This window comes from Budorcas taxicolor, chromosome 7 (assembly GCF_023091745.1).
Source record: "Budorcas taxicolor isolate Tak-1 chromosome 7, Takin1.1, whole genome shotgun sequence".
Taxonomy (NCBI): domain Eukaryota; kingdom Metazoa; phylum Chordata; class Mammalia; order Artiodactyla; family Bovidae; genus Budorcas; species Budorcas taxicolor.
Window position 1 is genome coordinate 39,067,879 of NC_068916.1, and position 69,919 is coordinate 39,137,797.

A 69,919-nucleotide genomic window follows, 5' to 3' on the forward strand; every position below is an offset into this window, starting at 1 on the left:
CTTTACAAACCATAAAGAAGGCTGACTGCTGAAGAACTTATGATTTCAAATGTGGTGTTGGAGAAGACTCTTGAGAGTCCCTTGGACTGTAAGGAAATCAAACCAGTCAATCATAAAGGAAATCAACCCTGAATTTTCATTGGAAGGACTGATGCTGAAGCTGAAGCTCCAATACTTTGGCCACCTGATGCCAAGAGCCAACTCAACTATAAAAGATCCTGATGCTGGGAAAATTGAGGGCAGGAGGAGAAGCGGGCGACAGAGGATGAGATGGTTGGATGGCACTACTGACTCAACGGACATGAATTTGAGCAAACTCTAGGAGACAGTGAAGGACAGGGAAGCCTGGTGTGTTGCAGTCCATGGGGTCACAAAGAGTCATGGCAGAGACATGAATTACTGGCTGAAAAACAACAACAACAACACACCTAGGTGCTACAGAACTCTTCAAAGGAGCCACAGTGTGATAGCCCTGTTGTTCCCAATTAGTCATCCCTCAGGATCCACAGGGCATTGATTGGTTCTAGGATGCTCAATTCCCTTATGTAAAATGGTGTCGCATTTGCATATAACCTACAAACATCCTCTCATATACTTTAAATCATCTCTAGATTATTTATAGTACTTAATACAGTGTAAATGAAAATAAATAGTTCAGTTCAGTTCAGTTGCTTAGTTGTGTCCGACTGTTTGTAACCCCATGAATCGCAGCACACCAGGCCTCCCTGTCCATCACCAACTCCCAGAGTTCACTCAAACTCATGTCCATCGAGTCGGTGATGCCGTCCAGCCATCTCATTCTCTGTCGTCCCCTTCTCCTCCTGAGCCCAATACCTCCCAGCATCAGGGTCTTTTCCAATGAGTCAACTCTTTGCATGAGGTGGCCAAAGTATTGGAGTTTCAGCTTTAGCATCAGTCCTTCCAATGAACACCCAGGCTGAGTACAAAGCAGATTCAAGTTTGGCTTGTGGAACTTCCTGGATTTTTTCTTCAAATATTTTTGGTTGAAATATCATGATTGGTTGAATTCACAGATGCAAAATCCTTGGATATGGAAGGCCAATTGTATTTGCCACCAATCTTCATGGGAGGCTAATATTTTTCCAACCTATTGTCAGGCTTTGGCCAATAACATGTGTGGATAAGTGATATCTACCACCACTTCTCAGCAAAAGCTTTGCAAACCATCACATGATTTTTCCATGGTTCTTTTCCCTCTGCTAGGAGACTAGCATGTCTCAGGCAGGAACTGCAGCCAACTCATGCAGCACATGGAAAGAAAGCCAGAAACAATCCTTTGTTGTTGCAAACCAAGGAGACTCAGGGGCTGTTTGTTACCACAGCATACTCTAGCAAAACCTGACGGATTCACAGAATTCAACTATATCTGGTTCCTCAACAACAAAAATGGAACTGGATGGCTGAACAATAGCATCAATGTACTAAAAGAAAATTAGTGCCAACTTGGAATTCTATACACAGAGACATTATCCTTTAAGGAGAAATGTTAAATAAACACACTGTCACAAAAAACTGAGAAAATATGCCACCAGGAGACCATAATACATTAAAGGAATTCTAAAGGCTGCTTTGCAGAGAGAAGGAAAATTATCTGATATGGCAGATCATGGATGCAGGAAGGAATGGACAAAAACCATGTTATATACGTGGGTTAATTGAGCTAAAGATTGGCTGCATGCAAGAACAATAATAAAATCTTTAAAGTTATACAGACAACAGTATCTTGGAAATCAAAGGGTAGTGACTGGAGTTTAAGTTTTGTAAGATCTTAGCGGGGCGGCGGCCGAGAGTGCTAGGCTGCAACGGTGCAGGAGCAGTCAAGAGGAGCTACCCCATGTCTGAGGTCAGAGGCTGCCTGGAGGAGCTACCCCACACCCGAGGCCAGGGGCAGCGGCTGAGAGGAGGTACCCCACGTCCAAGGAGCGGTGGCTGCGCTGGCGCAGGAAGGCCTAGAAGAATTACTCCACATTCAAGGTCAGGAGGGGCGGCGGTAAGGAGAGACCCCTTGTCCAAGGTAAGGAGCAGAGGCTGCCCTTTGCTGGGGCAACTGTAAAGAGATACCCCACGTCCAAGGTAAGAGAAACCCAAGTAAGACGGTAGGTGTTGCAAGAGGGCATCAGAGGGCAGACACACTGAAATCATACTCACAGAAAACTAGTCAGTCTAATCACACTAGGACCACAGCCTTGTCTAACTCAATGAAACTAAGCCATGCCCGCAGGGCAACCCTAGACGGGCGGGTTATGGTGGAGAGGTCTGACAGAATGTGGTCCACTGGAGAAGGGAATGGCAAACCACTTCACTATTCTTGCCTTGAGAACCCCATGAACAGTATGAAAAGGCAAAATGATTGGTTACTGAAAGAGGAACTCCCCAGGTCAGTAGGTGCCCAATATGCTACTGGAGATCAGTGGAGAAATAACTCCAGAAAGAATGAAGAGATGGAGCCAAAGCAAAAACAATACCCAGCTGTGGATGTGACTGGTGATAGAAGCAAGGTCCGATGCTGTAAAGAGCAATATTGCATAGGAACCTGGAATGTCAGGTCCATGAATCAAGGCAAATTGGAAGTGGTCAAACAGGAGATGGCAAGAGTGAACATCGACATTCTAGGAATCAGCGAACTAAAATGGACTGGAATGGGTGAATTTAACTCGGATGACCATTATATCTACTACTGTGAGCAGGAATCCCTTAGAAGAAATGGAGTAGCCATCATGGTCGACAAAAGAGTCCGAAATGCAGTACTTGGATGCAATCTCAAAAACGACAGAATGATCTCTGTTCGTTTCCAAGGTAAACCATTCAATATTACAGTAATCCAAGTCTATGCCCCAACCAGTAACGCTGAAGAGGCTGAAGTTGAATGGTTCTATGAAGACCTACAAGACCTTTTAGAAGTAACACCCAAAAAAGATGTCCATTTCATTATAGGGGACTGGAATGCAAAAGTAGGAAGTCAAGAAACACCTGGAGTAACAGGCAAATTTGGCTTTGGAATACGGAATGAAGCAGGGCAAAGGCTAATAGAGTTTTGCCAAGAGAACACACTGGTCATAGCAAACACCCTCTTCCAACAACACAAGAGAAGACTCTACACATGGACATTACCAGATGGTTAACACCGAAATCAGATTGATTATATTCCTTGCAGCCAAAGATGGAGAAGCTCTATACAGTCAGCAAAAACAAGACCGGGAGCTGACTGTGGCTCAGATCATGAGTTCCTTATTGCCAAATTCAGACTTAAATTGAAGAAAGTAGGGAAAACCACTAGAGCATTCAGTTCAGTTCAGTTCAGTTCAGTTGCTGAGTCGTGTCTGACTCTTTGTGACCCCATGAATCGCAGCACGCTAGGCCTCCCTGTCCATCACCATCTCCCGGAGTTCACTCAAACTCACGTCCATTGAGTCTGTGATGCTATCCAGCCGTCTCATCCTGTCATCCCTTCTCCTCCTGCCCCCAATCCCTCCCAGCATCAGTCTTTTCCAATGAGTCAACTCTTTGCATGAGGTAGCCAAAGTACTGGAGTTTCAGCTTTAGCATCATTCCTTCCAAAGAACACCCAGGACTGATCTCCTTTAGAATGGCTGTGGTTTTTCCAGTAGTCATGTATGGATGTGAGAGTTGGACTGTGTGAAGAAAGCTGAGTGCCAAAGAATTGATGCTTTTGAACTGTGGTGTTGGAGAAGACTCTTGAGAATCCCTTGGACCGCAAGGAGACCCAACCAGTCCATTCTAAAGGAGACCATTCAGGTATGACCTAAATCAAATCCCTTATGATTATACAGTAGAAGTGAGAAATAGATTTAAGAGACTAGATCTGATAGATAGAGTGCCTGATGAACTATGGACTGAGGTTTGTGACATGGTATAGGAGACAGGGATCAAGACCATCCCCATGGAAAAGAAATGCAAAAAAGCAAAATGGCTGAGGAGGCCTTGCAAATAGCTGTGAAAAGAAGATAAGCGAAAAGCAAAGGAGAAAAGGAAAGATATAAGTATCTGAATGCAGAGTTCCAAAGAATAGTAAGAAGAGATAAGAAAGCCTTCCTCAGAGATCAGTGCAAAGAAATAGAAGAAAACAATAGAATGGGAAAGACTAGAGATCTCTTCAAGAAAATTACAGATACCAAGGGAACATTTCATGCAAAGATGGGCTTGATAAAGGACAGAAATGGTATGGACCTAACAGAAGTAGAAGATATTAAGAAGAGGTGGCAAGAATACACAGAAGAACTGTACAAAAGATCTTCAAGACCAAGATAATCACAATGGTGTGATCACTCACCTAGAGCCAGACATTCTGGAATGTGAAGTCAAGTGGGCCTTAGAAAGCATCACTATGAACAAAGCTAGTGGAGGTGATGGAATTCTAGTTGAGCTCTTTCAAATCCTGAAAGATGATGCTGTGAAAGTGCTGCACTCAATATGCCAGCAAATTTGGAAAACTCAGCAGTGGCCACAGGACTGGAAAAGGTCAGTTTTCATTCTAATCCCAAAGAAAGGCAATGCCAAAGAATGTTCAAACTACTGCACAATTACACTCATTTCACACAGTAGTAAAGTAATGCTCAAAATTCTCCAAGCCAGGCCTCAGCAATACATGAACCATGAACTTCCAGATGTTCAAGCTGGTTTTAGAAAAGGCAGAGGAACCAGAGATCAAATTGCCAACATCCACTGGATCATGGAAAAAGCAAGAGAGTTTCAGAAAAGCGTCTATTTCTGCTTTATTGACTATGCCAAAGCTTTTGACTGTGTGGATCACAATCAACTGTGGAAAATTCTTCAAGAGATGGGAATACCAGACCACCTGATCTGCCTCTTGAGAAACCTATATGCAGGTCAGGAAGCAACAGTTAGAACTGGACATGGAACAACAGACTGGTTCCAAATAGGAAAAGGAGTACATCAAGGCTGTATATTGTCACCCTGCTTATTTAACTTATACGCAGAGTACATCACACGAAATGCCAAGCTGGATGAAGCACAAGCTGGAATCAAGATTGCTGGGAGAAATATCCATAACCTCAGATATGCAGATGACACCACACTTATGGCAGAAAGTGAAGAGGAACTAAAAAGCCTCTTGATGAAAGTGAAAGAGGAGAGTGAAAAAGTTGGCTTAATGCTCAACATTCAGAAAACAAAGATCATGGCATCCGGTCCCATCACTTCATGGGAAATAGATGGGGAAACAGTGTCAGACTTTATCTTCTTGGGCTCCAAAATCACTGCAGATGGTGACTGCAGCTGTGAAATTAAAAGACGCTTACTCCTTGGAAGGAAAGTTATGACCAAGCTAGATAGCATATTCAAAAGCAGAGACATTGCTTTGCCAACAAAGGTCCGTCTAGTCAAGGCTATGGTTTTTCCAGTAGTCATGTATGGATGTGAGAGTTGGACTGTGAAGAAAGCTGAGTGCCGAAGAATTGATGCTTTTGAACTGTGGTGTTGGAGAAGACTCTTGAGAGTCCCTTGGACTGCAAGGAGATCCAACCAATCCATTCTGAAGGAGATCAGCCCTGGGTGTTCTGTGGAAGGAATGATGCTAAAGATGAAACTCCAGTACTTTGGCCACCTCATGAAATGAGTTGACTCACTGGAAAAAACTCTGATGCTGGGAGGGATTGGGGGCAGGAGGAAAAGGGGACGACAGAGGATGAGATGGCTGGATGGTATTACCGACTCGATGGACGTGAGTTTGAGTGAACTCCAGGAGATGGTGATGGACAGGGAAGCCTGGCATGCTGTGATTCATGGGGTCGCAAAGAGTTGGACACAACTGAGCGACTCAACTGAGCTGAACTGAAGATCTTAGCACAAGAGAGGAAATACGCTGATATCTTGGCCCCTGATGTGTGCCAAGATGGCACACATCTCGGTAATTCGCTCCCCATGCTGCCCAGCCTCAGACAAACATAATTTGAGGGTATTCTACAATATGAGTGCTCTTCAGAGAGTGAAATCATAAAAGATAAGGTAGGACTGAAGAAATGTCAGAGTGGAGGGGACTAAGAAGACATGACAACTAAATGCCTTGTGGGGTGCTGGGCTAGATCCTGAACCAGACAGGGGGTGTTGGTAGAAAAACTGGTTAAATGCAAATAAAGTTCACAATTTACAGTACTGAACCACTGTTAACTTCTCAGTTGTCATCACTGTGCTTGGTTATGGTTGATACTAACATGGGTGGGAGCTGAGTCAAGGGTAAAGAAAACTCTATTATTTTTGTAATTTTTCTCTAAGACCAAAACTATTTCAAAATTAAATCTTAAAAAATGTCACCCAGAAACACTGAGTGTTAACATTTCTGGTGTATTTTCTGCCTGTTCCTTATCTTGCACGGGGTGAAGTTCTATGCTTCGTATAAGTAAGATCATGTAAGACACATGATTTTATTCAACACCAGGTTTTCAGAGATGTTACCATGTTTAAGTCTTACAACAGGCATCATCACTCTCATTTTATAAATAAAGAAATCAAGGTGTAGAACAGGTTAAAGGTCATATAGCTAATAAAGGCACAGGCTGAAGGTGAGCGCAGGTTTCCTAATGCTAAATTCCAGAATTGCACTAAAACCTGATTCTTGAGGAGTATGTTCATCTACTTGTTTACACATGTGTTCAACCACACCCTGCACCTCCTGGAGGTGGAGATAGAGTCTAGGAGACCATGATCCCACCATTAAACTGCTTCCCCGCTAAAGGTTTTATGCCTGCAGCCCAGGGCCTCCAGTCACACAGCCTGTCCTATGACTGGGTAGGACAAGGTGACATGCCCCTTCAAGAAAGGACTCATTGCCCAGCTGCAAGGAGTGTGCCTGGATGACAGAGCCCGGCTATCAGCATCTTCTGAGTCCAGCTAGGCTTTTAGACGGAGCTCACACTCTTCTCTGGTGGTAGAAGGACCTTATCCTTATCAGATGAGGGATCCTCCGATGGGCAGTTAGGTCTGGAGCCCCTCGCTGGGCAGAGTTGTTGGAGTCTGTCTTGCTTCATGGTGCCCTCTAACCAATCCTGCTCCCTTTTCTTTCATAGATGTTCCCCCAGTAAACTCTCCCCTTCTGCCTTTCCATCTCAGCATCTGCTGCCCAGATGGAACAACCTGTTCAGTACGTTTGTGGACCTTCCCATTGGCTCCTGTGGGTAAACTAACCCAGGGACAAAGGGTGAGGTGTTGTTTGTCACTGTCAGTCTGGTAAGCCCCCTGAAACTGACAGCTGTGTGCAGAGTATGAGACTGGCCCCATCTCCCTGATGTCCATGCTCACACACAATCCTGTGCCCATCCTGCCTGCCATCAGGCCTGACAGGAGTACCACCAACTCCTGCTTGAAAGGCCTTGAGGATCACGTGAAGATCTGTATGTGGCCTGGATTTCAGAGGAGGTGGAGCAGTGGGTGGAGAATGTCTTCCCTGGGGAAGTTTTGTTGGAGGGTGGGGTGGGGGCATGGCAGGCAGGCGGGCAAGGGTGTGCATCAGCCTGTCTGGCTCTCCTGGGTGGGGCCAGATGAATGCTTGGGTATGGGCAGCAGCCGACACAAGCCTCTTAGCCTGAGTCAAGCCTGCCGTGAGTTGGGGCTGGAACCCAGATAGGCTGTGTCGGGCATATCTACTCGGTGGGCTGAGGAAGGGGACAAAGCAGGGGCCTGAGCAGAAGACACGGGGAGAGGGCTGACTTCCAGACTTCCAAGGCCCGTGGCCTTTCATGTGCCAGGGCCTGGGGCATGGATAAATGGAAGGGCAGGTGAGGTGCCCACAGGGTGGATATGTGAGCGAGGAGACCAGGGCAGCCAGGTAGCCGAGCTCCCCAAGACCAGGACCTAAGGGGTCAGGCCTACGGCTCCCACTCACTGTAGGAAGCATCCTTGTCTCGGCACTCCAGCCTGCACCTGAGCACGTCAGCCATCTTTTAGACACATGCAGGGGTCGTACAGGTGACCTCAAGGTCTTTCCCCTGGCCCTCTTTAGAGAGCAAGAGAGAGGAATGAGCTTCCTCGTTCTCCCTCAGGAAAGCAATGTCAGTGAGCAGGTCACCCCGGTGGTGGTACCTGACAGACCCTGAGGAGTCCAAACCCTTCATACCTGTGAAATTACTCAGCCTAGAATAAATGCATATTGTAATTTCGAATGCTTGTCAACACTGAAATATTGACGGATGAAATACCATGTCTGGAATTTGCTTTAAAATAACCTGGAGTGGAAGAGGAGCTAAGGGCGTGGGGGAGGGTTTATATAGAGAAGAATAAAATCAGATGATGAGGTGATGGGTACCTGAGAATTTTTTTACTCTTCTCTTTACCTTTGTGCATGTTGGGAAATGTCCATGATTAAGCTTTGAAAGTAAGCTAGGTAAACCTGTGTTTAAAAAAATACCCTTAATAGCACCTTTCAGTGAACACTGGAATATGTGAATCCAAGTTCACCTCAGTGTAGTTTTTTTTCTGTTAAAAAAATTTCTAATTGTGGTAAAATACACGTCACACAATTTGCCATCTTCAAGTGTGCAGTTCAGTATTGTGCCGTGCTTAGCCACTCAGTCATGTCCAACTCTTTGCAACTCCATGGACTGCAGCCCACCAGGCTTCTCTGTCCATGGGGATTCTCCAGGCAAGAATACTGCAGTGGGTTGCCATGCCCTCCTCCAGGGGATCGTCCCAACCCAGGGATTGAACCCAGGTCTCCCGCATTGCAGGCGGATTCTTTACTGCCTGAGCCACCTATTGGGCTCCCAATCTCCACAACCCTTTCATCTCGCCATAGACTTCCAAGACTTCTCTCAATCTTTCCTCACCCCCACACCCAGCCTCCCCTACTGCCCACTGTCCATAAGTCACTACAGCCAAGGGCCAGAGCCCAGGTATCGCTGGTTTCAGGGCAGGTTCCCTGCTACACCCTGGTTGGCAGCTGGGCTCAGCCTGGCTATGGGGCCAGGGGGCTGGCCAGGTGGCCTGGACTTCTGGGCGACTTTCACAATGCAGTCCTGCTGGCTCCTGCAGAGCTGAGCTCTCTGCTCCTGGGCAGGCAACTGAACAAGTTCAGGCAGCTCTCCGCTTCCCCCTCCACCTGCGGCCTGAGGTTGCCCCAGGTCACAGTCACCAGAGGAGGCTGGTCACAGAAACGGTAGCAGAGGCAGACTCAGGCTCCTCCCCAGCATGGTGACTCAAGGAGGACAGTCCAGATCCCAGGAGCCCACTTTCACCCCAGGGTGTGGTGTGTGGGAGGGTGAATGGGGTCCTTCTGCCTCTACCCTGACAGCCACAATGCCCCAGCCGTGACACAGCTCTTGGGTTTAGAATAATCTTGGAGCTGGCAGCAGCTACAGTGGGCACCAGGAGTTACCTGTTAGCCTGCTCTTGCTACGGTCTGAAATTCTTAGTTGCTGCCTCTCTGGGAACGCCCAGTGCTTCTCCCTCTTCCTTCCTCCTTCAGGCTAGGGCCTGGCCCCAGAGGACGAGAAGGGACAAAAGAGGACAAGGAATGAAGAGCAGGTGGGGGACACACAGCTCTCAAGTCCCTGTATGTGCCAGTTCCTTCCCATGGCTGAAGCCCATGACCTGTTCTGCCTGTTGACAAATGAAGAAATGAAGGCTCAGAGAGGTCACCAGGAAGCTTTAGACTGGGGATTACAGCCAGGGCCACCTTTCTTCATCCTCCTCCTCCTGATTAGAAAGCAGTCATGACGAGGCTGTGTTTGCAGGTGGTGGGTTGGAGCTGAGCACGGTCAACCATCAGGTTTGGGGAGGCACCGGGGGATGTGTGGACTGGGGGCTCAGAACTCATCAGATGTCTCCAGCCAAATGAACCACAGGTGCCAGTGCACTGCATCAAGTGCTGCCCAGTGGCAGAGAATGGGGGAGCAGTTTTGCCTTGGGGGCAAAAGGAGGGGCCATGGGCATGGTGGGTGCCTTAAGTAGATTCTCCCAACAACAAGCATTTACAGACGAGGACACGCACATGGTCCCCAGCGCAGAGGTGGGGGAGGCAGGGGCCAGAGCTGGGCCTGGAGGAGCTATGGGACCAGTCCTGAAGATGGGATGCCATCTTTCAAAAAGAGGACGGTAGAGACAGAATGCGTAGGCTGGAAAGTGCCCTCCGGGGCAGAGTGGGCAAAGGCCAAGGGTAGGCAGTAGGGAGCCCAAGCAGGCTGATGCAACAATCAAGGAGAAAAGTGACGAGGGCAGAGGTGGCAGCCAGAGAGAGAGCAAAAACCCCAAGTCTCCATGGGTGGCTCCAGGGTTTCACTTGCATGTAGCATGGATGCATGTGCCACCCAGCCCAGAGAAACTGACCCAAGACCACGTGACTGCACGCTAGCTGGGAGTCCAGCTGCCTCAGGATAGACTCTGCGGCAGGCATTTTGACCTTCTGATAAACTTTCCCCATAAGGAGTAGGAAAAGGACAAACTGACATTGACAGATGCCTATTATTTGCCAGATACAGTGGTGGGCCCATGCTTCACAGATGATACTTCATTTAATCCTCCCAGCCAAATAATGATCCCCTTTTTGAGATAAGAAAACCAAGGTGTAGAGAAAGAAATGAAGTTGTCCAAGGCCAGCCAATTCAGGAAGCAGGTGCATCCAGGGAGCTTCTTTCCATTCCCCTGGCCCCAGGCCCTCAGTGCCTCACCCCTTAGCATCTGGGCAGTAAGTCAGCTCCACAGGGATGCCAAATCTGGGGGCAGGTGCCCAGACAAGGGTGTCTGCCTGGTGAGCCCAGGAGGGTGAGCAAAGTTCACTGCATTCAACCCCCACGCCTGCCCACTCTGGCCTCTCCCATGCTGTCCAGGTATGGGACAGCATGTGGAGGGGGACAGAGGCCTGGTTTCTGCTCAGCCCTCCTTTTTTGTTTGTTTGTTTGTTTCATTTGCTGAGGCTCCTGGCATTTATTGTTTATTATTGAAACCACATCAATTCTATGATATACAAATTTGACTAAATGTGGTGGTTGTTGTGTCTGAGAATGTGATAATCCATGGAATGTACAGGAGAAAGAAGGTGGAAAAGCAAACACAAAGAGTAGTTTACAAAACTGAAGGTGACCCCAGTTAGGTTAAAATAAAGAAGAACATCAGATTAACAAAAAGAATTTCACTTTTGTGCTGTATATCAAGGATATTTTCAACTTTCAAATTTGTTTTTGAAATATAGCTTTACTGAAATATAATTCACATACCATTTAATTAATTCATTTAAATGTATAATTTAGTGATTTCTAGTGGTGGTATCACCTCAATCAATTTTAGAATATTTTCATCATCAAAAAAAGAAACCTCATGACTGTAACTGCCCATTTCTCCTAAATCCCCAGCCCTAGGAAACCATTAATCAACTTTCTATTGATTTGCCTATTCTAGACATTTTATATAAATGGAATCATATAATATGTGGCCTTTTGAGACTGGTCTCTTTCACTTGGCCTAGTGGTTTTAACATTTATTCATGTTGTAATAGGTATCAGTACTCCATTCCTTTTTACAGATAAATAATATTTATAGCTATAAATTTCCCTCTAAGTACTGTTTTAGCTGTATCCAATAACTTTTGTCATTTTAATTCATCTCAATGTATATTCTGATTTCCTTTGTGATTCTTCTTTGACCCACTGATTACATAGAAGTGTACTGCTTAATTTGCACATATTTGTGAATTGCCCAAATTAATTTTGTTGTTGATATCTAATTTCATTCCATTGCCAGAGAACATAACTTGTATGATTTCAGTCATTTTAAACTTATTGAGGCTTGTCGTATGGCCTAGCACATGGCCTATCCTGGAGAATACTCAATGTGCACTTGAGAAAAAGACACCTTCTGCTGCTGTTGGATGGAATGTTAGGTTTAGAATGCTTGGGTTATAGTATTGTTCAAGCCTTATATTTCCTCCTTACCTTCTGACTAGCTGTTTTATCCACTATGGAAAGTGGGGTATTGAAATCTCCAACTATTGTTCAACTTTCTATTTCTCAGTTCAAATGTGCATTTTTGCTTCATGTAATTTGGGGCTATATTATTATATTCTCTACTTTTAAAGAATCAGTATCCTCAGATTTGCCAACATATCCTTGTCTAAATTATTTTATAATTTTATTTATTTATTTTTATTTTTGACTGCTGGCTCTTCGTTGTTACATGGGACTTTCTCTAGCAGGGAGCAGGGGCTACTCCAGTTGTGGTGCACAGAGTTCTCACTGCAGGGTCTTCTCCTGTTGTGGAGCACAGGCTCTAGAGCATGTGGGCTGCAGTAGCCGTGGTGCATGTGCTCAGCAGTTGCAGTTCCTGGGCGCCACAGCACAGGCTCAGTATCTGTGGTGCACGGGCTTTGTTGCTCTGCAGCATGTGGGATCTTCCTGGATCAGCGATCAAACCCACATCTCCTGCACTGGCAGGCAAATTCTTTACCACTGAGCCACTAGGGAAGCCTTCCATGTCTAAATTTTTATGAGGTAATTTTCAGGAAGCTTTATATGAGAAACTGAGATAACTGTTTCTAAGAATCCGTGCCTAGGGACTTCCCTGGTGATCCAGAGGCTAAGACTATGCACTCTCAAAACAAGGGGGTCGGGTTTGATCCCTGGTCAGGGAACTAGATCTCACATGCCACAACAGAGACCTAGCACAGCCAAATATTAAATAAATAATAGAATTACATTTGACTATTAAACAATAGTCAAAGTTAAGTTGATTTGCCTTTTTATAGTACAAATATAACAGAAACAGTCCATTACTTTATAGACAGTGTTAGTCACTCAGTCGTGTTTGATTCTTTGTGACCCCATGGATCGTAGCCTGCCAGGCTCCTCTGTCCATGAAATTCTCCAGGCAAGAATACTGGAGTGGTTTGTCATTTCCTTCTCCAGGGGATTTTCCTGATCCAGAGATTGAACCTGGGTCTCCTGCATTGCAGGCAGATTCTCTACCATCCAAGCCACCAAGGAATGAAAGCTTTATACAGTGAATATACTATTCAGTTCAGTTCAGTCGCCCAGTCGTGTCTGATTCTTTGCGACCCCATGAATTGCAGCACGCCAGGCCTCCCTATCCATCACCAACTCCCGGAGTTCACTCAAACTCATGTCCATCAAGTCGGTGACTCTATCCAGCCATCTCATCCTCTGTCGTCCCCTTCTCCTCCTGCCCCCAATCCCTACCAGCATCAGAGTCTTTTCCAATGAGTCAACTCTTTGCACAAGGTGGCCAAAGTACTGGAGTTTCAGTTTTAGCATCATTCCTTCCAAAGAACACCCACAACTGATCTCCTTTAGGATGGACTGGTTGGATCTCCTTGCAGTCCAAGGGACTCTCAAGAGTCTTCTCCAACACCACAGTTCAAAAGCATCAATTCTTCAGCGCTCAGCTTTCTTCACAGTCCAACTCTCACATCCATACATGACCACTGGGAAAACCACAGCCTTGACTAGACGGACCTTTGTTGGCAAAGTAATGTCTCTGCTTTTGAATATGCTATCTAGGTTGGTCATAACTGTCTCTAATTCTAATACATTTAAAAGGAAAATATTTTAACTATTTTTCAGTTTCCAAAAACCATTAGACATTATAGAAATGAAGTATATTAATCTATGAGGAACTGCTATCTTAATTATAATTCATCCTTATTTACTTATTAGAGTAGATAATACCCCAAGGTGTATTTTCTTGGATTTCATTGTATTATCTTGTATTTCATTCACTTGGAATGAAATAACACATTGCCAGCCCACCTTCTTAAAAGCCTCAGAAAGGTAGATCAGAGCTTAAAGGCCAAGGGGACAGAGGTAAGAATAAGAGGCAGCCTGCATGGAGGGAAGGAGAAGAGTTGAACCGTTAGCTGGCAAGACTTCCAGCTTTCATGTCCACCTCTAAGGAACTAGCTCTGAAACATATTTTGGAGGAGGAAATCATGTGCCTTCTCTGGACCTTAGTTTTTCCATCAGAGATAGCTGGACTGAGGTCACCCAAAGGGTTCAGTGTCATGCTCTCTGGTTAATGCCCTAAGGGAAGAAGGCCTTCTTCAATGAACAATGCAAAGAAGTAGAGGAAAACAATAGAATGGGAAAGACTAGAGATCTCTTCAAGAAAATTGGAGAGATGAAGGGAACATTTCATGCAAGGATAGTCACGATAAAGGACAGAAATGGTAAGGACGTAACAGTGGTAGAAGAGGTGGCAAGAATACACAGAAAAATTATATAAAAAAGGTCTTAATGTCCAGGATAACCACGATGATGTGGTCTCTCACCTAGAGCCTGACATCCTGGAGTGTGAAGTCAAGTGAGTCTTAGAAAGCATTACTACACGCAAAGCTAATGGAAGTGATGGAATTCCAGGTGAGTTATTTAAAATCCTAAAAGATGATGCTGTTAAAGTGCTGTACTCAAAACGTCAGCAAATTTGGAAAACTCAGCAGTGGCCACAAAACTGGAAAATGTCAGTTTTAATTCCAATCCCAAAGAAGGGTAGTACCAAAGAATGTTCAAACTACTAGACAATTGTGCTCATTTCCCATGTTAGGAAGGTTATGCTGAAAATCCTTCAAGCTAGACTTCAGTAGTACGTGAACCAAGAACTTCCAGATGTACAAGCTGGGTTTAGAAAAGACAGAAGAACCAAAAATCAAATTGTCAACATCCACTGGCTCATAGAAAAAGCAAAGGAATTCCCCCCAAAAAATCCACTTCTGCTTCATTAACTATGCGAAAGCCTTTCACTGTATGGATCACAATAAACTGTGGAAAATTCTTAAAGAGATGGGAATACCAGACTACCTTACTTGTCTCCTGAGAAACTTGTATGCAGGTCAAGAAGTAACAGTTAGGACTGGACATGGAAAAACTGACTGGTTTAAAATGGGGAAAGGATGACAAGATTGTATATTGTCACCCTGCTTATTTAACTTCTGTGCAGAGTACATCACACGAAATGCCAAGCTGGATGAATCACAAGCTGGAATCAAGACTGCTGGGAGGAAAAGACAGAACAAGAAAAGGTTGCTGGGAAAAGTATCAACTGCCTCAGATATGAAGATAATACCACTTTAACGGCAGAAAGTGAAGAGGAACTAAAGAGCCTCTTGATGAGGGTGAAAGAGAGTGAAAAAGCTGGCTTGAAACTCAACACTCAAAAACTAAGATCACAGCATCTGGTCCCATCATTTCATGGCAAATAGAAGGGGGAAAAGTAGAAGCAGTGACAGATTTCATTCTACTGGGCTCCAAAATCACCACGGATGGTAACTGCAGCCATGACATTAAAAGATGTTTGCTCCTTGGAAGGAAAGCTATGACAAACCTAGACAGCATGTTAAAAAGCAAAGACATCATTTTGCCAACAAAAGTCCATATAGTCAATGCTATGGTTTTCCCAGTAGTCATGTACAGATGTGAGAGTTGGACTGAGCACTGAAGAACTCATGCTTTAGAACTGTAGTGCTGGAGAAGTCTCTTGGGAGTCCCTTGGACTGTAATGAGATCAGACCAGTCAATCCTAAAGGAAATAACCCTGAATATTCATTGGAAGGACTGATGCTGAATCTGAAGCCCCAGTATTTTGGCCGCCAGATGCTGAGAGCCAACTCACTGGACAAGACCCTGATGGTGGGAAAGACTGAAGGCAAAAGGAGAAGAGGCAGGCAGTAGATGAGAAGGTGGATGATCACCAATTCAATGGACATGAATTTGAGCAAACTCCAGGAGATGGTGAAGGACAGGGAAGCCTGGCATGCTGCAGTCCGTAGGCTTGCAAAGAGTTGGACATGACTTAGCATCTGAACAACCATTAAGCTTCTGAATATCCATGGGAAGATGTGAGGGTGAATGGATGTGGAGGAGGAGGCAATTTCTGGATTACTGCTGAAGGCAGCTGGTCCCCTCAGCCTTGCACTCCCCATCCAGTGACATGGATATCATCAAAGGGCTCCAAGAAGCCAGGCAGGAAGGAACATCTGCCAGGCCAGCTCCTCAACTTCTGAGGGGAAGTGATGGGGCGCTCTTAGCAGTACAGAGACCAGAGCCTGTGCAGGAGATTGGGACCAGTAGCCTGATCCAGGCTAGAGGGGGCACAGACCTGAGCTCTGTTTCTCCTCATGACAACTCTGCTAGAGAGACGGGAGTCAGGCTGCTCTCTACTCCTGCCCCAGCCCACTGCACTCTGCATCGTGATGCCCAGCAGCCAAGGGTCCGCCAGCCTCCCACCACCAGCTGCTGCCTCTGGTTGCAGCCACTTTCTTGGTATTCCATTCAGAGGGGCCACTCTCTGGCCCCTCTCTCCTCCCTGCCCTGTTTTTATATCTCTGGGCTCCAGAATATCATCTGATTTCTTTCCCTCCTCCTTGAATGTTCTAAGATATTGAACACCCTTCCCCTCCTACCTCCCTCTGGCTGGGAAAAAACAGACTGGGGGTTGGAGGGATGGTCACTTACCCCCCACCTCCAATTTTGGATAAGTCACTTACTATTGATCTCTTCCCTCTCCTCCTCATGGAATTTCTTGCCAAGACAAGTCAATTCTCTCAGACCATCTCATGAACATCCTTCCTCTCTTCCCCTCCTCACTGCCCTTTCCCTCCATAGCCCTGTTTCTATTCCCTAACACTCCTCTAATCCATCCTGCCTTCCTCAGTCACCCCATAGGGCCTGTGTACTTTCCCCAAAGCCCAGCTTGGTCCTCCCACTCCTCTCTCTCAACACCTCCAAGGCTCCCATCATCTGGCCTTTCTGAGTCTGCTCAAATGTGCCACCTGAGCTCCGTCCCTCCCACTGACCTTACCTTCCCCAGGGGTCTGGGTTCACTAGTAAGGTGAAGGCTCTGCCTTCACCGACCATGAGCTGCTTTCTCCAGCCACAGGCTCTCGTTCCATCATAAGCACCCTCCTCCATGGAAATGCCTTCCACCCTTCAAGTACCATCTCAAAAGCCACTTCCCAATGAGGCCTTCTTTCAGGTCCCCTCAAAGGTAAAGTGCGTGCTTGTGCTAAAGCTTCATATGTAATGCTATCAGACTAGGGGCTCCCCAAGAGCTGATACCCCAAATACTTATTAATGAGTTTTCTTAATTAGACAAGTCCTCTGAATTCTAGCACTTCCACTGTTAGAACACTGGTAAGGACAGCATAGAAGACAGGGGTTGCAAACTGGTGGCCTGTGGGCCAAACCTGATTCAAGGGTAACATGATGTCTTTTTGTTTCTTTGTTTATTTATTTTTGGCTGCACTGGGTCTTCGTTGCTTTGCGCGGGCTTTCTTTAACTGTGGGGAGCGAGGGCTACTCTCTAGCTGAGGTGGGCTGGCTTCTCATTACGGTGGCTTCTCTTGTTGTGGAATACAGGCTCTTGAAGCACGTGGGCTCAGGAGTTTTAACCTGTGGGCTCTAGAGCACAAACTCAGTAGTTGTGGTATGGGGGGTTAGCTGCTCCGTGGCATGTGGAATCTTTCCAAACAAGAGATCGAATTCACGGCTCCTGCATTGGCAGGCAGATTCTTATCCACTGTGCCACCAGGGAAGTCCTGATGTCTCTCTTTTTTTTAATTGAGGTAAAATTCACATCATATAAAACAAACCATTGTAAATTGTGCAACCACCATTTCTATGTGGTTCCGAAACATTTTTCTCATCGCAAAAGGAAACCCCACATCCATTGTTGACTTAAAAAATATAGTCATAACCTGAAACTGGAAAGTTGTTTTATTTGGTGGGAATGTTTAGGACTTCAAGCCCAGAGGACTGCATCTCAAGTAACCTTGAAAGAACTGTTCCGAGGAGGCAGGGGAAGGAGTCAGGTTATACAGAAGTTTGCAATAAAGGGAGCAAGTAGCCTTAACATCAAAGATTATTGTTCAGTTCAGTTCAGTTCAGTCACTCAGTCGTGTCCGACTCTTTGCGACCCCATGAATCGCAGCATGCCAGGCCTCCCTGTCCATCACCAACTCCTGAAGTTCACTCAAACTCACATCCATCGAGTCGGTGATGCCATCCAGCCATCTCATCCTCTGTCGTCCCCTTCTCCTCCTGCCCCCAATCCCTACCAGCATCAGGGTCTTTTCCAATGAGTCAACTCTTCGCATGAGGGGGCCAAAGTACTGGAGTTTCATCTTTAGCATCAGTCCTTCCAAAGAACACCCAGGACTGATCCCCTTTAGGATGGACTGGTTGGATCTCCTTGCAGTCCAAGGGACTCTCAAGAGTCTTCTCCAACACCACAGTTCAAAAGCATCAATTCTTCAGTGCTCAGCTTTCTTCACAGTCCAACTCTCACATCCATACATAACCACTGGAAAAACCATAGCCTTGACTAGACGGACCTTTGTTGGCAAAGCAATGTCTCTGCTTTTGAATATGCTATCTAGGTTGGTCATAACTTTCCTTCCAAAAGGAAAATTAGATATCTCAAGTTAAAGAATCTAGCCCTTTTCTATGTATAGGAAATGCAAGCTCTGGGCTCACTGAAATCTTTCCTTTCATACACATCTCAGCTATCTGAGGTCAGCATCTTGCTTCTTGTTTTTTTTGGTTACATCCTTAGTTCCTTGTTCACTGCTGGGAGAGACATAAGGAATGATGACAGCTGACAGCTGCTGGATTGCAGGCATTGTTCTCCCTTTCAGGCCCCTCCGAGCTCAGAAATTCACTTTTGGAGGCCTTGAAATCACTGACATCCTTATTTACTGATATGGCAGGAATCAGTCCATTTTACACCATCAAGCAATCACTCTTCATTCTTCCCTCCCCACAGCATCTAGACCTAATCTTCCTTCTGCTGGATTTATCTGCTTCATATAAGCGGAATCATACCGCATGCAGTCTTTAGTGTCTGGTTCAGCAAAACTGGCAGATCATCCAAATTGTCCTTTTACGGTTGAATAATATTCCATCTATGGACATACCACATTTTGTGTGTTCATTTATCTGTCAATAGGCAACTGGGTTGTTTCCACCTTTGGGCGATTATGGCTAGTCTTGCTACAAACATCTGTGCACTAGTGTCTGTTTGAATTCCTGTTTTCAATTCTTCAGAGTATATATCTAGGAGTGGAATTGCTGGATCATACCTCACTATATATTTATAACCTTTTTTGGAAGATGTGGTGTTTTCATACTTGAATCTGAATGCCTATAGGTGTCCATCTCTGTCTCGGTTTCCATCTCTTCTATTGTCTTACACCTGCCAGTCTGACTCACATTATTTGCCTGGCCCCTGAAGTTCGGTGACTGTAGCCATGAAATTAAAAGATGCTTGCTCCTTGGAAGGAAAGCTATGATCAATCTAGACAGCATATTAAAAAGCAGAGACATTACTTTGCCAACAAAGATCCATCTAGTCAAAGCTATAGTTTTTTCATGTATGGGTATGAGAGTCGGGCTATAAAGAAAGCTCAGTGGGGAAGCATTGATGCTTCTGAACTGTGTTATTGGAGAAGACTCTTGACAGTCCCCCGGACTGCAAGGAGATCCAACCAGTCTATCGTAAAGGAAATTAGTCCTGAATATTCACTGGAAGGACGGATGCTGCAGCTGAAACTCCCAATACTTTGGCCACCCGATGAGAAGAACTGACCACTAGAAAAGACCCTGATGCTGGGAAAGATTGAAGGTGGGAGGAGAAGGGGACGACGGAGGATGAGATGGTTGGATGGCATCACCGACTCGATGGACATGAGTTTGAGTAAGCTCTGGGAGTTGGTGATGGACAGGGAAGCCTGGAGTGCCGCAGTCCATGGGGTCACAAAGAGTCCGACACGACTGAGCGACTGAACTGAACTGAAGACATCTGAATTTGCTCCCCTTACAAGTCTTTGGCACCAAAAACCCCCACAAAAACATAGCGCCCAATTCAACTGCTAAGGAGCCCGAGATCTTGGGCAAATCTCTCCACACCTCTCGGAGTACTATTTTGCTCAGGCTCGCCAGGGAATAATGCTGCTTACCTAAGGGGAGGCGGCAAGAATCAGGGAGATGATGGACGGAATGCGCCTCTTCGGAAGCTGTCGGGTTTCCAGGGGTTCTGGAAACCGAGACAGACAGGCTAGGCTAGAAGAGGAGGAGGCGGCGGAGGAGCGAGGCGGGCTGGACGCCCTCTGGGAGCATAGGCCGCACTTCGGGTTGTAGACCGGCCCGGGTCCGAGCCGGCGCGCCCGGGCGTCCGCGGCACAGAGCGCAACCGGCAGGGGGCTCGGGCGCCACCGCCTCGCGACGTCTCGGCGGGCTGGGCTAGGCTGGAGTCGCGAGCCCGGGCGGGGCTCAGGTTGGCACGCGGTGGGCGGGGGTGTCCCCGTTCCCGCCCCCCACATCCGGGGGCCCGGGCCGGGCTGTGGGTCGGCCGCGCGCCGGTGAGTCAGGCCGGGTTTTCCCTCCGCCTCTGGGGCAGGATAGCGAGCGCGGCCGATCGCGTCCCTCCCTCGCCAATCCGGCTCCGGAGCCCGCCCGCCCGCGTTTTCCCGGCGCCTGTCGCCTGGCCGCTCCAGCCTGGTTCGCAGTCTCGGCCGGAGCTGGCGCCCTGGAGGAAGGGTTCAAATCCGCGCTCAAGGGAGCTGCAGTGCGCGAGGGGTGCGGATGGGCGCCAGGATGGTGAGTAGGGCACACCGTGGGGCTGGAGCCGCGGCCCAGGGCTGGACTCGGGGGGTGGGGCTGGCCGCCGCCGAGGTCTAGCTTTCCCGGCGACCTTGGCCAAGCCCGCAGCCCTACGCAGGCGAGGTTCCCGTCGGAGGAGTGGGCAGGGGTGGCAAGGTGAGGTGTACGTCCAGGTACCCCTTACTTCCAGACACCGAAGCACCGAGGTGCGGGATCGGGGACCGTCCGCGGGCAGGGAAGCTGTGCTGAAAGGGCAGGCGACAGGTTACGCTCTCCGTAACCCACGCAAAACGCACTTTCCTTGGAGGAGTTCCTGGGACCCCTGAACCAGCACTGGGGTTGGGCAGGTGCCCTTGGCGCGGGAGTCTGACCTCGGCTTCCGCGCCCACAGCCCATCCGTTCGGGGTAAGTCTTAGAGAGAAGCCTGGGAGAAACATCCCCTCCCAACCCTCAGGTAGCTTGAGGAGCTCCCCCAGTTCTGAGGGAGCCCCCGCCTCTGTCACATCCTTCCCCGAGGAAATTCCGTGGAGATGCCAACCTCCACTTTCCCCAAGAGACGGCTTCCTGCCCTCTCCTGCCCCCTCCGGGATACCCCTTTCCTCTGCTATATGAGCCCTGTATGAGCGGCAGCTGCCAGCTTGCTGTCAGGGGTCCCGTGAAGAGCGGACGCTCCCAGATTCTGAGCACCATCCCAGTCTGGCCACAACCTTCGGCCAAAGTGAGGGCCCGTCTGGAGCCGGGCGGAAATCGGGGCCGTGACTGCGTCCGGAAAAAAGGACCGGGACCTGTCATCTCCGACGCGGCAAAGCCTACCGCTGCCCCCCCACCCCGCCCCGCCCCGCCTCCCGCCTCCCGCCTCCCGCCTCCCGCCTCCACGAGCAGACCGGTCTCTCCTGGCTTGCACCGGGGGCTCAGCCTGTCCCGCGGCCGTGGTGCTCTGTCCCTGGCCGGCCCAGGGAAGAAGAGAGGCAGGAGGCCATCCTGGAACCGGTGATCTCCCTCCTCCCAGAGCCCTCCTGGGGCAGGGCTCCTCTCCTGCCGACTGGCTGTGGGTGGGTGTGTATGTGCCAGACTGAATGAGAGCGGCCAGTCTGCTCACGCCACCGCCTATGGAACTAGCAGCTTCCAGGGCTCACAGTGCCCATGCAGCGGTGTTTCCACTATTTCTACCTGACCCAGGGGCAGGCAGTGGGTATTCCAGGCTGAGGGGACTGGGATACAAGCCAACCTGGCTGCAGGTACCCTTGGGAGAAGCAGGTGTGGGGAGCTGAACAGACATAATCCACAGCAGTGTGTGAGCCCAGGGAGGGCAGCTGGTAACCCCTGGCTAGTAACCCCAGCCTGGGGCAGAAGAGAGGGCCTTGCCTGGGGAGTTGGGATTGCTGGTCATGTGGAATCATGGGCAGCTCACTTCTTTTTGGACCTCAGTTTATCTAGCTGTAGGATGGGGAAAGGGTAACTACTGTCTTGCCTGCCTCCATGAAGCTGATGCGGAGATCAGATGATGAAATGAAAGGGCTGATAAAAACTGTAGAGCAGAAGTGACTTGGTGATACTAAGAATCACTCCAGCAGGACTCTGCCTCTTCATGAGTTGAAATGGGGCTACGGAATGCCAGCCTCTCCCGTCTTCTCCCTGGGCCCCTCTTACCCACTGCCCCCTCTTTTGGAGCTGGGACATTCCAGTCTCATTCCTCAGGGGCAGCTGCAGTCACTCCCTTCAGCAAAGCTGATCCTCCAGCAGGTGGTGGGACCCTCCCTGGGGCCAAGGCTCACGACGGGCTAAAGGCAGTCGAGGCCGGACTGGGAGCTTCCTACCCAAGTGCTTTGGGTACACTCCAGCGGAGATGCACAGTGGGGTCAGGGCAGGCTTCTAAATGTAGACAGCCTGTGGACTTTTCCCTGTGCAGCTGAACATGACCTTAGGCACTTTATTTTACCTCCTGGGCCTCAGTTTTCTCCTCGGAAGTGGGGGATGACACTCTTCCTCTCCCATGTGTGTTGTGAGCATGTGCCAGGCCCAGCATCAGGCTGACCCAACGAGGCACCCACTAAGGGACACCAGGATGCCTCCCTGAGTGTCCTGTCTTTTTCTGCTTCATGGCCAGGGCTGTATCCCAGCCCCATTCTCTGATCTCCTCCAAGAGTTGGTCCAGAGAGATGCTCCCAGTGTCCAGGCTGTCTGATCTTGGAGTGGGTGGAGGGGAAGATGGAAGCAGGATTAAAGGGACCTTGTTGGGACCAACTAGGACCTGTGCAGAATAGGGCCTACGTGACCAGCTGAAAGCTTGCTGGCAGAGCAGTGGGGTGGCAGCGGCGAGGTTCTGCTCTGTGCAGAGCTCTGGGCCCCAGGCATGTCGTGAGTTCTGGGTAGAGAAGCCCAGGCACTTGGAGGAGGAGGCCCTGTTTTCCCCAGTGGGGCTGCAAGGCACTTGCTGTTTCTCCCTCCCTCCTCCCCCTCCACATCCTCTCCTGCACAGCTGCCCTGGGCCAGTCCCTGGGCTTCCAAGCAACGGGAAGGAATGTGTGTATTGGGGGATGTGGGGAAGGCAGGGGAGGTGGATGGAGTCTTTTAGGTCTCTATCTTGTCCCCAGATAGAGACCTGGGCAGGGTAGAGCCTCCTGAAAGCCAGGGCCCTTGGCCCAAGGCGGAGGAGCTAATAATACAGCCTGAGAAGTTATCTAGGAGGGGTGGAGAGAGGAGGGGGAAGGGTGGGGGCCTTAGATAAAGACAAAGGGAAGGGCTGTTGGTGCCCCTCCATGTAGCTCAGGAATTATTTCAAATTGCTCAACTCAAGTGTGAAGAAAAGCCTATCCCATGCCCTCCTTTGCCACACACACACACACACACACACACACACACACACTTGCCTACATCTAGCAGCCTCGGGGCTAGGAAGGACAGCTGGGTATTTGTGTGTGGAAGGTGCTCAGTGCAGTGTGAATGACCTTGAGTGTGTGTGAGCCTCGCTGTGCCCTCTCACGGAGAAGCTTCTGGGCCACTGGTGGCACCGACTGGACTGCAGTATGTGTGTGGTGTGCGTGTTTCGGCCCATGACTGCTTCTCCCCTCGACCTGGGACCCTTTGTGGGGGTTATGGGGTGTTGATTATTGCTCCCTGAGACAGGAAATGAGGCTGTGGCCAGGGGAACGTGAAGCAGTGTGTGTTTGGGATGAAGTGGGCATGTTTAGCTCCCCCTGCCACCATCCCTGCTCTCAGGCTCTCATCAGGCTTGCAGCTCAAGAGCCCTTTCACCTCCCTGTCCCTGTGCTGGCTGTCACCGGCAACCCAATAGGAAGGCAGAGAAAGTAGAGTCTTTCCCATTTGGGGGAAACTGAGGCATGGTCATGGAGAAGGTGATGGCACCCCACTCCAGTACTCTTGCCTGGAAATTCCCATGGACAGAGGAGCCTGGTAGGCTGCGGTCCATGGGGTCGCGAAGAGTCACACATGACTGAGTGACTTCCTTTTCACTTTTCACTTTCATGCATTGGAGAAGGAAATGGCAACCCACTCCAGTGTTCTTGCCTGGAGAATCCCAGGGACGGGGAAGCCTGGTGGGCTGCCGTCTCTGGGGTCACATAGAGTCGGACACGACTGAAGTGACGTAGCAGCAGCAGCAGAGGCGTGGTCAAGGGAGGTGTCCCATGGAGAGATAATATAAAGGGTGGGCTGGAGACCAGATTGTCTGCTGTCTACGTCCCCAAGAAGCAGTGACAGGAGTTCAATGGGCTTGTCTGTTGCTTGGTGGGCTTGTCATGATGAAGGGGTGGGAGGAGTGGGAGGCAAGATGCTTCAATTCCAACTCTTGGGTTGTGGGTGACATTGTTGGTTCCCACTAGACATTTCGAATCATTGTACTGTAATCACAGACCAGCACCTCACTCTGACCAGCTCTGTGACCTTGGGCAGGCCACTTCACCTTTTGGAGCCCCATTGCCCTTACCTAAAAAACACAGTTAACCATGTGCCAGGACTCTATGAAACCCCTACGCAGGGCTGCATCACTGTAGGTGCCCAGCACCTGTCATCCCTTATCTAGATGACTCCCCTAACCTTGTGTGGCTTGTGGCACCCCCAAAGAGGTTGAGCTGTCTGGGAACAGGAAAGGGAAACTTGGGAAGGTTTCTTTTGCCCAAGGTAAGGTTGAGGACTGCAGGATGTAGGGGCAGGGCCGTGCCTTCCACCCCTCTCCCTCCCTCCTCATGGAGAGCTTTGTCTTCTACAAACACAAAACCTGGAAATGGTTGAGGAGGATGGAACCTCCTAACCATTGTTTGGGGTAGGAGTCTGTGTCCCAGAAGTGTATTGGATTGGGGCAGTTGGGGCGGGGCACATCAGACTGGTAGCTGCATTTTGCCTGCTGGGTGTCTGTTCAGGAATGGGAATAGCTGGGTAGGAGGCAGAGAAGGGGGCTTCTCTGGTAGCTCAGCTGGTAAAGAATCCACCTGCAATGCAGGAGACCCTGGTTCGATTCCTGGGTCGGGAAGATCCTCTGGAGAGGATACCCACTCCAGTATTCTTGGGCTTCCCTGGTGGCTCAGATGGTAAAGAATCCGTCTGCAATGCAGGAGACCCCGGTACAATCCCTGGGTTGGGAAGATTCCCTGGAGGAGGGCATGGCAACCCACTCCAGTGTTCTTGCCTGCAGAATCTCCTTGGACAAAGGAGCCTGGAGGCTACAGTCCATGGGGTCACAAAGAGTCGGGCACGACTGAGTGACTAAGCATAGCACACAGGCAGAGAAGGTGGCATTCGTTCATTTGGCAAGTCCTTTCTGAGCACTTACTGTGTGCCAAAGGCTGGGATGGACACGGGATCCAGCGGGGCACTGGGGACAGGTCCTGCCTTCCACAGTGTGGTCCCAGCACAGGTGGGAGGCAATCCGTAACCCCGTCACTCGGGCACTCGCTAGTGGTGTTAGTGTGTCTACCAACTAAGTTCAGCTTCAGCTAGCCTGTGTTGACCCTGGCTGTGGGCCAGGCCCTGGACTGGACATTTTATCCTCTAATCTTAGCCAGTCCTCCCAGCATCCATGAGTGATAACAGTTGACATAGTCATTGTCCAGATGAGGAAGCCAGGGCCCACACACTGATTGGTTCCACACATTGGGTCAGGATTGGGGCCCTGATGCCTGGCAGTGGGCTTTGAAGTTGTAGCATATTAGAGGGGCTAGCAGGGGCTCTGGCTGCCCCGTCTCCCTGCCTCCTACCACTGCTCCAACATGAACACCTGTTCCGGAAACTGTGGCCATTGTTCCTGCCATCCTTCCTTCCCCTGGGCCCTTCCTGTTTGTATCCGTCCCGCTGGAGCCCCTAGCCCCACCCATGCCAGGTGCTTCCCTTGGGAAATCTCTGAACCTCTGCAGGAAGAGGGGTTGAATGAAGTTTTTTTCCCCCTGCCAAGGGAAGAAGAAGGATTGGAGCTTCTGAGGCCACCAGTCTTGGTTCCCTGTGCCCTCTGCCCACTTACCACGTTGGGTGCCTGGCAGGAGAATGAACAAAGTTAGAGTCAGAGATGGATTCTGCCAGCTCAGTCCTGGGAGGGGCCCCTATCCTACTGCTTCAGGTCCTGGTCCTCCTGTGACCCCAGTCACACACTGGCCCCTCGTCGGAACTAGGGCGCTAGACAGGTAGCCTTGGGACTTCTACTACTTTCTCTAGGAGTCCTGTTCCGGATTCTCTCTGGAACTCACATCTGGGTGGGCTGGGGTGGGGGAGCTGACACAAGATCAAGCACCTGCTTCTAGGGCATCTGGGGAGTTGGGCAGCAAGTGCGTACCTGCCCCTGATGGAGCCTCCCAACCCCCAGAAGCAGCCGCCTGTGCCCTGGTGAAACTTCATGGCCACAGCCCCAGGCCCTGCCGGCATTGCCATGGGCAGCGTGAGCAGCCTGTTGGAACGGCAAGACTTTTCCCCTGAAGAGCTACGGGCGGCACTCGCAGGGTCTCGGGGCTCCCGCCAGCCTGATGGGCTCCTCCGGAAAGGCTTGGGCCAGCGCGAGCTCCTCAGCTACCTGCACCTTCCCAAGAAGGATGGCAAGACCACCAAGCGGGCCCCTCGGAATGAGCCTGCCGACTATGCCACCCTCTACTACCGGGAACACCCTCGGGCTGGTGACTTCAGCAAGACCTCGCTGCCTGAACGGGGGCGTTTTGACAAGGTGTGCCTCGGCTCCTCCCTTCCCTACTGTGCAGGGCGGGGAGGGGGGTCCTCTTTGAAGACCCCGAGGCTGGGATAGGACATGGAAGTCTTGCTGTGGGCTGGCCTGGTGACATGTACCCCTCGTTCTCAAAGGGGATTCCCAGGGGCTTCGGGAGGGAGCACCAGAGAGCAGTCAGCCCAGAGCCTCATCCCTGCCCTCTCTTTCTGGCAGTGTCGCATTCGCCCATCAGTATTCAAGCCGGCCTCGGGCACCGGGAAAGGCTTCCTGTCCATGCAGAGCCTGGCGGCCCACAAGGGCCAGAAGCTGTGGCGCAGCAATGGCAGCCTGCACACGCTGGCCTGCCACCCACCCCTGAGCCCTGGGCCCCGGGCCAGCCAGGCCCAGGCCCGTGCCCAGCTGCTGCACGCCCTCAGCCTGGATGAGGGCGGCCCCGAGCCCGAGCCCAGTCTGTCTGATTCCTCCAGCGGGGGCAGCTTTGGCCGCAGTCCCAGCACTGGCCCCGACCCCTTCAGCTCCTCCCTGGGCCACATTAACCATCTTGGGGGCTCCCTGGACCGGGCCTCACGGGGTTCCAAGGAGGTTGGGCCACTGGCTCTGCTGAACTGCCTGCCCGAACCACCGCCCCCCTACGAATTCTCCTGCCCCGTCACCGAGGACATGGGGGCTGTGGTGCCGGACACCTGTGAAGAGCTCAAAAGGGGCCTGGGTGAGGAGGATGGTGCCAGCCCCTTCACACAGGTGAGAGCAGCTGTTGTCTTGGCCACCTGTTCTATCCCCTGGCATTAGCGTACAGGGCAGACAGAAGGGTCACCTGCCAGCTCTCCTGCAGGGCTCCGGGTATAGGTGGGTAAGGAAGAGAGAGATGAGTTTGCTTCTTTCCCCAGGCCCCACGTGACATGGGGATGTCATGTCATTGGTGGTCCTTGCAGGAAGTTGTGAGAGGGAGACTCCCTGGCAGGGCCGCGTGCTGGGGACACTTCACCTCCAGAGGCCACATCCTGGGTTGGGGCACATGTGTGCCCAAAGCATTGCACCCTGGACCCTGTGGTGTTGAGACAGAGGATATCAGAAGCAGCTGGAGCGTTGGAGCAGTGGGCCAGCCATGGAGTGCAGGCAGTTGGTATCCAGGGGGGCAGGGCGGTATGTGGATCTTGGGCCATGGCAAGTGCCCTTTCCCCTGGGCAGGTGTTGGAAGAGCGCCAGCGGCTATGGCTGGCTGAGCTGAAGCGCCTCTACCTGGAGCGACTGCACGAGGTGACCCAGAAGGCCGAGCGTAGTGAGCGCAACCTCCAGCTGCAGCTGTTCATGGCCCAGCAGGAGCAGCGGCGCCTACGCAAGGAGCTGCGAGCACAGCAGGGCCTGGGCCCAGAACCCCGGCCACCAAGCAGCCTCCCAGAGGCCGATCCTAGTGCGCGAGCAGAGGAGGAAGCCCGCTGGGAGGTGAGAGACCAGGCGTTCAGAGACTCCTGCCCCCACTACTGTCGTGCCATCCTCTGCTTGCCCTCCGACCGGTCCCCCGCTTACCCTGCTTTGCTTGGCTCTTGCCTGTCCCTGTCCCCCTTCAGGTGTGCCAGAAAACAGCGGAGATCAGCCTCCTGAAGCAGCAGCTGCGGGAAGCCCAGGCGGAACTGGCTCAGAAGCTAGCTGAGATCTTCAGCCTGAAGACACAACTTCGGGGCAGCCGGGCCCAGGCCCAGGCCCAGGATGCAGAACTGGCCCGGCTGCGAGAGGCCGTGCGGAGCCTGCAGGAGCAGGCCCCTCGGGAGGAGGCCCCAGGCAGCTGTGAGACCGATGACTGCAAGAGCAGGGGGCTGCTGGGGGAGGTGGGAGGCGGTGAGGCCAGAGATGGGGCTGAGCAGCTGCGGGCCCAGCTCCTGCAGGAGCGGCTCCGAGGCCAGGAGCAGGCGCTGCGCTTTGAGCAGGAGCGGCGGACGTGGCAGGAGGAAAAGGAGCGGGTGCTGCGCTACCAGCGGGAGATCCAGGGTGGCTACATGGACATGTATCGCCGCAACCAGGTGCTGGAACAGGAGCTGCGGGCGCTGCGGGAGCCCCCTGCGCCCTGGAGCCCTCGGCTTGAGTCCTCCAAGATCTGAGGCCCTCGGAGCAAGCTGACAGCAGAAGCACTGTCAGAAGATGGCTTGGACAAGCCCACCCTGAGATGGCCAGCTCCTTCCTTACATTGGTCTGGGGTGGAAGCTGCTGAGACCAGCCAGGGATGGAGAGGCTGGCCGAGAGGAGGGGTCCAGTGGGGCTGTGGGCTGGATGGGGTGCCAGTAGCAGGAGGAGCCAGGGCAAGGTCCCCCTGGCTGAGGAGTCTCCAGGTAGAGCCCAGCCCTGGAGTAAGTGTGGCCCAGGAAAGGAGGTTTGAAGTGAAGAGCCCTGTGAAGCGAAAAGGGCCAGTGTGAGGAGGGGAGGCTGGGATGGGAACTTTGGCCTCCCCAGAATAAAATCACATTTTCTACGAGGAATTACCAGGTGATAACGTCAGGCCTGTCTCTGGCCTGAGTGCAGAGGACTTTGGAGGGTCTGGGTTGGGGCTGTTGGCCTGGACTGCAGCTCCACCATGTCCATGATCGGCGGGCAGGGTGTACCCTGCACCTCTGTGTGCAGCTGCTGGACAGGCATGTTGGGGAGTGGAGGAATCCTTGCCCTGGCACCACAAAGTTTCTTAGCTGCCATGTGAGCTGAAATTCCTTTCTTTAGCATCAGTGAGAATTTTAATAGGGAACAATGCCAAGGAACCCAAGAAAACAAAGGGGCAAGTCAACCAAGGCATTGCTAGAATATGAGATGTCCTCTTGGTAAAAAGTCTGGGCTCCCGGGTCCCAGGCCCAGCTGGATGTGGGGCCAGCCTAAAACAGCTTCTGCTGGAGAGCCTTAAGCCTCCAGTAGTCTGCCCCTCCCAGAACTTGCCTCCCACCTTTCTCTCTGGCTTGTGTACCCCTCCATTGGGATGAAGGCCTGGAAAGATGCAGGAAATGAGGCAGAGAAAGTTCGATAAAGGACTAGAACTGCAGCAGGGAATGTGGACATTTCCCCATAGGCATTGGGGGCCATGGGGTATTCTTGAGCAGGAGTGTGAGGTGTGATCTGATTTGTATTCTGGAAAGTTCTGTCCTGGGAGGAAGCACCCCTGTGCCTGGCCCTGCATTGCCTGATCCTTGCTCTTAGCCAAGGCTTGCTGGTCCTTGACCCCCTAAAACCCACTCCCGTCCTCTCTGGACCCTTGCTCCCTCCTGGTGGGAGGAGAGCACAGAACAAGTCGGGCTGTGCAAGTGGCATCTCCCTAGCCCTTGCTGTGAAGCTTGGTGTTCTTACAGATGCGTTAGTGTATCTGCTGCCACACATGGAGCACTTCCTGTCTGCCTGCTGCTGCACTAGGCTGTAAGGGTCTAGGGGCTCAGGGCTGAATGAGGTGTGCTTCCTGCTGCAGGGGAATCAATACACAGATGTCTCCCTCCCAGGCTGCCTGGTGGGGCAGGCCCACCTCAGATCTCCGCAGACACCCCCAGTTTGCTCCCTATGGCTGTGTTCTGATCCTTTCCTGGCCACACCCGGCAGCCCCTCAGGTGGGGCCTGATGGTGGAGTGGTGTGCAGGGGATGGACACAGCTGTGGAGGGTAAGCCAGTGGGCCCCGCCCTTTTAGGGCGGAGAGTGGGGTGTGTGTGTTGTCTGCTGTGGGGATAATGTGTTTATGTCTCTGTGAGTGGCAGGTGTGTACAGTAGAGATGTGCTGTGGGTGGTGGGTGTGTCTAAGGGGGTGTGTTTGGGCCTTCTGGGTTGGAGGCTAGGTTGGGGCTCCTCCCTCTGTTCCATTCTTTCCCACCCTTCAGTCCTGGCCAGGCTTGACTAGAGCTTGTGGCTCTAGATAGGTCCCTGGGCCTTGCTGAGAGCTATCTGGACTCAGCCCTGGGAAGCGAAAGTAGGGACACCTGGCTTAGGCAGGCCTATTCTTCACAGGCCTTGATACCCATTTTACACACCCCACCCAATCAAGCTTTCTGGGTCAGTGATTCCTCCAAAGGGCCCTTCAGAGCTCAGTGCTAGCCTGAAGCCTGGCTCACCCCATGGGCTGGAGCTGGTCAGGCTGGATACCCACATGGTCCACAGTGGCTGGGGTCTACTTTTTGGTGTCCCAGCTCTGCAGAAGAGCTCCCCACCCAGCAATTAGGGAGCTGGGCTGGCCAGTACAGCCAGCAGGGAGTGGGTGGGCGGTACCAAAACTTGGCAAGTATGCCAGAAACCAAGGCCAGGCCCAAATGTAGGGGGAGGGCCCAAGAGAGCTGAAGCTGGGGCGTCTCAGAGGGAACCAGATCCTGTTAGCTCATTGCTGCCAGGAAAACCAGTTCCCTGTCCCCAAGCCGGCTGGGCAGCTCTGGGGCCAGCTGATCACAGGTGCCTCTGTAGTGGCTACACCTTGGGGCAGCCCCTCCATCCTGCCCTTAGTGGATCCCTCAGCGTCCCAGCTGTCCTCTGACCCCCTCCCCAAGCAGACTAGGCCCAAGAGCTGATTCTTTCTAGAACTGAGACTAGCTCCCCGCACTGGTCTCCCTGCCTTTGGTCCCTCTTGTTCTCAACTCGATAGTGTGTGTCCTCCAGTGGCTTCTTGGGTCCCTTAGCCTATCATTTGAGGCTTCTGACAGTCTTGCCTCCAGGGTCACTGATGGTGGTACCCCTCCTAATCCCAACAGCCCTCTGGGCCCTAGTTCTCCAGGCAGACTCCCCCCGCCAACCATGATGCTCAGATTTTCCCTCCTTAGGGAAGCCTTCCCTGAACTCACACCCTGTCCAGGCAATTCCTTGCTCCCTATGCCCACAGCCCCGGTTTCCCTCCACCAGCTCTGTCTGTTCCTTTGGAATGGTCAGTTTGCCTGTTTTCCACTGGGCTCTGGACATGGATGGCTGGGGGAGGGCCACATCTTCTGTTTTCATCCCCAGAGCCTGCTGTGGTTCCAGCCCAGAAAGCACTGGGGGGGCTTTGGAGTCAAGAGAGACCAGACCTCTCCCCTGACTGGCATGGGTTCAAGCTAGAGGTGGTAGGGGGAGGTGGCAAAGGCTCAAATGCGAAGCATTCATTCACCTTTTGTGCCACCTGGTCCAACCAGGTCTGTGCCAAGCACCACCATTCACTGCGCAGTGATGTATTGAGTGCCTCCTTTGGGGAGGAAGCTGAGGTGGTCAAGGCCTTTGCCCCTGTGGTCCTTTCCAGAGGGTGAGGGAAGGAGACAACACGTACGGGTCCCCAGTAGTGACTGGGCCAGAAAGGTGCCAACATTACAGAGGTGGGGACAGCAAAGGGCCTGCACAGTGGTGAGCAAGCCAGCAGAGCACGCAGAGGCAGAAGGGGTCCATCTGGGGGATTGAGAGTAGATTTCTTTGAGACTGGTTGGCTGTGGGTATTAGGGAAACTTTTCCCAAAGAGGGTATAAGCCCCACAGTGACAAATCAGATTGTAATCCACCATTCTAGTAGGCTTAGCCCTCTATATTGGATTCAGAAAAAAATAATGTAGAAAAAACAAGAAATATGAAATAATGCAGCAAAAACAAAAAGTGAAATATGAGAGGTGAAGTTTGAATGCCATGGGAGTTCAGAGGAGAGCTGGCTCACTTATCCCTCCAGGTGGTGGGGTGGGGTGAGGGGACAAAGGTTGACCAAACTTTGGGCAGGCACTTCCAAGCTTTCTGACTGGGCCTTCCTGTGTGCTTCCTTGTGCAGCCCAGTTCTAGCAAGAATCCTGGTAAGTTAGGTTAGCCAGAGTCTCCCATCTTCCATGTCTGAACACCCTCCGTATTCTAACCTGTTTCCTCCACCTGTACCATCTCCCACATTATGTCTGGTCACTCTGGCCTGCCTTCATTGAGAATTCTCTGCAGTCATTTAGCCAGTTCCCCCTGCCCCGAGGTTTCCTCTTAGTACATCCACTTACCTCCACCCTGCACCTTGGCCGTGAAATATACTTTTCCTTGTATTTGGAATTGAGGCCACTCTCTGACCCTTACATAAAATCCCATTCCAGTAGCCCCCACTGAATAAAGTCTTCCTTACCACTCAACACATGTCATGGCGATTTTTTTTTTTTTTTTTCTTTTTTCTTTAACAGAGGCAAGCTTCCCTGAGGAGGAGACATTGCTGCGGGTGGGGGGGTGGGGTAGGATATTTCCTGTGGAGTAGGGTGGGATGAGGGCATTCCAGGATGGGCCTGGATTTCAGCATGGAGAAATGTGGGGCAGGTCTGCAGAGGGTCTTGTCTGGAAAGGGATGAGAGGAGGCAAGAGAGATACTGGGCAGCCCGGCAAGCTGGCACAGAACTTTGCGTCCTGTGACTGTGGGCGGATCCCTCAGGGAGCCAAGGGAAAGGGCCAGAATTGGGACCAACTTGGTGTGTGTGTGACCCGTGCAGTCACCAAGGCCTCACACTCAGAAGGGCCCTAGGCTTGGTGCAGTGCTCTACTGTCACTATCTGGAACTTAATGATGTTTGAACAAGGGGCGTCACATTTTCATTTTGTTCTGGGGCCTGCAAATGACACAGCTGCTTCTGGCCTGAACCACAGCTTTGCAAGGGAGGGAGGGACAGGGAGAAACAGGAGACTGGGAGCCACCTGAAGGGTGGAAGGAAGAGCAGGGCCTGAGCAGGCAACTTGAGCTCCAGAGGCTGAGCCCTGATGCTCCCAGGTTCTGCAGAGAGCAGGCAGTGACGGTCCCACCTGCTGTTGCCCCCTATCCCATCAGCTATCAGGGGAGGGTTCATCTTTTTCTAGCCTGGCCTTCCTGGACACACTCTGGGAGGCATGGAAGACTGTTTTCAGTACAGAATTCCAAGGCTTGTTCTGTCAAGGACCAATCTTTCTTTCTTCCTAAAGATTTATCTGGTGTGCTTTTCGTGTAGTGGTCTCCCTGCCCACTGCCGTTTTAAAAGTACAGAGAGAAAAATTCAATGTTTTGACAACACAGAGAATTGTACAACCAGCCCTAAACCAAGATACAATACGGTTTCATCATCCTCCCAAATCCCACCCCCTGGCCCCCCTCCCCGTCCCTCTACCCTTCTGCCCCACCCTCAGGCAACCAGTGATCCGCTTTCTCAATAACCTTGTATTTTTCTTTTTGTGAGCATTGTTTAATCCCGATTTCAAAGTAGTGAGTAAAACAATAGGCAAGGGTGAGTGCACGCTCAGTCTCTTCAAGCTCTTTATGACCCTGCCAGGCTCCTCTGTCCATGGGATTCTCCAGGCAAGAATACTGGAGTGGGTTGCCATGTCCTCCAGGGCATCTTCCTGACCAGGGATCAAACCCGCATTTCCTGTGTCTCTTGCATTGCAGGCGGATTCTTTACCCACCGAGCCACCTGGGAAGCCCAAAACAATATGACACTGGTGTAAAAATAAAACTATACCTCAATGGAAAGAATGAAGAACTAGAAATAAACTTGATTTTGAAGAAAAATCTTGGTATTATGGTAATGGGCTTCCAAAATGAGAAGGGTAGGCAGGATTATTTTATAAGCAGTTCTGGGATAACTAGACAGAACTGTGGGGGAAAATAAGTCATACTTTGCACCATCCCCTGCAAAATAAAATGGAATTACATTTAAAAAATAAAATCCTAGGAAACTAGCAAAAGGTGAAACAGACTGTTAAAGAGTTAGTGGAGAACAGCTAAGTTTTTCTGCTTTGAACCTGCCACACTCCAATAAAACGAAACGAAATAAAATCAATTCCAAATACAAGAAAAAGTATATTTCATGGCCAAGGTGCAGGGTGGAGGTCAGTGGATGAAAAATTACTAAATGAGGAAAGGTTGACAAAATTAGCTAGGTAAGAAGACATGTTGTGCCCTGAAAAGTGACAAAACCATCATGACACAGGTGAAGGAGCCTGACATGTGAGCTGGGCATTCTAAGTTTTGGCAGAAGGTAGGTTTTGCTCACACCCCAGTGTGGCTGAGAAGCAGGCTCCTCCAAAGTGGGGAAGCCTGGGGCGTGTGTTTGTGAAAGCCTGTGAGGTCCTGCTGGAGTGAACTCAGCTTCAGATCAGTGGCCCCAGGCAAGGTTCACTCACCCCTCCGACCCCCACAACTCCCACGTGGGCCAGGACCACCCAAGCTCCCGGTGCAGACAAGCTTCTCTGGGATGCTCTGACAACTCTGTAGGTTCCTGGAGGGGCTGTTGACCGCCCTCTTCCCTGCAAGTTTCATCAGGTTTGAAGCCGAGGTTTCCTCATTCATAAACAGAGGATATTGGCTACTTTAGACTATTTCTGAGCACCTCCAGCGTTCCAAGCACAGGGTGTTGGGGATACAACAGCGATGAGTACCAAGTGCTGGGCCCAATGGAGCTTTTATCTTGAAAGGAAGGGTGGGGAGAGGTAGGGGCAGGAAACCAGAATAAACAAATAAACGCTCAAGACAATTAAAAAGTCAAAGATTATAAAGAAAACAGGACTGGATTGTGCAAGTGCTATACAGAAAACAAACCAAGATTGTGCAAGGCTGTTCTGTTGGGATGGGGAAGAGGTACGGAAGGTTGGAAGGCAAAAGGCCTTAGAATGAGACTGGCCCTGAAAGGAAGCAAGAAGTCAGGGGAAAAGAGACCTTTTCGGGATGTTTCTACTCCAAGTCCCTGAAGCCTTTGGAGGGGATGGGCCGGGAGGGGCTACTCTACCCCTTCCTTGCAAAGCAAGGGTGCCTGGGAGGGTTGTGAATTCAGTCCTTCGGGTCACCGCCTACTCTCTCCTCCTTCGTCTTACCCTTCCGCCTCAGGGCGGTTGTGCAACCCCCGTCTCTTCTCCATTCTGCAAAGAGGGCGACCAATGGAGGCCAGCAGATCAGGGCTGAGTACCTCACAGCTGAATTTAATTGCCCAGTGTCAGGCGCCATCGCGGGAAAGCCTAACTGTTGGACCTTACGTGCACTGTATCGTGTGCTATTGTTTTTCTTTGAATGGGAGTGGAGGGCGGGGAGCTGGGGCGGCACAGTCGTTTCTGGTCTAGAGCTGCTTACTGCTGAGCCGCCCCGCGTACCCTTGCTGGCCAGCGAGTGGGTTGCTCCGATTCCTTCCCGCACACGTGGAAAGTCGGGGCCCAGCCGGAGGCGTCGGCGGCTGGGGCCCCTTCCCCTCGGGCTCCCTAGGGGAACCCCGTCACAGCCTCAGCAAGCATCTAAGGTGCAGTTTCCTAGCCGCCGCCGGGATCCTGTAGCCGACTTCACTCTTAGTGCGCGGAAGGGGGAGACTCGGCCACCCCTCCGCGAAGCCGCGAGTGGGCGAGTCCGGAGCGGCTGAGCAACTGCCGTGGCTTCCGGTTCCGTTGACAGCTGCACCGGAAACCAGAGACCCGGCTGCAGGACCAGGTGAGAGCCCGCTGGCCTCCCGGCTGGGAGGTGCGGCTCAAGGGCGTGGCGCGGTGGGCGGCTGCTCCGCCAGGCTCCGAGTCCCCGGATCTCCTTCCAAGCTTCGGGACTAAGCGCCCATCTCCAGTCCTCCCTCGGGTTTGTTTTCTCCGCAGACCTCGGCCCGGGCAGGGAGTTGGACCCTTGCATTCTCAGAGAAATTTGAGGAGACGCCCCTACTGGGGAGGTCGCTCGAACCGGCACGTCCCATCCAATCGCGACCCGGCCGAGTTGGAGGTAGCCCGTCACGGGGGATCTGGGAGAAGTTTTCTAGGCAGTGGGAAAAACCCTGAGGTGGAAATAAGCTGATGTTCGAGAAACAGAAAACTAGTGTGATTGGAATATGGCCATTGAGAGGGACAGTGGTAGGAGATGAGGTTGGAGAGGTGGTTTGGAGTCACATAGAACCTTGTAGACCATAAAAACAAGGGTGGTTTTTAAGTACGTGTCATTTTTTTTTTTTTTAATTCTTTATCTTTTTGTTGTTGTGCTGGGTCTTTGTTGCTGCTCATGGGCTTCCTCTAGTTGGAGCAAGCAGGGGCTACTTTTCATTGTGGTGCACAGGTTTCTCATTCAAAGGCGTCTCTTGTAGAGCCTGAGCTCTAGGCACGCAGGATTCATCAGTTGGGGCGCACAGGCTCAGTTGGGGCACCTGGATTGTAGTTGCTCCACAGCATGTGGGATCTTCCCAGACCAGGGAGCGAACCCTGCATTGGCAGGCAGATTCTCATCCACTGTACCCCCAGGAAAGTCCACTCTATTGGTTTTTAAGCAGAGGAGTGATGTATAAGGTGAAGAATGGATAGAGGTGGGGAGTGTAAAAGGTTAAGTGTTGGGCCAGCGGAGGCTGTTCAGTTCTGTGTCAAGCAAAGGGGACTTTCTGTGATTTGCACAAACTTCTCTCCTTACCCGCTCACCTCAGAAGGTGCCCCTCTTGTGTTAGGATACTGAAGACTGAGGACAAGACCCCTGTGCACACACCTTGGTGGGGATTTCATTATTTCACTCATGTCTCCTCCTGCCCAACCAGGACAAGTGTGAGTTGCGGTCCCCTAATTAGAAGTACATGTACTCACTGTGGACCAGGCCATAGGCCTGGGGAGAGAAGATGAGACTGGACTCCAGCCCTGAGCAGCTCACAGTCTAGTGTGGGGAGACAGACATGTGAATGGGCAGTTACTGTGCTGAAGTGCTGAGAACTCAGATGTCTGTGGTATGGGGCACCCTTGATAGAGGTTTGGTTTGTGAAGCAGGGGAGGAGGTAGGGAGATTTCACTGAGGGCTTCATGGGGGAGCTGATGATTAAATGTCATCTTGTGTTCTTGCAGAGAACACTCTAGACATAGGAAGAGTGGCATCTAGACGTAGGAAAAGCCCATGCAAAGGAAGTGAGTGAATGTACAATTGCAGAGGGCTTCTGTGTCAAACCATGGCAGTGAGGAGTAAACGGGTGACAGGATCTGATGTGTTGTTTTGGGGTGATCACCCTGGTAGATAATTTCTGTCCATGTGAGACCTTGGGGAGGAGGGCTTAGGACAATGGAAGTGAAATTCCCTGGATTAATCCTGAAGACAGACTCCCACTCATCCATCCTTGTGCCTGGTGAAGATGACCGACTGTGACTAAGAGTGGCTTACCCTGGACACACTGAATTGACCTCTTGGGCTTTTCAGATGGAATACCTCCAGGCAGTTATATTTTCCCATCTTGTTCATTTAAAAAATTTTTATTGAGGTAATCACACTTGTCAGTTCATGGTACATTTAACTGGTTCACACAGGCCATTTTTCTCCTTGGCATTTGTTTACGTATTTCCCTTTTATCCCTATTCCTCCCTCCGTTCCCTTCATCTCCGCCCTGACTGTAGAAAGCCACTCTCTTATGTGTTTGGTACATATCCTTTTATTTGCGTGTGTCCTTGGTTGTATACCTATATTTTAAAAGTGCATAAATGGTATTCTACCTGGATTTAATTTTTTTTTTTTTTTCCCTTCAGTACCATGTTTTGGGATCTTACTGATGCTGCTGTGGTTTCTCAGTACTACCCCAGGTTCCACAGATGCATCTCCCAGATTTTACTTCCTTGACTTACAACTTCCTCTAGGCTCCTGAGTTGTCTCAAGCTCATGCAGCACTGGGATAAAAATTCATCTCCTTCCTCAGCTTTTAAATTCAGTTTCAAGTTGCTGACGTGGGCTTCCCTTTAATAATCCTGGTATTAGTTGATGTCTGACAGGGTCATACTCTTTGATGTTGGTGAGGTCCTAACCTTTCTTGAGCTGTGTTTATTTTTGGTAAATTGTGATTCTGGTTCCCAGACCCTTTTGGCAAATACTCTTTTGTACTGCCATCTTTCCTAGTTGACCATCTCATAGGCTGTGAGGTTACTTTCCTGTTGCTTGTCATCATGAATCATTGCTGTGTACTTATTCCAACCACAAATATTGGCTGTGTTCCTTTCCTGGTGAGATGATGGCCTGTTAAGCTGGTCCAGAGAGGACTGTGATGCAGACTGCTTCAGAGAGGAGCCTCTGGAGCCAGACTGCCCAGCTTTAGTTCGAGATCCTCTACTTTGCAGCTATGTGACCTTGAGCAGTTTAATATGAATTTCATTTCGTGTTCTGTAAAGTGGGTCTCAGTGTACATGCCTCATAGTGCAGTTGTAAGAATTTAGTAAATTAGTTAATTAATGCCAAGTCATTAGAGTAGTTCATATCACATAATAAGCCCCTATGAAATATTAACTATTAATAGTAATAATTATAGTATATTATTTCCAACAGGTATCCCTGTTATATTTCACTTGTAATGGTTCATATCCAGTTATAGGGTATTTCTTCAGGGAGCATGAAAAGGGGGGCCTGTTTTCTAGACACGGTGATGAACAAATTCTAGTGTGATAGTGTCAGCCATAAGGAGGGAGGACATGAATACATCTTAAGGCCCTGCGTACCATTTCTCCATCACTCATCACCTGTTTGATAAGGAGACACTGGCTGCAGGTTGGGCTGAGATGATGGGGCCAGAACTAACAGTGCTGCTGGGAATGGGAAGAGAGTCTGGTAAAACTGGGAGAATCCCAATGGTCACGTTGGACACAGAACTCTCTTTGTGGTGTTCCTCTGTACCGTTCTTTGAGAGAGAGAACAACTGGCTAGATTTGATCATTTGAGAGGTGCATTTGACAGAACCCTCTCACTTTTTGGGGGGGGGAGGGCTTCCCTGGTGGCTCAGACAGTAAAGAATCTGCCTGCAATGTGGGAGACCTGGATTCAATCCCTGGGTTGGGAAGATCCCCTGGAAAAGGGAACGGCTACCCACTTCAGTATTCTGGCCTGGAGAATTCCATGGACAGAGGGGCCTGGCAGGCTGCAGTCCATGGGGTCGCAAAGAGTTGGACACGACTGAGTGACTTTCACTTTAAATCCTGTAGATGGAGGGATGAGGAGTGAAATCAACTCTATCACTAACATTTTAAGGATTGTCTATGTGTTCAGTGTCACAGGCTGCTCTGAAATGGAAGGGAGCGGTGGCCCAGTGTTGAAGGGATTTAGCAGTGGGACCTCAGTGGTAAGAAAGGTAGGACAAGACAAGTCAACTCTCTTTCAGTGGTATAATGAGAAGGAAAGTTGTGTTGCAACAAGAGATTTTCTAGTCTAGTGGGGGAGGCAGGCCCTCAAACAGATCATTACCCAGTGATCAAAACTGAAATAGAAGGATGCCAAGAGGGAGTGGAGAGAGCCAGGTGGGAGCAGGCTAGGGATAGCTGCAGAATATGGCCTCTGATGGGCCATTTTCTCCAGTAGTTGAGGAGGTGAAGGGTGATAGAGAGTATACCAAGGCATGGAGCTGTGATGGAGTATAGATAGTATTGCCTACTGAGGGCTCTGCAAGGCCTGCTCTCCATTTTGATTTAAAAAAGAGATGAAGGGAATCCCCTGGTGGTACAGTGGTTAAGACTTCATGATTCCACTACAGGGGTCACGGGTTTGATCAGGGAACTAAGATCCCTGCATGCTGGGATCAGGCGAAAAAAGGAAGAGAGATGGATGAAGATTCTGATGAAGAGTTGAAAACAATGAACATAGGAGTAATTTTCTTAACATGATTCAGAAAACCCCTGTCCTCATGTCTCCCTTCACCCTCCAATGGGCACCCTGGCTGGGGGTTATGGAAGCTGTGTACGTATATGATAGGTTGGGAATTTCACATTGAAATATGATATGGGAATGGTAGGGTGGGATCTGGAAGCCCTCTTCACTGCCCCTCTGACCCAGGTGGGGGCCTGACACAGTGGCTGCTATGGAGCAGTGTGCAAGTGTGGAGAGAGAGGTGGACAAGGTCCTGCAGAAGTTCCTGATCTATGGGCAGCACTGTGAACAGAGCCTGGAGGAGCTGCTGCACTACGTGGGCCAGCTGCGGGCTGAGCTGGCCAGCACAGGTGGGTGTCCCCTCATGAGAGTCCCACATCTGCCTCCTTAGGGGCCTAGGAGACCCCAAGGCTACTTGATGACGGAGTTCTGGAAGGATGGTGGTTAGGGCATTGATAACATGGGTCCTTAGGACTCTTCAACAGGGGACAGTGGAAGTCTCTGAACTATTTCAGAAAACCCAACAGAAATCGTTAATTTATCTGAGATCATTTACGTTTAGTTTTCGATTTACTTTTCTATTTTGAATGTTTAAGACATTTTAAGATGTTTTCAAATGTATAGAAAAGTTCTAAGAACAGTATAAAGAGCTCATATATACCCCTTTACTTAGATTCACCAACTGCTAATATGTTGCCATATTTGTTTTGTCAGTTTGCTCATATATTCTTATTACTTTTAAAACCACTAGAAAGTAAGCTGCAGATATTATACAGCTAAGTATGACCTAAGGTCAAGGGCATTCTTTTACATAAGTTCAGTGTAATTATTAAAATCAAGAAGTTAAACAAGCCACTGACTAGTTTCTGGGAGGCAGGAGTAGAAGGTCTGCCAGTTGATGGTAATGGCAGGTGAGGAAACTAATGAGGACTATCCAGTAGGAATTCATGAATATTTGTCAACCTTTGAGAATTCCATTGGTGGTGTGGATGAGGTGCTGAAGACCAAGATGTCTGTTTCTAGAAATGAGATGTTGCAGAAGTTGGACCCACTCGAACAGGTAAAAGTGGATTCAGTTTCTGGCTTACACATTAAATTCAGTGTTTGGGGTTTATCTGGCAACTCATGGAGTCAGTCCTAAGGAACATCCAGTAAAGCAGGAATTGGAGAGAATCAGAATATATGTGAACAGAGTCAAAGAAATAACAGGCAAGAAAAAGGCTAGCAAGTTGGACAGCGGTGCAGCTTCAAGATTTGTAAAAAAATACCCCCTGGGATCCAAAACCTAATAATGCATCCAAAGTTGCCAATAAAGGCAAAAGTAAGAATTAACCTTTCAGTTTTAACGTACACATATTAAAAAGTACATAATTTTTATTGTCTTCCACAAAATAGATGATGATTATGTGGTATTGTAAGTTTTAAATATATCTTTTATTGAATTCATGTATAAAAATTTGCATTTTAAATTTGTAATGCTGAATACTTTTTTCCTCAGTAAGATTGTTACCTTTATTGATTTTCTTATAGAACACTATGAGGTTTTTAACATTGTGGTATATATACATTTTTGAACTTCTTATTTTGTATTGGGGTATAGCCGATTAACAGTGTTGCGATGGTTTCCTGTGAGCACTGAAGAGACTCAGCCATACATGCGCACGTATCCATTCTCCCCAGGGCTCCCCTCCCATCCAGGCTGCCACGTGGGACTGAGCAGAGTTCCATGTGCTATACCATAGGTCCTTGTTGGTTATGTTTTTTTAAATATAGCAGTGTATACATGCGTACCCCAAACAACATTGTGGTATACTTTTTATAGTTTACTGTCTCTTGATCAGACTTACTTTATTAGGTCACTCTTTCAAGTGTCATTTTATAAGCAATTATGAAATTTAAGTTAAATGTTCTTTGTAAACATTTGTCTATTTTTGATGAATAATGATTTTATGAAGTATGCTGAAATTATAAATACATCTGTTTCTACTACATAGTATTAAGAAAGAAAGAAATGACTTAAATGTCCATTTTTTTCTGTGCAGTTAGTTCACTGTGCTTTCACGATTTGAGGAATTAATGCTTTTTGTGATATTTGAAGTATGAAGAGCAGGAATTGGAGAGAATCAGAGTGTGCATGAGCTTTAAGGTTAGTCTTCAGGTCAGGGCAGTTTGCCGCTTGTTTAGTCACTCAGTCGTGCTCAACTCTCTGCGACAACATGGACTGTGGCCCCCCAGGCTCCTCTGTCCATGGAATTTTCCAGGCAGGGTTACTGGAGTGGGTTGCCATTTGCTTCTCCAACTTTGCCACTGTGTCCCTTTTAAAACAAAATATATTCTTGTTAAATTTAAATGGGAAATGAGGTTGTACATTGATGGCTGAATTTGACATAATGGCTCTACCCTATCAGTAAAGCTGTAAATGTGTGGGACGTGTTTTTTATTTTTCTCTTTTGAGTAAATCTTCCCTTGAAATTAGAAAGGTAGGTTTTAGAAATCCTTAGAAATGGAGGAGTTCATGAGTTTTTGGTGCTTATGCATAGTGCCCATAATTCTTTTGGCCTCACTTTTTCAGATTTCTTTTTATTTGTTTCTGAGGCTACAGCAAGTATGTACAATTATTTTGGAACAACTCTGTATGTTATATAATGCCACCACTTAAGCAGAGGAGAAATCCAAAGGAGAGTACATTGTGTTTATATTCTGATTTATTGTTCTGCAATATTTGTTACAGAGGATTCTAAATATTAAAACTGTTTTAATATCTAACTAAGCCCATGAATTTTAATTATATACCATTAATGCTTTCAGTTTTTTTTTTTTTTTTCTAGCTTATTTATTTGGTTGCACTGGGTCTTAGTTTCAGCTTGTAGGACTTTTTAGTTGTGGCATGTGGAATCTGGTTCCTGGAGCAAGGATCAAACCCACACCCCCTGCATTAGGAGCTCAGAGTCTTAGCCACTGGACTACTAGGGAAGTCCCAATGCTTTCATTCTTTGAGTTCATATCATTATATATAGGAATGCCAAGTACAGTAAAGTACTTTAATTTTTGAAAAAGAAGTGTTAAATTTTTCCATGTGATTAATTCTCCATAAGTAGCCTGGAATAAATGGATTTCTTGGTTTATGGTAGCAGGTATGGGAAATGGTAATGGATTTTGTAAAGTGTATTGAACTCTTTCTGTGGCCCATGAAGAGGAAGACGCAGAAAGACAGATGCAGACAGTCTTCTGATGCAGATGTCAGACAGTTTTTGAAGTAGAACATTCACAGTTATTTCACTCCTTTTTTCACCTTCATCCCCTCTAAATTGTAGTTTTTTAAAAAGTAACTTCTTTATGAGTGAAGTAAATGTTAAGATAAAAAATTAAGTGAATATAGCTAATGAATGGCAATGGCACCCCACTCCAGTACTCTTGCCTGGAAAATCCCATGGACGGAGGAGCTTCGTAGGCTAGAGTCCATGGGGTCGCTAAGAGTCGGACACGACTGAGCTTCTTCACTTTCACTTTTCACTTTCATGCATTGGAGAAGGAAATGGAACCCACTCCAGTGTTCTTGCCTGGAGAATCCCAGGGACAGAGGGGCCTGGTGGGCTTCTGTCTATGGGGTCACACAGAGTCGGACACAACTGACGTGACTTAGCAGCAGCAGCAGCAGCAGCTAATGAATATAGCTCATATTTCAATTTGCCATTACCCAGTAATTTTCATAAAGCATTTTATTTCCTGGTCCAGGCTCTGATCTAAGATCAAGCACTGCACATAGTTTCTTGTGTCTGATCTTTAGTTTTTTTAGTCTGGGACATTTCTACCACGTGCTTTTGTCTTTCAGGACATTGACATTTTGGGAACATTAAGGTCAGTGATTTTGCAGAATGTCTCTTGATTTGAATTTGTTTGCTCTTTCCTCATCTTTTTTTTTTTTTTTTTTTTTGCATTTTGGGCAGGATTACTTCAGAACTGATGTGTTTCTCAGTGCATCACATCAGGAGGTACAAGGTATCAGCTTGTTCCATTATGGGTGATGTTAACTTTGATCATTTGGTTAAGATGGTGTCTGCCAGGTTCCTATACCCTAATAATGTTAATATTTCTTTCTTTAGAGTTAATAAGTAATTTGTGGGGAGATACTTTGAGACTATATACATTTGCTGTGCTTCTTCACATTCTGCCTCATTGGTTTTCTCATCCCTTGACAATTCTTGCCTGAACAAATCACTACAGAGTTAGTTTCAACACAGGTGGTTTTTCCTGCTCTATCATTTCCTATACACTTGTTAGTAGGAATTTAACATAAGAAAGAAACTTGCCTATCTTCCTTACTTAAGTTCATGCTCATAAATTCTTATTTTATTCAATGGGTTACAATCCATTACTGTTACTATCAAGTTGTCTAAGATTTGACCAAAGATAACCCCTATTTCCTATGTCATCTTTTTTTGGATTGAGCTATAACTCACATTAAAATTTACCCTTTTAAAGTATACCATTTAGTGGATTTTAGTATATTTCCAGAATTGTACATTCATTACTACTAATTATAGAACATTTTCATCTCTCTCAAAAGAATCCCCCACCCATTAATAATCACTCTGTCAGGTTGGTTTATCTCGCTTCCTCAGTTCTTGTCTGTCACCATAAAAATTTGGAACAATGAACTAAAGGGTTTAAAACAACAAACAAGAGCTCAGTTCAGCCAAGCAGATAGATCTTTTATAAGACACTCACAAGACATGGGAGCAGGCCGGCCCCAAAGGAATTGTCCTCCCCTTGCCTCTTGGCTTCCCCCTTTTTATACTTCCTGTCACCTCCTATTGGTTATGCCCTGTGCAGAATAGGGCTTATACCCACCAATAATCAATGAAAGGGAATGCAAATGGGCGTATGCTCAAGGCCGACTGACAACTGCAAGTTCTGTAACAGCAGGCCCTGGTGTTTACGACTTCCCATAATTCAGCCTGTTTTATATACATATATATATATATATACATGTTATAATATATATATATTCGGCTTCCCTGATAGCTCAGTTGGTAAAGAATCCACCTGTGATGCAGCAGACCCTGGTTCAATTCCTGGGTCAGGAAGATCCACTGGAGAAGGGATAGGCTACCCACTCCAGTATTCTTGGGCTTCCCTTGTGGCTCAGCTGGTAAAGAATCTGCCTGCAATGAGGGAGACCTGGGTTTGATCCCTGGGTTGGGAAGCTCCTTCAGCATATGCTCAAGGCTGATTGACAGTTGCAAGTTATATAAAAGCAGGCTCTGTTGTTCATGTCTTCCCATAATTCACTCTGATAATCATCATATGTACATACACACATATATCCATGTAATAATCATATATATAATCATATATGTATATAATGATATATATATAGAGCGAGGGACAGACTATTTATGAACCCTTAATGGGCTCCTAGCTACCTAAGGTTACTTGGAGAAGCCCCTGTGGTTAGCTTATATCCACTGTGTGCCTGGGATGCATGTGCAGGAGTTGGAAAGGTCTCTGTGGTTATTTTTGTAGCACATCTGTGAGCTCTCCGGGGTGTATCTGGGATGGAGTTTAGAGATCAGCTTGCATCCCATTCTGCCAGGCCTCCCCTGGTTGCTCATGTCTAACTTCCGACCTTGTAACTCCATTTCTGCTTCTCCTCCAGCCCCTGGCAACCACTAACCTACTTTCTGTGGACTGCTCTGGATACTTCATGTAAATGGAATCATGTAATATATGGCCTTTTATACTCTTTGACTTCGTGTGTTTTCAGGGCTCATCCCTATTGTGCCATGAATCATTGCTTTGTTCTTTTTTATGTGCTGGGTCATGTGGTAACTCTCTGTTCAACTTTTTGAAGAGCTGGCACACTGTTTTCCAAAGTAACTGCAACTTTTTGTATTCCCACCAACAATGTATGAGAGTTCCAATTTTCCCCCATCCTCACCCTCGCTTGCTTTTATGTTTTTTTTTTGTTGTTGTTATAGCCATCCTAGTAGGAGGAGGCCCAGCCACCACCTTCTGTTTGTATTTGTCAGGACTCATTCAGTTAAATGTGACAGAAACCTAGCTCAGACCAGCTTAAACAAACACAAAGTGGGGGGTTGGGCTGCTGGATTTATAGTCTCAGGTAACTGAAAGGTCCAGCCCAGTTGGATCTGGGTGCTCATGTGATGCCTTCAATCTACACTGACTTCATTTTCAGAGCACCTCCTCTCTGGAGGTGGCCGAGGTGCTCCAGCAATTCCAGGAGTATACATTTTGTTTGTTTAGCAAGCTGGCAGAATGCATTTCTCTTCCAGGGCTTCTGATCTCAGAGCTGAGACACTCCCTGGTCCTCATGGGTCATGTTATCTTCCCTGGGTCATATTTTCCTCCCTGAACCCAGATGCTACCATCTAAAGAAGGGGCAGAGATGCTGGCTGGAAGAAGGGAGTTGTCTGCTCTTCTCTATTCCAAGCCCCACACACTTTTGGTAGTGCATGTGGTTCACCCAGCCATGGGGGTGGAAAGCACTGTATTGTGAGACAGAAATGTCCTTGTGCTTCCCTGATGGACCCTGGCCTGCCTGGTGTCCTCTGGGTTAGAAGGCATTAATATGGGGATAATACTTTACGATTCAACACCTTCCCACACAGTGTCTCCCTCGAGATGTTAAGGAACCTTCGGTGTGGTGGTGAGGAGCCAGGGCTTCAGATCTGTCACTGCTGTGAGCTCTGGCAAGTTACTGCCTCAGCTTCCTCGGCTGGAGTATAGGCTACTAACAGTGCCGGTGCACATAATGGTAGTGAGGATTAAATGAGCTAAAACCAAGTACTTAACCCACACTAAGTGCCAGAGCATCTTCATTTCACAGCAGCCTCCAAGGCCAGTGCTATCGCCTGTTTTATAGATGAGGAAATGAAGACTCCAGGCAATGAACTGGCTTGTCCCACTTGGCTAATTCCAAGTCATACAGTTAAAGAGTGGCGGGACCCAGAAGAGAGGCTGAGTCTTTCACTCTGGAGTTTAGGGCTGCTTCCCAGGCCGCCATGCTGGCGTTTAGAATAGGGAGGCCTGGACAAGGCCTGCTCCTCTGTGTCCGAGTCCTGACTCATTACCATTGTTTCTCTGCAGCCGTCCAGGGAACCCCTCTCTCAGCTACCCTCTCCCTGGTTATGTCACAGTGCTGCCGGAAGATAAAAGACACCGTGCAGAAACTGGCTTCGGACCACAAGGACATTCACAGCAGTGTTTCCCGAGTGGGGAAAGCCATTGACAGGGTGAGCATGTGGGCAGCTCCAGACTGGAGGCGGGAATACCTGTGGCCGGTGTGTATATAGCAGGGCTCCCCGGGAAGCCGGTGTGAGAAGTGCAGGCCTGAGTCACAGGGCGCTGTCTCTCGTCCTTGTCAGAACTTTGACTCTGAGATTTGCGGTGTGGTCTCCGACGCAGTGTGGGACTCGCGGGAGAAGCAGCAGCAGACCCTGCAGATGGCCATCTTGGAGCACTTGTATCAGCAGGGCATGCTCAGTGTCGCTGAGGAGCTGTGTCAGGTAACGGGCTCACCGGGGAGGTGCTGGGACCTGCCTGTTCTGCTTTCTGCTTGGTAGCATTCTTTACATTAGGACCCCATTATTATTTTTATATCCAGACAGGTCAGTTTATGTACATGACTCAGACATGTGTGTCAGGGGAACACCTGTTCCCAGTGTCTCCAGTGGACAGTTGGCCTGGCAGGGCATCCTCCCCTCTGGACTGCACATGGGGAGTCCAAGGTTTCCGTCAAGACTGTGTGCCTTTACCTTGTTTCCTTAAATGAGTTCATCTCTATTTTATTAAAACGAAAAACAACAAAAATAGTTCATCCATTGCTCCCACCCCCTACCCTCCACTTCTTTTAAGCACCAATCTGTTCTTTGTATTTATGAGCTTGGTTTTCTCAAAAACTTTTTAGATTCCACATGTAAGTGAGATCATACAGTAGCTGTCTTTGTCTGGCACATTTCATTTAGCATAATGCTCCCATCCATGTTATCACAAATGACAGGATTTCCCCACTTTTTTTAATGGCTGAATGCGTGCATGCTCAGTCGCCCAGTCATGTCTGACTCTTTGCAGCCCCGTGGACTGTAGCCCACCAGGCTTCTCTGCGTGGGATTTTCCAGGCAAGAATACTGGAGTGGGTTGCCATTTCTTACTCTAGAGGATTTTCTGACCCAGGGATTGAACCCAAGTGTCTTACGTCTCCTGCGTTGGCAGGTGGGTTCTTTACCACCAGTACCATCTGGGAAGCAATATTTCATTATATATATACATATATATATTTAGATGGTAAAGAATCTGCCTGCAATGCAGGAGACCCGGGTTTGATGCCTGTGAAGGGAATGGCTACCCACTCTAGTATTTGCTTCTGGAGAATTCCATGGACAAAGGAGCCATGGACACAAGGACAGTGGGATACAGTTGATTGGGTTGCAGAGTCAGACTTGACTGAGCGACTATGTATTTATTTTATATATATATATATATATATATATATATATATATACACACACACACACACACACCACATTTTCTTTATCTATTCATCCATAAATGGACACTTAGGTTGCTTCCTTATCTTGGCTATTGTAAATAATCCTGCGGTGAATATGGGGCAGTGGTGCAGATATCTTTTCAAGTTAGTGCTTTCATTTTCTTTGGGAAAACACCCAGAAGTGGGATTGCTAGATCATATGGTAGCTATATTTTAATTTTCTGAGAAACTTCCATACTGTTATCCATAGTGGCTGCACCAGTTTATGTTCCCACCAGAGATGCATGAGGGTTCCCCTTTCTCCACATGCTTGCCAGCACTTATTTCTTGTCTTTTCGATAACAACCATTCTGACAGGAGTGAGGTGATGGCTCACTGTGGTGTTGATTTGCATTGCCCTGATGATTAATGAGGTAGAGCATCTTTTCATGTGCCTGCTGGCCATTTTAATGTCTTTGAAAAAATGTCTCTCCAGATATTGTCTCCATTTTTTTATAAGAATTTTTTCTTTTGCTATTGAGTTTTTATATATTTTGGATATTAGTCCCTTAGGTAACACGATCTGCAGATATTTTTTCCTATCCTGTAGGTTGCCTTTTCATTTTGTTGATGGTTTCCTTTACTGTTTCAGAAGCTTTAAATTTAGTTTGATGTAGTCCTACTTGTTTGTTTTGCTTTTGTTACTTCTTAAATTTATTTTAGAAATCAGTGTCCCTGCCATAAGTGGAAAATAGCTACAAAATATATAGAATACAAAGTGAAATTATGAATTTCTAGCTGGATTTGGGTGTCCGCCAGAGTTCTCAGTGCCTGATAAGCCTTTTCTTAAAAGGGAAGACTAGTAAAATGACAAAGTTGTACTTGTTAGGTGTCAGACGACACCCTGGCAGTGAAAGTAAAGGATGCTTTCCCTTAATGTAATTAGGGGGATTGAAAAAGAGTAATTTTCTCTCCATGCTACTCAGTGTGGGTCTCCAGTACCACAGCAGATGGGGTGGGGTTTGCAGTCTGTCCTCTGGGAGGCCAGCATGTAGCACTCAGCCTCCCAGAACTTGAACTGGGAAAAAGAGGAGTCCAAGGGACTGGCAAGAGACCATGGCCCCTCTCTGGCTTGTCTTTGGTGGATGAGGTTTTACTAGGTGTGGAGCAGAGAAGTTTGGAAACACAGTCCTCCAGTGGTAGATGGCTCTCTCTCCCTCTAGGAATCAACACTGAATGTGGACTTGGATTTCAAGCAGCCTTTCCTGGAGTTGAATCGTATCCTGGAAGCTCTGCATGAACAAGACCTGGGGCCAGCACTGGAGTACGTTGGCCTTTGGTTGGTCCCACAGGGGACAGGGCTTGTCTGCTCTTCGAGTCACCCAGCATACTGGACACACCTCCAGCCCTGTCTCACGGGCCTCACATAAGATTTTGGAGGCCCTGCCAAGCCCCATTCTCTTGCCTTACTAGCTCCCACTCAGCTGGCCTCTTTCTCCCCAGGTGGGCTGTCTCCCACAGGCAGCGCCTGCTGGAGCTCAATAGCTCCCTGGAGTTCAAGCTGCACCGACTGCAGTTCATCCGTCTCCTGGCAGGTGGCCCTGAGAAGCAGCTGGAGGCCCTCAGCTACGCCCGGCACTTCCAGCCCTTTGCTCACGGGCACCAGCGTGGTACGTGCCCAGGTGCTGGGGTGGCCCCTACAACATGCATTCCCTTATGCTGCTCTGCCTCACATGCTATACCGCATCCCCCCCCCCCCGCCAAAAAGATTAGCTAGCACTGGAGCAGAGGGACAAGAGCCTGAGACCCCCTCCTTGACGCAGCTGGAAGGGTGGGGAAGAACCTGAAACCCCTCCCTACGTCACGTTGTGCGGTCATGCTTGCCACAGAAACAGCCCTGAAACCTTACTTCCTCACTGGGTTTTAGGGAAAACTGGCTTTGCCAGAGGGCATTTTAATCCTCGATTGGCCAGGTCATGGGCCTGGGAGCCATGGGGCACAGCCTGCTCCCCATACTGCCTCTGCAGCCCTGCCACCCGAGGGCTGGGGGCAGAGCCTGGAGAAAAGCTGCCTCCTTGCACCCTGATTCCCTTTTGCCTTGTAGAGATCCAGGTGATGATGGGCAGTCTGGTGTACCTGCAGCTGGGTTTGGAGAAGTCACCCTACTGCCATCTACTGGACAACAGCCATTGGGCCGAGATCTGTGAGACCTTTACCCGTGATGCTTGTTCCCTGTTGGGCCTTTCTGTGGAGTCACCCCTCAGTGTCAGGTATAGTCAGCCCTGAGGGGGCAGTACAAGTGGGCGGGCTGAGGGAAACCCAACTTGTCAAGGCCCTGCCCTGTCCAGGGGTGGTGTTTGGTGCCTTCACAGACCTAAACTGGCTGCTCAGTCACTCTTCTAGGTAGGAATTACCTTTCTTTCTAGTACCCCTCCCAGGTGGTGCTTGTGGTAAAAACCTGCCTGCTATGGAGGAAACATAAGGGACGTGGGTTCAATCCCCGGGTAGGCAAGATGCCTTGGAGGAGGAAATGGCAACCCACTCCAGTATTCTTGTCTGGAGATTCTCATGGAGAAAGGAGACTGGTGGGCTACAGTCCATGGGGTCACAAAGAGTCGGACATGGCTGAAGTGACTCAACACACACTACAGCTGGAGAACAGATTTAGAGTTGTGGCCTGGGGTCACCACAAGGTCAGTGGCAGAGTCAGGGTTCCCATTTTGTAAGGTCTCTTGAATGAAGTCTGTGCTTCCTGCACCTCACCTCTGGGTAATCACAGGACCCTCTGACGGCCCAGCCTTCTGGCCACCTCATGTCTCAAACACCACTTCCCTCAGGGAGACTGAGGAGCTGAGTCACAAGTGCTGAGAGCTTTCACTTTGACGGCTCCTTTACAGTAATATTCTCATGGCTTCAAACCAACCCAAGAGTTACAGGTGCTGTTACCCTCATTTTATAGGAAAAAACAGAGGCTCCTAAGGCCTCATAGGGAATGAAGGTCACCTGGACCTGACCCCACCACATATACATGTGTGGTGTATGTACATACAGTGATGTATTTTATTTAGACTGGCCGTGGAACCGCATGGGGCGCATTTGTCTGCCCAGTCATGATAGGCTCCATCCTCCAGTTTCTTCCCATGGACTCTGATTACAGAACATTCTTCCCCAGCATGAACATGGGCACCTTAGGCCGGTTCTGTTTGCACACCTGCTCTGTGTATTGCAGGGGTTTGGCACCCCAGGCTTCAGTCAGTTGGTTCCCCAATCACCCCAATTCAGTGAAAACTGAATCTACTTTTTCCCATTTCTAAGTGCCCTGGTTGATAACCAGTTATAGACGTGCACTGTGATGACGGAATGGGGTACACAGGCAGGATGAGGCCCTTCCGAACATTAGTGTCCCTGTCACACCGAGGATGTATCCGTGGATGAACAGGTATCTGGCCCCTGGATATTCCTTTTGTCCAAATTGTGGGGTGCATTAGAATGACTTTCTAGAGTTAAGACACAGAATCACGTATGTGGCTTTCTGCGTGACCTGAGAGATTTTTAAGGACTGGTTTGATCAAGTGCCACTTTGAAACCCTGTGCTGAGTCATGTACTGACAGTGTGCTGTGCCTTTTGTCTGTCTGCTGGGCTCTTGGTCAGGCTGGTCCCTCCAGCCCCTGCTCTCTGTTCTGCAGCTTTGCCTCTGGCTGTGTGGCGCTGCCTGTGCTGATGAATATCAAAGCTGTGATGGAGCAGAGGCAGTGCTCTGGGGTCTGGAGTCACAAGGACGAGCTACCGGTGAGGCCCAGTGTCGGGGGGAGGCACGGCCTGAAGCACTGGGGAGGACAGCGCCACAGGAAGGGGGACTCACCCCACTGTTGGCCTCCCCAGATTGAGATTGAACTCGGCATGAAGTGCTGGTACCACTCCGTGTTCGCGTGCCCCATCCTCCGCCAGCAGACGTCAGAGTCCAACCCTCCCATCAAGCTCATCTGTGGCCATGTCATCTCCCGAGATGCACTCAACAAGCTCATTAATGGAGGAAAGTAAGTTCCTGGGGTTCTCTTCCACCTTAGGTTGATTCTTCTGCTGGCTGGCCACCTGAGACATTCTTGGTTCTTCTCCCTTTGTAGGCTGAAGTGTCCCTACTGTCCCATGGAGCAGAACCCAGCAGATGGGAAACGCATCATATTCTGATTCCTGCTGGGGAGGAACTTTGTTGCAAGAGGTCTTTCACCCACAAGCCTTGGTCTGTCTCGGTGGGGGTAGTTGGCTTCCGTGAACTGTGGTTCATTTCAGAGCAACTGGCTGAGGAGTGCCACCACAAGCAGGGCCGGCCCTCTAGCAGAGGCCAAGGAGGGAGATGAGACCGCCTACAGCAGGCAGCTGGCTTCTTGACGAACGGCAGGGAAACTGGCGTCTTGTACTCCTGCTTTGCTTCCTGCTCTTTATATTTGCTGTTGACTAAGTGGCAGCTGACAGAATAGCAAAGGACTTGGTGGGCACAGCAGATGTCTTCCATCCCCGCCCTCAGCCAGATCTCTTCCTGCTACACCAAGGCTTGTGTCCACTCCTCCCATTGTATAGCCTCACAGCTCTGTGTGTCAGCTGCCCACTGTAGTCCAGGATAGAACTAAATGCCGTGGTTTTATAACTTTGAGCAAATATATTCACAGGCCTTCTCCTTACTTTGCCTGCCTTTAGCTTCACTGGCAAAGAATTACCATGTGCCCACCGTGCACAGGTGCAGGGCGTGCCGGTTGGGAGCATGGCAGCCACAGAGTGCAGTTGGAAAGAACAAAACCTGCGTGTGATTGGGAGAAAACGCTAGGAGATGGCAAACCCTGGGCAAGATGCTTTTACATATACATAATTGTATTACTTCCCCATTAGAAACGAGGGTGAAGGGATATAGAAAGATGAAATGACTTGCCCAGAAGGGCTCACAGCTTATCAAGAAGAGCGCTTGGAGTTTAAACCAGTTCCAACCCTCAAGCCCAAGGTCCTTCCAGTTTATTGCAGGGTGCCTGAAGCTTGGCTGCTGTGTGTACTGAGTCTGCGCCGGGCCTCTGAGAGCAGGAAGGCACTGTAAGTCTAAAATGTGTGAAGAGATGAGGTTACTGGGGCCATAAAGGCAAAGGAGGAGAGATGGCCTGGGATTCTGCATTAGCTTCAAATACCTACTTAAAATTTACTGTGTGCGGAGGTAAATTGCATCCGTCAGCTTCCCAGAGGCATTTAAGGCTCTCGGGTGGGGGGTGGGGGGGGGAAGAAAAGAGGAATGGGGGTGTCCCCAGCATAGGAACTACAGACTCTATGAAGTGGGTTCTGGGCTCAGCTGGCTTGCCCTGCAGCTCCCAGCTACTCTAGAAGTAGAGTGGAAAGCTCAGGGTGGGAGCAGGGTCCGTTCTCAGCTTGAGTCCAGCACTGACCCTGGTGGCCAAGCATTCACACCGAGCATTATTGAAGTCCTGGGGTCTTCTGGTGAGAAAGGTTACTTCTGCCCTTTCCTCCCCACCAACAACTTGGCCCCACCAGTAGTTGCTGCTTAAAAAAAAAACACCTGCAGACTCACCACATTTTAGTTTTAGGATTTACTTCCCCCACATCACATTCTTGAAACTATCTTCACTGAAGCTCAACAGGAAACAGCACTGTCGGAGAAGATGCTGGCTTTGCTGTTGTGAAGTAGCTGTTGCAGCTGCTTAGGAAGAATACGTGCCTCGGGACCACGGAGATGTCTGAATGTGGGCGGCAGGAGGGCAGCCAACTGGCCCGCCACCAAGCCAACTGTTTTTGGAGCAGGTGCCCAGGTTGTGCCTAAGTTCCTTCACATGGGTGGGGGCAGGGCTTGCACCTCCTCTAGGCACTCGTCATAGGCCTCCTGGTATTCCTCGTGGGGCTTGACCATTATCACGCAGGTGGGGCGCTTAGAGCCAGCGGCTGCACCCAGGTCCTGCAGAGAAGGAAGAAAGGCTGTTTGGAACAAAGGCCACACAACCTGTGCACCAAGGAGTCACAAACTGTTGGTCCACCAGCCTAATGCAGCCCACAGACATGTGCCAGTCAGCCAATGTTAACATTTTGAATTGGTTGCCACCATCTAAACTCATCAGACTTTCAAGCTGTGGTCCAGCGACACTGGGCCTACAGTTCCATAGGGCAATTGTGAAAGGGCTCCAGCTCAGTAGGGGCTGTCCCCTTAAGCAGGGCCTGTGCTTTCCAGGGCCCTGCTATTCCCCACCCCTTGGAGCCCAGACCTGGCCTCTGCTATGTAAGGGTAAGGACAGCTGCAGGTCCCTAGAACATCCCTTCTGAACACTGCACCCACCTAACAGGACTGACACGTTCAAGTTCACCTTCTGTTTCATTCCCACAGTCCCATTTTACAGGGAAGTAGAAGTACAGAGAGGTGACTTATCTGCATTCCCTCATCTGGGAAGCAGCAGAGCCAAGAATCCATCCAGGCCTGTCTCTAGCTCCAGAGCTCATGCTGTTTGCCACTATGACCTGCTGCCACCAACCTGATCCCAGGCCCTCTTCTGTGCTGAGCAAGATCAGGGGCTCAGGGGCTCCTTACCGTCTTAGAGGGGATATAGACATACGGTAAATTCCGGTCTTCACACATAACTGGGAGATGGCAGTATACCTCAATGGGTAACGTGTCTCCTGCTAAAACCATAATCCTGAAATAAGAGAAATCACTGTCACTCCCAGCTTGCTGGTTTCCTTTTCAGTCATAAGGGAAGCCTCTGAGCTGGGCCTTGGGGGTTACAGAGATGGGTAAACAGGCCCCTGCCCTCAAGGAGCCCCATCATATATGTCTCCCAAACTCAAGAAATGCATTCAGATTTGTTTGGTGAATGCATTCCTCTGAGGAGGTGATCTCTGTTGCCTGGCAACAAGTAAATGCCACCAAGTGTGACAAAAGGTACTGTACCAGGACAGATGAAGTATGAGAGATGCTAAGGAGTAAGAGCTCAGCTTTCCTTGGACAATCAAGAAAGGAATCAGGAAAAACACTTTAGAGGAAAGCTGAATGATGAACATCTGTCAGGCAGCCCATGGAGGGGCTTTGTTGCTGCCAGTCACTAAGTCATGTCCTACTTTTTGTGACCCCATGGACTATAGCCCGCCAGGCTCCTCTGTCCATGGGGTTTTTCCAGGCAAGAATACTGGAGTGGGGTGCCATTTCCTTCTCCAGGGGATCTTCCCAGATCAGGGATTGAACCTGCATCTCCTGCCTTGGTAGGCAGATTCTTTACCACTGAACTACCAGGGAAGCCCATAGTGGGGCTGGGGGCAGGGAAAGCATTTAAGGTTGAGAGAATCAGAAAGATACCAGATACACAGGGGATGGCTGTTGCTGGGAGCCAGGGATGGCTTTGGAATCCAGGATGTGGAGATAAGGCTGACAAGAAGGCTAGAAAAACTAGTCACATGTAAGGGTCTTGAGTGCTTCAAGGCTCATTCCTAAGAGTGATAGGGAACCAAGGAAAGCTTGCCAGAGAATCTGTAACTGTTCTAACTGACCAGGTGATGGGGTTCTGCAACAAGGGCCTCAGGAGCCCTGATGACAGCAGAAGAGTCTGTTCTGGGAGAGAGGAAAACACAAGGAAAGAGCTCTTGGGTTCAAAGCAGTATGTCCACACTCCCTAGCTTTCCTTTGGCTCATAGACTCTCCTCTGCAGGCTCCACTTCCTTTGAGTAGCCTTTGTTGTTTTTAGCCGTGCTGTGCAGCTTGTGGGATGTTAGTTCCCCAACCAAGGATGGAACCCTGGCCCACTTGCAGTGGAAGCATGGAGTCCTAACCGCTGGACTGCCCAGAAATTCCAGAGAAGCCTTTCAATGCTGGTATTCCCACAGCCTGGTCTTTCTGCTCCGTCAGTACGTTCTCTCAGCTGACCCCATCTGTAGCCAAGGCTTTAAGTGCCAACTCTATATTTAGACAACTCCCAAATCTATTCTCTCCAACCCAACCCTATCCCAAACTGAACACCCATATAGCCACCTGCCTATCTGATAGTTCTGCTAGGGAGAGGGTTTCCATGTTTAAAAGGCACCTTGAAAACTTGTCTAAAACCAGACTCGTGATCTTCTCATACAAATCTGGCTCCCTCACTGTTCACTGTCTCAGGGAATGGGCCCTCTGTCCATCTGCCTGGAGCCCACACCTCCTCACTCTGTATGCAAAAGTCCTCTCATCCATCCACTTTAATTCTCTCCATCTCTGCCATCAATAACCCAATCAAAATTGCTCTCATCTCTTCTGCACCTGAGTAGCCACCTATCTCAATTTCTCCATCTATTTTTCCACCTCTGATCTTTTCCAAAGTTGCCAGAAAAACCTTCTAAAGATGTAAACATAATTATGTCACCCCTCACTTTAACACTCATTGGCTTCCAAAACTCCTGAGTACAAAAACTAAACTTACAATGGCTTATTAGAGTCCTATGAGAAGGTAGCACTTCTATCCACTACTACCCTCTCCTGCCCTGGAATCTACTTTCTTCTGGCAGAATGCCCCCCAAACCTGGAAGCCACAAACGAATCCTATATCTTCAGACCTCAGCTACTCCACCTAGGTCAGACTCCATAGAGCACCAAATCCTCCCAGCATTATTTAGCTCTTGAGCACCTACAATGTACCAGGTGCTTCTGAAAATAAAGCAGTGAGAGGCTTTATTCTGTTCTCAAAGAGCTTACTTTCTGGCCTGAGTGAGAGAGACAGGGAACAAAAATGCAAATAATTTTCAGATCCTGAAAAATGCCCAAAAGGAAAGCTGTAGGATAATGAAGTCATTCTCGCTGCACCCTGTACTCTTCCTTCATGCTCACCCATGACAACTTGTACTTTTGTGTGTATTTGGTTACTGCCATTGTCTCCCCATAGCACAGTGCCTGAAAAACAGTAGACACTCGGTAAATAGTCGCTAAGTGAATGAAGCTGGGATCAATCCTAAGGAAGTTGGCTTATACGATTTGGTTCCCCTGGAATTCACCTTCCCCAAGGTGTCCCTTTGAGCTCTTGTAAGTGGTATCGACATCTGTACGGAATGTATCTTCTGCATACGACCCAAGTCGGAGCACTTTTACCAACTACCTGTTAAGCAGCAGGATACCATCGAAACCCGGCGGAGGGTAGGGGGGATTCTTACCCTTTCTCGCCTTTGTTGATAAATTTCTGAACCTCCTTCACCCCGCGCCGAATCTGCTTCTGCTTCACGGCTGCAACGACAGAACAATCAGTCGGGGGGGGGCCTCGGCCTGCCACCCGCGTCCCGCCCCGGCTCGTCGTCCACCGCACCTTTCTTGATGCATTTGTAGAGCTTCCGCGTGAGGCGGCGAGAAGCCAGAGGCTGCGCGATGGGGTTCAGATTCACCAGCAGTTCATGGTAAGTGCGCTCGCCGCAGCACGCGTCCGCCTGAGCCTCCGGCCCGTCCGGATCTGCCTTTATTTTGGTCATGGCAGCGACTGTGGCAACCTAGCACTCAAGGCACAAGCCCATGCGGCCGGCACTTCAGAAATCACTTCCGGGTCATGCTACTCTGCGGGAAGAGGCAGTGCAACATAGCCAATTAGGAAACAGGGAGCGCCGAGAGGTGGAGTCTTGGCCGTGGGGGCGGGGCCACTCCCACAATGCAGGCGGGGCGGAAGCGATTTAGGGCGCCAGTCGGCAGGCAAGCTGTGAATTTGGGCTAACTCGGCAAGATAGTGAAAGGCAGAGGAAAGGCGTGCTACAGTCCATTGAGTCGCAAAGAATAGCACACAACTTCGCGACTAAACAACAACAACGGAGGGCCTATGAGGCGAGGGGCGAAGGCCGGAAGGAGGCGGGCCCTGGAGGAGGCGAAGAGGGACTAGGATCCGGGCTTGGGTTTGTGTGAGAGTTTAGCGTCACAGGTGTAGGCGGTGCAAGGAGGAAGCTGTACCTGTAGGGGCGTGACCGCATCTAAGCGGACAGGAGCCCTGCCTAAAGGGCGGGGTCTGCGACCAGAGTTGTGGAATGGGAAGTCTTCGGTGTGATTCCAAACCTCAGAATCTGATCCCTCACTTGGGCAGTTCCGATCCCCATCTCGTGCCAGGTCCTGAGTTGGTCCTGGGTGCTGTACCCTAGGTGCCAAGGTTAAGGTAAAGCCTGGCACTGCTTGCGATTTCTTCATTCTAGCACGGTTCTCACACTCTGTTTTCTCTTTATTGGCAAGAGATGGAACCATTCACTCACTAAGCGCCTCGGTCTAGACCGCTTTTCTTCGGAGAACTCGGTACCACCCTTCCCGCAGAAATCTGCTCAGCTGTTAATCACGGGAGAGAGTCTCCTGACCAACGTACCCCAAATTAAAGTTCTTTGCCTACCTCCCGCCGGCATCCTCTAACCCTCTTGTTTTCTTCGTAGTTCCCGCCACTGCCTGGCATCACACCCACAGAAGGCATGACGGAGACCGCTGAGAGGGAAGACAGTGTGAACACGGGCTGAGGGTGGGGAAGTGCGCTGAGTAGGCGGCGCTTTTGCAGTTAACTCTAGAGGATTAATTGGGCTACCCTGGTGGCTCAGATGGTAAAGAATCTGCAGGCAATGAGAGAGACCCGGGTTAGATCCCTGGGTTGGGAAGATCCCGTGAAGAAGGAAATAGCAACCCACTCCACTCCAATATTCTTGCCTGGAGACTCCCATGGACAGGGGAGCCTGGAGGGCTACAGTCCACGGAGATCGCAAAGAGGCGGACACGACTGAGCGACTGACACACACATACAGTGCTGGGGAGGTCAGCAGGCCTAGACCGGGGTGGGTCTTGTACCTCTGACTTATTTTTTGTACTCTGTCTTGGAACGTTGGATGAATATTTGTTGTTATTTAGTCGCTAAGTCGTGTCTGACTTTTGTGACCCCATGGTTATAGCCCACCAGGCTTTTCTGTCCATGGGATTTCCCAGGCAAGAATACTGGAGTGAATTGCCATTTCCTTCTCTAGGGAATCTTCCCAACCCAGGGATCAAACAGGCGTCTCCTGTATTGGCAGGCAGATTCTTTACCACTGAGCCACCAGGGAAGTGAATCATTGCTATACATCAGTTGCCTTTGATTATGTGGTGATAGGCGGGCCATTTCTGTGGTAGTGGAACAGGCCATAAAGTGGTACTTTAAAAGTCTGCAGGTGGCCTTGACAGCAGGGGACAGTTAAGCCAACTGAAAACCTGAACTTTTAACCCTGAAACCAAGTGCAGCCGTTACATAAAAAACAAGTACTCTTGTTTTCAGACTTTAAACTTTTTATTTGTATTGGGATATAGCTGGTTAAAAATGTTGTAGTTTCAGGTGAACAGGGAAGGAACTCAGCCATACATATACATGAATCCATTCTCCCCTAAACCCCTCCTCCCATGCAGGCTGGCACATAACATTGAACAGAGTTCCTTGTGCTATACAATAGGTCCTTGTTGGTTATCCGTTGTAAATATAGCAATGTGTACCTGACCTTCCCCAAATCCCTAACTATCCCTTCCCTCTGGCAACCATAAGTTGTTTTCTGAGTTTGTGACTGTCTTTCTGCTTTGTAAGTTCATTTGTATAATTTCTTTTTTGAATCCACAAAAAGGGATGTCATATGGTATTTCTCCTCTGTCTGACTTACTTCACTCAGTATGACACTCTTTTGGTCCATCCATGTTGCTACAAATGGCATTATGTCATTCTTTTTAATGGCTGAGTAATATTCCATCATATATATATTATCATATCTTCTTTATCCATTCCTCTGTTGATGGGCATTTAGGTTGCTTCCATGTCTTGGCTATTGTAAACAGTGCTGTAATGAACACTAGAGTGCATGTATCCTTCCAAATCATGTTTTTTTCCCAGATATATGCCCACGAGTGGGATTGCAGAGTCATAGGATAGCTCTGTTTTTAGTTTTTTAAGGAACCTCCATCCTGTTCTCCATGGTGGCTATACCAATTTACATTCCCACCAACAGTGTAGGAGGGTTCCCTTCTCTCCACACCCTTTCCAGCATTTGTTGTTTGTGGATTTGTTGATGATAGCCATTCTGACTAGTCTGAGATGATGTCTCATTGTAGTTTTGATTTGCATTTCTCTAATAACTAGCGATGTTGAACATCTTTTCATGTGCCTATTGGCCATCTGTATATCCCCTTTGGAGAAATGTCTATTCAGGTCTTCTGCCCATTTTTTGAATGGGTTGTTTGTTTATGCTGTTAAGTGTCATAAGCTATTTGTAAATTTTGGAGACTAATCCCTTATCAGTCACGTCATTTGCAAATATTTTTCTCCCAGTCTTTGAATTGTCTTCATTTTATTTCCTTTGCTGTGCAAAAGCTTTTGAGTTTAAGTAGGTTCCATTTATTTATTTTTGGTTTCATTTCCATTATTCAGAGAGATGAATCAAAAAAGATGTTGCTGTGATTTTTATGAGAGCATGTTCTGCCTATGTTTTCCTCTAGAAGTTTTATAGTGTCAAGTCTCACATTTAGGTCTTTAATCCATTTTGAGTTTATTTTTGTTAGTAGAGTTAACGAATGATCTAATTTCATTTTTTTTTTTTAACAGGTGGCTGTCCAGTTTTCCCAGCACCATTTGTTGAAGAGACTGTCTTTCCAACATTGTGTAGTCTTACCTCCTTTGTCATAGATTAATTGACCATAGGTGCTTGGGCTTATTTCTGGGTTTTCTATACTGTCCCATTGATGTATGTTTCTATTTTTGTGCCAGTACTATACTGTTTTGATGATTGTAGCCTTGTAATATAGTCTGAAGTCAGAGGGCCTGATTCCTCCAGCTCTGTTTTTCTTTTTAAAGATTGATTTGGCTATTTGGAGTCTTGAGTCTCCATACATTTTAAATATTGAGATTTTTAATTCTAGTTCTGCAAAAAAATGCCATTGGTAATTTGATAGGTGTTGCATTGAATCTGTAGATTACCTATCTTTCTGAAACTGTTCCAGAAAGTTACAGAGGAAGGAAGCTTTGAAACTCAGTTTATAAGGTCACCATCACTCTAATACCAAAACCAGAGAAAGATATCACACACACAAAGAGAAAATTACAGGCTAATATCACTGATGAATATAGATGCAAATAGTCCTCAGCAAAATATTAGCAATCCATATCCAACAATACATTTAAAAAAATCATACAAAGTGTCAGCTTTTTGAGTCATAAGACAATGAAATGCCAAGAACAAATCTGTCATTAGTAAACCTCTCTGATGATCAAGAGGGATTCATCCCAGGGATGCAAGGACTTTTCAACATCTGCAGGAAACCTCTCTGATGATCAAGAAGGATTCATCCCAGGGATGCAAGGACTTTTCAACATCTGCAGGTTAATGTGATACACCACATCAACATATTGAAGAATAAAGAGCATATGATCATCTCAATAGATGCAGAAAAACCTTCTGACAAAATTCAAAATTCAGCACCTGTTTATGATTTTAAAAAAAAACTTCAGAAAGTGGGCATAGAGGGTACATATCTCAGCTTAATAAAGGCCATATATGACAAACCTACAACTAGCATCATACTCAGTGGTGAAAAGCTTGAAAGCATTCCCTCTAAGATCAGGGATAAGACAAGGATGTCCATTCTCACCACTTTATTCAACATAGTTTTGAAAGTCCTAGCTACAGCAATCAGAGAAAAAGAAGAAAGGGAATCCAAATTGGAAAAGAAGAAATTAAACTGTCACTGTTTGCAGATGACATGATACTATACACAGAAGATCCTAAAGATACTACCGGAAAAATACTAGGACTCGGCAAAGAATTTAGCAAAGTCACAGGTTACAAAATTAATACATGGAAATCTGTTGCATTTCTATACACTTAACAACAAAAGATCAGAAAGAGAAATTCAAGAAGCAACTCCATTTACCATCACATAAAAAAAGAACCTAGGAATGAACCTACCTAAGGAGACAAAAGACCTGTACTCTGAACACTACAAGCTGCTGAAGAAAGAAATCAAGACATAAACAGATGGAAAGGTGTACCATGTTTGTGGATTGAAAGAATCAATGTTAAAAAAATGACTATACTTACTATCCCAAAACAAGTAGTTTTTTGAAACTTAGTATTTTAATAGGAAAAGTAGGATGTAATCGATTCTAACCTTAGACCCCAAATAATTTCACAAATAGAAAAATATATCAATTGAGCAATGAGAATGGTTATGTAAGCAACAAAATATAATTTGAAAATAAAGTTTGTATGCACAATGTAACCAAAAATTGATCTTTCAAATGTTTTTACTGTGTAATTTCTTGAGTAAAGATAACCTGTCCTGAGCTTTAGGACTGGGGGCTACTGTCAGATTTGCCTTACTGTCTACCACTTTGCTACAGCATTTCTCACCCCAAACCCTCCCCTGCCTCCCTCCCCCTAGGTCTTGCAGTAGAAGTTCTGGCCCTCTTTGGGGAAGGCTCAGTTGCGTCCGACTCTTTGCAACCCATGGACTGTAGCCCACCAAGCTCCTCCGTCCATGGGATTCTCCAGGCAAGATTACTGGGGTGGGTTGCCATTTCCTTCTCCAGGGGATCATCCCGACCCAGGGATTTGTCTCCTTGGGGAGCCCTCCCCAAGTGGCACGTGAGATCATGAGAGCAGTGCTCCTCTGAGCACACAGCTGGCTGGGCTTCCCAGGTGGTTTTCTATTCCTCTTTCAAGCTTGTTGGTTGGGTGACAATGTATCAGGGTTGCAAAGGGGAAAGTGTTCCCAGATGTGTGCACTGGGCATGATTAACTCTGCAGAGAATTTCATCCCCACGAAACCCGATTCAAGCAAATGTGCTTGACTGACCTCACCAAGGTCTCACGTATGAAGACCTCTCAGTTCTTATGTGGAAAGAGGAAGGAATTAAAAATGCATGTGCCAAGCACATTACATGCAATAGCTCACAAAGAATACCTTTATTATTCACAGTTTCCTTAGGTTCATAAAGGTAATAGCTTCCTGCAGCTCACACAAAGCTGAGTTTGAATCCTGTCCACTAGTGTCCAAACTCGTGCTCTGCTCATCTCCTGTGGACTTGGTATTCAACTTTAGTTCAAAGGTGATGAAACATGGCTGGATAATGAAAGCGTGGGCATCTTGGCTTGACTAGGTCACAAGTGTCAGCTTTTTGAGCTCTAAGACAACGAAATGCCAAGAACGAATCTGTCCTCAGTAAACAACTCTGTATATTTCTAACACCAGTCTGGAGCTCTGTGCTAGACTTAAGGTGGTTTGTGTGACCTCACTGATTTTTTTGTGAATGGCCACTCATGTGCACTTGAAGTAGGGTAAAATGGGTGAAGACATAACTGCTAATGGGTAGTCAGGCCATCAGGATTCTAAATGGCAAAAGACTTTGGGCAAGTCATTTTAACCTCTCTGGGCTTCAGTGCGTCATCTAGAAAATGAGAAAGTTAGACCTTGATGGACTAAAGGTCTGTTCTTTTAAAAAACTCAGGAGGATGATTTTTTTCAACTGGAGACATGGGACTTCCCTGGTGGTCCAGTGGCTAAAATGCTGTGTTCCCAACAGGCCCGGGTTCGATTCCTGGTTGGGGAAGTAAGATCCCAAATGCTGCAGCTAAAACAAACAAAAAAAGATCCTGCATGCTGCAGCTACAACCCTGTGCAGCCAGATAAATAAATAATTTTTTAAAATAAATAAATTGAGACATAATTCCCATATCATATAATTCACCCATTTACAGTGTGCAATTCAGTGGCTTTCAAAAGCAGAGACATTACTTTGCCAACAAAGGTCTGTCTAGTTAAGGCTATGGTTTTTCCAGCGGTCATGTATGGATGTGAGAGTTGGACTGTGAAGAAGGCTGAGCGCCGAAGAATTGATGCTTTTGAACTGTGGTGTTGGAGAAGACTCTTGAGAGTCCCTTGGACTGCAAGGAGATCCAACCAGTCCATTCTAAAGGAGATCAGTCCTAGGTGTTCTTTGGAAGGAATGATGCTAAAGCTGAAACTCCAGTACTTTGGCCACCTCATGCGAAGAGTTGACTCATTGGAAAAGACTCTGATGCTGGGAGGGATTGGGGGCAGGAGGAGAAGGGGACGACAGAGGATGAGATGGCTGGATGGCATCACTGACTCGATGGACATGAGTTTGGGTGAACTCTGGGAGATGGACAGGGAGGCCTGGCGTGCTGCGATTCATGGGGTTGCAAAGAGTCGGACACGACTGAGTGACTGAACTGAACTGAGTGTATTCACTGAGTTGTGCAGCTATCATCAAAATTAATTAGGACATTTTCATTAACTTCAAAGAGAGCCCCTGCACACTTTAGTTGTCACATTTCGCCCCCTTATCCTCCCTGGACCTAAGTAACCACTAATCTACGCTTTGTCTCTATAGATGTCCCTGTTCTAGACATTACACAGACATGGAATCATAAAATGTGTGGCCTCTTGTGTCTGGCTCCTTTCACTTAGCATGTTTTCAAGGTTTGTCTATATTGTAGCATGTGTCACTGTTCCTTTATTAAATATTAAATACAACATTCCATTGTATGGATATACTGCATTTTATCCATTTATAAGTTGATGGACAGGGTTGTTACCACCTTTTAGCTGTTGTGCTACTGTGGACATATATGTACAAGTTTTCATGTGGGCATATGTTTTTGATTCTTCTCTTGGTTATGCACCTAGAAATAGAATTGCTGTGTCAGTGATAACTCTAACTTTTGGGGTAACTGCCTGGCTGTTTTCCAAAGTGGCTATACCATTTCACATTTCTATCAGCAATGTGTAAGAGTTCCAATTTCTCCTCATTCTCATCAATACTTGCTGTTATCTGACTTTTTCATTATAGTGATCCAAGTGTGTATGAAGTAGTATCTCGTTGTGGTTTTGATTTGTGTTTTCCTGATGAATAATGATGCTGAACAATTTTTCATGTGCTTAATGGCTGTTTGCATACCTTTGGAAAAATGTTGACCCTTTTCCATATTTCAGCCTGGAAATTTGGGGTGCACAGCTTCTGGCCTAAAATCTGAACTTCATATTTCAGCACAGAAACTTGGGGCACAGATAAAAATATGGGAAACACATCTTCAGAGTTAACACCTTTTGAATAGTTTTTGAAAAAATCATCAGAACTTTAATGTATCATTTTATGGTACTTATTATCAGAACATGGGCCTGGTAAAATGTGACTTTTGCGTGGCTTTCTTGTTTGTATTTATTTTGCTCATAGGTTCATTGGCTTCCTTTGACTAATCGGTTGTTTTTGAAGCAAAGATTAAGATGGTAAATCTAGTTTGTGTGATTTTTAATAATCTATCCAAAGTAATTTCTCAATTGGTTTTTCTATTGTATATAATTTCCCATTTTCATTTTGTTCCTTTTTTCCTGTTTTCTTTTGTGTTTGTAGCTATATATCCCATTTTTTTTGTAATTGAAGTACATTTGATTAACATAACTATATTTGTGTTGCGATACAACATAGTAATGCAATATTATTATGGAATCGACTTTATTTACATATTACCAAAGTGTGAGCTGTTTGTTAGTTTTGGAGATGAATTGCTTGTGGGTATCTTGGTTTGCAAATATTTCTTTGCATTCTAGGTTGCCTTCTTCATTCCTTAAAATTTCCTTTTCTGGGCACCTGCTTTGAAATTGAAGTAGATCACATTTTCCTGGTTTTGGTTTATTTCTCATTGCTCTAGGAGATGGATTCCAAAAGACCTTGCAATGATGTCATCCAAATCCCAAAACATATTGTAGTTTATATTATCACCTTTCCTTCCTATGTTTTCCTTAAGACTTTCATAAAATCCCTCCTGACCTTTAGATATTAATGATTTGGAGTTAATTTCATGTATGGGGTTAGAAAGTGTTCTAACCTCATTCTCATTTTCTTTGTTTTAATAAGCCTCGCACGATCCTTCATAGTGTCTCTACCAGTGTATATTCCCAGCATCAGGGGAGGAATATTCCCTTTTCTCCACACCTCCATCAGGTAGTGTTTGTCAAGTTTCTGACAATGGCCATTCTGAATGCTGAGATGATTCCTTCCTATGGCTTTGATTTGCATTTCTAATATTTAGTGAAATTGACCTCTTTCCATGTGATTTCTTTTCAAAGGTGAGTTCCTGTTACCTCTCGATTCAGCTTCCTATAACTTGGCCCTGCTTTAAATTCTTTTCTGATGACCACTCCTAGGACGTTTGTTGAGATCAGCTGTTTTTGACTTAGAGACCCTTTGGCCTTGAGAATGCTCAATGCCCATCAACACAGCTTTTCAAGCTGTTGTTACAGAAGATGGCCACAAGACAGCAGCATTATTCAGCCCCACGCATTCCCTACCCCCAGCCTCCCCATCGTTTCTGTGTGATTTCATATTGGAATAGAGGTGATTTCTGATTTTATGTGTGTTTCAGGTGTACAGAGATTGATGCATTAATGTATGACCACTTATCTATTTCCTTTCAGGTTCTTGTTCTCATCTAGGTGGTTACGGTGGGATCAGTAAACTTCCACCTGCTATTCAGTAGGTCGTTTTGGATCGTCTATTGGATTCATATGTGTGTCTACATTGATTCAAATCTCTTAATTCACTTCACCTTTACCTAGAGATTGAGGGGTCCTGCAGAGGGCAAGAGGCATTCCAGGAACATCGTAGGGTCACGCTGCCTGTCACATCCTCCCAGAACCCTGAGCCCCAGAACAACCCAGCCTTGGGACCCTAGCCTGCCCGTTCTCCAGCGATGTGATACCAGCCAAGGCAACCATGGGATGAGGGGAACAGAGTCAGGTTATGTGTCTATATTTATTGTGTTTATTCGCTTGTTTGAACTTTGAATTACAAGGCAGTGGGTTTTTTTTTTAAATTCAGTCACTTGATTTACTCACACATAGATGTGTATATGTTATATTTCAGGGACTGTCCCTGTATAGATTATTACAGAAAGTGGAGTATCATTCCTAGTGTTACTTAGGGGGTCCTTGCGGCTTATTTTCTAAATAGTGTGCACACGTTAGTCAAGTAGCTCATTTCTATGTGCGCAACACCTTTCTTCTCTGCTAATAGTAAGTGAGAAGAGTTTTTCTAAGTCTGTGAACTGTTTATCTTGGCTCAAAGAGCTCCTATGTATCCATTTTTAGATTCCACCTAGAAGTGACACCGTATTCTATCACTTGCTATGATCATCTCTACCTTCTGGTCCGTGCCTGAACATGGCATTTTTCCCTTTTCCTTATGGCTGATTCATATACCGTTTTGTACATAGAATCCATTTCCTTTATTCATTTCTGTGTCTTTTAAACTTAGGTTGCAGCGGTGTCCTACTTTTGGAAACTGGTCTGGCAGGGATGGCATGGGTACCCTTGTCTTCGAAAATGTTTCTTCTCCCTGACTGTATGCCCAGGCGCGTGATTGCTGATTCCTCAGTCACTTCCACGTTTCGTTTTCTAATGATCCTCCATACTGTTCTCTCTAGTGGATGAACCAGTGGAGATTTTTAGTAATCCTATCCAAATTAGTTTCTTGATGGGAGTTTCTATTCCTAAACTTTTCCCATTTTTATTTTGCTAACCTTCATTATTGATTATTTCTTGTGTTTGTAGCTATCCATCCACTCTTTCTTTTTCAGTTGAGGTATAGTTGATTCACATTACTCTATTTGCTTTGGGATACAACATAATGATTCAATATTTTAATGGAATATATACCATTTAAAGATATTTCAAAATCATGGTTATATTTCTCTCTGTTGCATACTATACAACCTATTATTTTAATACATCCTATTATTTTACTTATATTATACATAGTGACTTTTATCTCTTAATTTCTACTTCAGTCTGGCAACACCCACAACAAAATCCCCACAGGCATCCATTAGTTTCTGGATTTGTGAGTCTCTTTCTGCCTCATAGATAGGTGATGCTGCTGCTAAGTCGCTTCAGTCGTGTCTGACTCTGTGCGATGCCACAGATGGCAGCCTACCAGGCTCCTCCATCCGTGGGATTTTCCAGGCAAGAGTATTGGAGTGGGGTGCCATTGCCTTCTCTGATGGAGAGGTGCATTTGAGTCTTATTTTAGATGGAAATTAAATGTGATTTCCTATGGAAGTTTTCTCTGTGTTTCTGACAACCTTGCCTTATGGGAATATGTAAATACATTTTCCTAAAAAGAGTATAACTTTCAGGAATAGTATAATGTCAAATGGATTTTTTTCCAGCTTTCAGCCCACAGAGTTTCTGGCCCGAAATATGAACTTGTCCATATATCAGCCTGGAAATGTGGGGCACAGAGCTTCCCGCCGGAAATGAGCACATCTTGTCCTCCATCTTTCAGCCCCAAAACTTGGGGTGCACAGCTTCTGGCCTGAAATATGAACTCTTTTTCCATTTAAAATTAAGGAAGAGGTTTTAATTGCCTTTTTATTTGTCAGTCTAGATGCTTACTCTAGGAGCTGAAGTCCAATTAGAAGTTCAGTTGCCTTAATGGCAATCAGTGTCTCCCCAGAAGTGAAGCCTGAGATTTTGGAACAGAGGCTAAGGAGAGAGGGACCATCAAGTGGGATTCCAGAGGATGAAGCCTTCCTCATACATAACTGCTTAGGACACACCTGACTCCGTGTAAAGCTGAGAGCTTAGAAAAATCAGGTTGACGCTTCAGAACGCTAGCTTTCTTTAAGGTCAGGATTTTGGCTTTGGAATTTAAAATGTAGCATTGTGATGATATTTATGTTAAAAACATTTTCAGATCGTACAGAAGAGTATAAAGCAAAAGTTAAACATCCTTCTCCCCTAACACCTATCCTCTCATTTAAATGTTCTCCAGAGATATTCACTATTAAATTTGTGTATGTATATATGCAAATATATATCATGTATTTGTTTACGTACATTAAATAATATAATACATTGTTTTGACCATTTGTTTCCACTTCTCAATATATATTGGGAAATTTTTCTATTTTCATCATAGATAAAGATAAGTCATTCTTTTAATACATTGCCATTTCATGTTGTATATTTAACCAACCTTTACTGAAAGACTTTAGTTTGTTGTTAGTGTTTTTACAATTTTGAATAAGTTTGCAATGAATCTTGTGCTCTATCTTTGGTACTTTTGTAAGTCTCTTCAAGGATAAATCCATAACTTTTATGTTTTGATGGATGCAGTGTGGTTCAATTGTCTTCTAAAGAGGTGTGGTTTAAAGTT

At 47.9% G+C, this 69,919-nt stretch overlaps 3 protein-coding genes across 6 annotated transcripts; 2 read left to right on the forward strand and 1 right to left on the reverse strand.

Moving 5' to 3' along the window:
- Window positions 1-26,430: 26,430 nt before the first annotated feature.
- On the forward strand, window positions 26,431-29,372 carry N4BP3 (NEDD4 binding protein 3). The gene is made up of 4 exons (XM_052644152.1): window positions 26,431-26,751; window positions 26,965-27,492; window positions 27,940-28,194; window positions 28,320-29,372. Exons 1-4 carry the CDS (start codon window positions 26,431-26,433, stop codon window positions 28,845-28,847), a joined length of 1,632 nt encoding a protein of 543 aa, XP_052500112.1. The 3' UTR covers window positions 28,848-29,372.
- A 6,738-nt stretch (window positions 29,373-36,110) lies between these two features.
- Window positions 36,111-53,407, forward strand: RMND5B (required for meiotic nuclear division 5 homolog B). 4 transcript variants are annotated; one of them, XM_052643326.1, is made up of 11 exons: window positions 36,111-36,381; window positions 40,423-40,586; window positions 44,184-44,235; window positions 47,347-47,492; window positions 47,625-47,765; window positions 49,951-50,051; window positions 50,231-50,397; window positions 50,832-50,997; window positions 52,415-52,517; window positions 52,611-52,765; window positions 52,853-53,407. In XM_052643326.1, the coding sequence occupies exons 2-11, from the start codon at window positions 40,509-40,511 to the stop codon at window positions 52,914-52,916; spliced, it is 1,173 nt and encodes a 390-aa protein (XP_052499286.1). In that variant the 5' UTR covers window positions 36,111-36,381; window positions 40,423-40,508; the 3' UTR covers window positions 52,917-53,407. The 4 variants fall into 4 exon arrangements, with proteins under 4 accessions (XP_052499286.1, XP_052499285.1, XP_052499288.1 ...); XM_052643325.1 differs by lacking the exon at window positions 44,184-44,235; XM_052643328.1 differs by lacking the exon at window positions 36,111-36,381 and having other exon boundaries at window positions 40,458-40,586; window positions 47,397-47,492.
- An 887-nt stretch (window positions 53,408-54,294) lies between these two features.
- NHP2 (NHP2 ribonucleoprotein) lies at window positions 54,295-58,235 on the reverse strand. The gene is made up of 4 exons (XM_052643772.1): window positions 58,028-58,235; window positions 57,879-57,948; window positions 55,300-55,405; window positions 54,295-54,675 (listed from the first exon to the last, which is right to left on the reverse strand). Exons 1-4 carry the CDS (start codon window positions 58,185-58,187, stop codon window positions 54,550-54,552), a joined length of 462 nt encoding a protein of 153 aa, XP_052499732.1. The 5' UTR covers window positions 58,188-58,235; the 3' UTR covers window positions 54,295-54,549.
- Between the last annotated feature and the right edge of the window lie 11,684 nt (window positions 58,236-69,919).

Excerpts from the sequence above, each read along its gene's own strand:
- N4BP3 (XM_052644152.1), top strand. The coding sequence starts at position 26,431 with ATGGCCACAGCCCCAGGCCCTGCCGGCATTGCCATGGGCAGCGTGAGC. Across the intron at positions 27,493-27,939 it reads GTGCCAGCCCCTTCACACAG|GTGTTGGAAGAGCGCCAGCG; the intron begins GTGAGAGCAGCT and ends TCCCCTGGGCAG. Across the intron at positions 28,195-28,319 it reads AGGAGGAAGCCCGCTGGGAG|GTGTGCCAGAAAACAGCGGA; the intron begins GTGAGAGACCAG and ends GTCCCCCTTCAG.
- RMND5B (XM_052643325.1), top strand. The coding sequence starts at position 40,448 with ATGGAGCAGTGTGCAAGTGTGGAGAGAGAGGTGGACAAGGTCCTGCAG. Across the intron at positions 50,052-50,230 it reads GACCTGGGGCCAGCACTGGA|GTGGGCTGTCTCCCACAGGC; the intron begins GTACGTTGGCCT and ends CTTTCTCCCCAG. Across the intron at positions 52,518-52,610 it reads GTCACAAGGACGAGCTACCG|ATTGAGATTGAACTCGGCAT; the intron begins GTGAGGCCCAGT and ends TGGCCTCCCCAG.
- NHP2 (XM_052643772.1), bottom strand. The coding sequence starts at position 58,187 with ATGACCAAAATAAAGGCAGATCCGGACGGGCCGGAGGCTCAGGCGGAC. Across the intron at positions 57,949-58,027 it reads CTACAAATGCATCAAGAAAG|CCGTGAAGCAGAAGCAGATT; the intron begins GTGCGGTGGACG and ends CTGTCGTTGCAG. Across the intron at positions 54,676-55,299 it reads TCTATATCCCCTCTAAGACG|GACCTGGGTGCAGCCGCTGG; the intron begins GTAAGGAGCCCC and ends CCTTCTCTGCAG.